The sequence below is a fragment of the Bos javanicus genome, chromosome 17 (assembly GCF_032452875.1).
Source record: "Bos javanicus breed banteng chromosome 17, ARS-OSU_banteng_1.0, whole genome shotgun sequence".
Lineage (NCBI taxonomy): Eukaryota > Metazoa > Chordata > Mammalia > Artiodactyla > Bovidae > Bos > Bos javanicus.
Genome location: NC_083884.1, coordinates 51,307,345 through 51,368,292, shown reverse-complemented (window position 1 = coordinate 51,368,292; position 60,948 = coordinate 51,307,345). Strand labels below are relative to the sequence as shown.

At 51.3% G+C, this 60,948-nt stretch overlaps 1 protein-coding gene across 2 annotated transcripts; it reads left to right on the top strand.

Annotated features, from left to right (window-relative positions):
• The first annotated feature begins 756 nt into the window (after positions 1–756).
• Positions 757–54,171, top strand: AACS (acetoacetyl-CoA synthetase). 2 transcript variants are annotated; one of them, XM_061384538.1, is made up of 18 exons: positions 757–1,178; positions 9,191–9,294; positions 10,609–10,729; positions 12,251–12,364; positions 17,384–17,481; positions 26,579–26,693; positions 26,905–26,986; positions 30,837–30,984; positions 35,289–35,369; positions 36,490–36,614; positions 41,162–41,226; positions 41,351–41,473; positions 43,129–43,242; positions 43,922–44,047; positions 46,729–46,798; positions 47,355–47,413; positions 48,213–48,415; positions 52,935–54,171. In XM_061384538.1, exons 1-18 carry the CDS (start codon positions 1,046–1,048, stop codon positions 53,070–53,072), a joined length of 2,019 nt encoding a protein of 672 aa, XP_061240522.1. In that variant the 5' UTR covers positions 757–1,045; the 3' UTR covers positions 53,073–54,171. The 2 variants fall into 2 exon arrangements, with proteins under 2 accessions (XP_061240522.1, XP_061240523.1); XM_061384539.1 differs by lacking the exon at positions 35,289–35,369 and having other exon boundaries at positions 869–1,178.
• Positions 54,172–60,948: the final 6,777 nt, after the last annotated feature.

Sequence of the window (60,948 nt, the reverse complement as noted above, 5' to 3'; positions counted from 1 at the left end):
AAAATCTTCACTGGTCTCCAGGAACCCACCTGAGCTTCCCCCTCTTCCTTCACTGACCTTGTCTTCTACTCTAGGTCTCAAGTGAAAAGATACTGGCCTCTCAGCTAGCTCAGTAACCACATGCAACACTCTCCTGCCTCAGGACCTTAGCACCTGCTGTTCCCTCTGCCTGGAAACTTTCCTCCAGGTTACTAAGTAGCTCACTCCTACCTCAAGTTATTGATATAATTACCTTTTTAATGGGACCTTCCCTGACAACCTTTTTCAAATAGAAACACTCCTCCCATGTTTTCTACCCTTCCCTGATTTTTCATAGCACCTATTACCTTTTATTACATGAATAATATTATATTACTCTTTTTTATGTATGATACTCATTGGTATACTGTTTTTTATTGTACGTATTATACTATGTATGACATTTATATAATGTATTTGTTGATTGACCCCGCTCCTCCCCACACCTGTCCCCTACCCCTTATCTCCTGTTGACTGAGGGCAGGAATTAACGCTTTGCTCGGTGATGTATCTGCAAAGCCTACACGGTGCCCGGTACCCAGGAGGTGCTCAGTAAATACGGGTAGGACCAAAACAAAAAAAAAAAAAGAAAAAAAAAAAATCAATCGTGAACGAAAGAATACATGAACGAGCCTGCGGTCTCTACCTCGACTCCCGGCCCTGGTTTAACCCCTTCGCGCTGCAGGTGAGGCTGGGGAGCCGAGCCCAACGCGCCTGCGCAGCACCACCGGGTGGGCGTGCGCAGGGTAGTCCCGGAGCAGCGGCAGCACTCCTTTTCGAGGCGCGGCGCCCGCGGAGGGTTACATTCGGGAGAGGCGGGGCCTTCGCAGGTCGGGGGATTTGGGGGGCGGGGCTCTCTGGGAGTTCGGGCGGGGCGGCTGCTCCGCGTGCAGTTGCTCCACGTCTGCCTCGCCGCTCGCCCGGGGTCCCGCTCCCCGGCCTCTGCTGCCGCCCCCGGCTCGGTCCCCGGCCTGCTCCCGGCCTGCTCCCGGTCCTCCGCGCAGCCCCGGCCTTCTCCGCCGCAGCCATGTCCAAGGAGCCACGGGCCGGGCGGGAGGAGATCCTGGAGTGCCAGGTGATGTGGGAGCCTGACAGCAAGAAGAACACGCAGATGGACCGCTTCCGGGCAGCAGTGGGCGCCGCCTGCGGCCTGGCACTGGGTGAGTGCGGGGTGAGCGTCCCGGGGGGCTCCCCGGCCACCTTTTGGCTGGACCAGGGGCTTTCAGAAATCGGGCTCCTCCCTTGGCCATCCGAGGGACATTATTCCTGGAGTCCCGGGAGCCCCTTTTTCCTGGACGTTGGCGTCAGGGCCCATCTTAGTTGTTGGAATGGTCTCCTGATTTTCATCTTCCCGCCTCTGGGGGTTGGAGGAGCCACTGGACAGGGGGGGTCCGCCCTAGGGGGTGGGACATCTTCTGACTGTGGGGTTTTGCCCGCGTGTCTGTGCGGGGTGTCACTTCCTCTCTTTTCGGGGAGCCAGTCTCCTCTTCTCTGCAGTATCCATCTCTCTGGTAGGGTAGCCCCTCTGGTCTTGGCACCCCTGTGGACCGAGAGATCCCTTGTTAGCCATTCCTACCTGTGAGGAGTTCTCCCTGGAGTCTTGCCCTCACATCCCGGGGGCTTCTGTCTCTCTGACCCAGGTCTTCTTTGACCCTTAGCTCTTCCCTTCTATTGAGGGGTGGGTCACTTGGCAGCCACATTACCTGGTGCTGACCCCTCACTGCACCCCCCTCTCTCCCCCCGCCCCCCCGCAGGCTGACCCTGGTAGAGGCCAGCCTAGATTCTGGGCATCCAGGAGATGGATGATGCTCAGGCAGGAGGCTGTCTCTGGGATTGGGGTGGAACTCCTCCCCTTATGTGTTTACACTCCCAGCCCCAGACAGAACCTAGGCCAGTACCCCGCTTCCAGCTCCCTCCCTGTCCTCAGGAGCCACCTGGGTGCGATGGCCCTTTTCTGAGTGAGAAGCTTTCCCCCAGCTCTATCTGGCTGTCCACCTACTTCCTGCATCCTCCCTTCAGCGATTTTTCATCTCATTGTGACCCTTTCCCCCTCGTCTCGCCCCTCTGCTGGCTACAGGGACTCCTGTGTTTCTGTTGGTGGCATCACTGTCCTCAGGGAGCCCCACAGGAATGGAGACGGGTCGTCTGCCTTCCAGCATGGTCCCCTTTCCACCCCAGTGCCCGCATCTCCCAGGGGGCCCTGGTTTCCTCTTCCCTGAACACTGGCTGGTTTTCCTCCTTCCTGCTTCTCTTCTCTTTAGTACCTGCTGCCTGCGGGCTTTGCCTGAGCAGCCTTGAAGCGAAGGTCTGGTTGGTCACACCTGGGCTCTGAGACTCACAATGGCTCCTTGTTGACCGTGGATTTGCACATCCTGCCACCTGGCAGCTTGCATGTCCTCCACAGCACAGTGGGCATCATAGCTTCCACAGGTAGCCCCTTCCCTTGCTCACCCAGCTCCCTCCCTCTCCCGGCTGCCTGCTCCCTGGTGACAGGTGTGGCTTATTACTCCCTAGGCCTTTTTTTTAGGTAATAGTTGGTAAGTTAATGTGTGTTAGATTGGGGGACAGAGTTGTTTCTTTTTGGTTACACCGCACGGCTTCTGGGATCTTAGTTCCCCCACCAGGGATTGAACCTGGGCCCTCGGCAGTGAGAGCACAGAGTTCCAACCACTGGACCACCAGGAAACTCCCTGGGGCACAGACTTGATTCCCACCAAGAGCCAGGAGTGGAACCACATCCTTCTTTTGTGTTTCCGTGCCTTGATTCCATGTCTCTTTTTCTTCTGCCAGCTGTTCTCCCTGACTCTTTACAAAATGATTTCACAGAAGGGCAGTCCTGCGAGACGCGTGAGGCTGAGCTATCACCTAACTGCCGGGATTCTGAACTGGCTCTGCCACTTACTAGCTGTGTGGTCAGAGGGAAGTCACCGGATCTCCCGAGCCTTGGTTTCCCTCATCTGTAAAATGGACATAATGAGAGGACTGACATCATTGGGTGGGCGTGAAGGCCATCAGGCTGAGCGCTCTGCCACACCTGGCCGGGGGTGGCTGAGCAGACACTGGCAGGCACCAGTAGCCCCCAGACTGTTTGTCCAACTCCTGTCTGCCCTTCAAGGCTGGGACTGGTGGCCTGCTGGCCAGGGTGAAGCTGCAGAATTAGTTTGGGCTTCTCACACTGAGTTGCAGTCTCCTTGAGAGACTGCATAGGAAAAGCAAGATTTCCAGCTTCTTTGGCAAACCCACCGGCCCGTGATGATGGGTTCATGTCCCCACAGGTGGCATCAGCTGAGCTGAGTGGGGCTCCTCTCTTGGTCTGGGAGTGCTTTAGACCTTTTTTTTTTTTTTTCCTCTTCCTCCTCTTCTACTCCTGCTTCTCTTCTTTCCACAGGCCTGGCCCTGGACATCCTGGGCTTTGCTTTAGGAGCCAACTCAAATGCTGTCCTCTCTGATTATTCTCTTTACCGCTTTCTTTTCCTCTCTGTCCAATTGCATATAATTTGGACTTTTAACCTGTCTTGCCTTTTCGGTTAGTCGTGAGCATGTTTTTTTTATTGGCCTGTGAGGCATGTGGGATCTTTGTTTCCTGACTAGGGATTGAACCTGTGCCCCCTGCAGTGGAAGCATGGAGTCCTACCCACTGGACCATCAGGGAATCCCCTATTTAGCCTTCTTATTTGCTTAAACACAGCACTCTTGAACTTGTCTGTGCCATCAGCAATGGCTGGTGTGTGGCTGGTAGGCAGCACTGAGCAATGCTCTTGTCTGGATGTAGGGAGAGAGCAAGGGATGCGTCCTCACAGACTGGCTCAGCCCTACTGCAACCCTGAGATGGGACGAGTGGGGGGGCATTCTCCAGCCCCACCAAGACCACTGCCAGTGGGAGGATTCTATCCTTGTGTTTTGGAGGGGCAGGGCCTCCCTGGAACTATGCAGTCTCTTCCAGGACCAGAACCGTAGGTTGGTTGGCTTTTGTCATGGCTTCCAGCAGAGTTCGTCTGGGAATCCACAGCATGCCCATCTAGACCTTGGGGTCCTCTGGGTGCAGACCTTGGGGGCAGCCTGCAGCCCTGTGACACTTGGCCTTGTTTTCAAGGCCCCAGGGGGCATACTACATGCACCAGCTCTCAGTCATTAGGGGAGGCCACCAGCTTTATGGTACACGTTACTTTTTGCTTTTTATACACAGCCATTAAAAAGAATATATATATATATATATATATATATATATATATATGACTGTGCTAGGTCTTTTAGCTGTAGTACATGGGGTCTTTGATCTGTGTTGCAGCATGTGGGGTTTAGTTCCCTGACTAGGGGTCGAACCCTGCCCCCTTGCATTGGGAGCCCCGAGCCTTAGCCACTGGACCACCAGGGAAGTCCCAGTACATGCTGTTCTGGAGGACTGGGCCAAGTGTCTTTACATCACAAACTGCAACTCATCTCTGCATACCAGCATCTGGGGGAAAACTGGCCAACACAAAGAAGGCCTGGTCTCCATTCTCAAACAGCTCAAGTGTCCTTGTGGGGAGAAGGCTCTCACAAAGGTAGCAGCACTGAGCAGTGTGTGTAGGGGCGTGTGTTGCACACCTTCTGAGCTCCAAGGCTATTAGGATGCTGGTAAAGGGGGCTGACAGGACCTTGAGCTGAGATGTGAAAGGTGTAGGCGGGTCAGAATTCTCACAGGTGGGGAGGAAGAAGCCAGTGAAGCTGCAGGCGGGGCTTATAAACTCAGAGGCCTGCAGGGACCAGGCAGGTGATGAGATATTAATAACAGTGAATGTTTATTGAGCCCTTGCTACACGCCAGGCCTCATTTGGGAACTTTGCATGGATTAACTAACTTAATTCTTAGTAACCTGGCCAAATAGTTGGGGCTCTCATCAAGTTTCCCAGCTGAGAAACTGGAGGCTCAGAGTCTTGGCTAAGGTCTCATAGCTGTGACCAGTAGGGCTGGAGTCAGTGCCCTGAGCTGCGGTATCAGGTTGCCTCTGGCATGTGTGTGAAGGGCCAGGTGGGGCGGCTGTTACCTGCTTTAGCTGTTTGTCATCATGTGTGACTGCTGCCTGTTGCTTCATTGCGAATCACCCCAGGACTTAGTGACAGTAAACGACAGTAGACATTTAGTATCTCTCAGTTTCCATGGGCCAGGCTTCTTGGGGGGCTTAGCTGGACAGTTCTAGCTTTGGGTCTCCCAAGGCTGCGTCTATCTGTTCTCATCTGAAGGCTGGACCGGGGCTGGCAGCCACACTATTCAGGGGCTGGCTCGCATGGCAGTGAGTCCTTGCTGGTTGTGGGCAGGGGGCCTCCGCTACTTGCCACCTAGGACTGCTTGAGTGTCCTCCCAATGTGGTCACTGGCTTCTCGCAGAGCAGGTGATCATGACAGCAAGAACTGCAGTGCCCTTATGACCTTCTGACCCAGCCTCACAAGGCACTCAAGTCGTTTCTGTAACAGCTGGTTGGTTGGTTGGATCAGACTGGCTCAGCTGGGGGCAGGGAGGGGACACCTGTTGGCCAGCTCCCACAATCAAGACACCTGTCTTCTTGGGAGAAGCCAGAAATTCTGAATTTCATTCAGAAACCCAAATTTAGTATCAGCTGCTTCTGTTTCTTTCTGAGCATTGTGCAGACTGAATGAGACATGCCTGTGGTTGGTCACCCAGGTGTCCGGATCGTAGCCTCTGAGCCCAGGTTGGGGTGTATGTGTGTGAACAGAAGCCCTGGAGTCCCTGCTTGACTGGAGAGTTGTGGACGGTGGGAGAGTTTGGGCACAAACTCCACCCACTTCTCCATGGGTCATTGGGAAGTTGAGATGGCGTTGTGACCTCCACCTCTTGGGTCGGCAGGCTGGTTACATTCCTCCACCCTGCTAGATGCTGTTGGGGATGCAGTTTGTGATGGGCTATCAAGGTCTTCAGGGGAGGCCTGCATTTCAAGCTCCGGCTCCATCTCTTGTGTCAGCCTGGGCGGGGTTGGAGGGGTGGGTGGGTGGTTTGGTGCCAGAGCTCTTTGCAATTTGTGAGGATCAAGATGATTAAAAAAAAAAAAAAAGCCTGGGAGAGGGAGGACCTGCAGGGCCTGTTTTTCTAGTGTGGTCTCCCCCAGGCTTCCCGGAGGCTCTGCTGCTGGAGAAGCGCCCTGGGCCTTTCACTGCCTCCCTTGACGGGGAACATGGCGGCAGGCTCCTGCTAACACGTGCTTTTTCATCCCTGTCTCCTTGTCTGAGCTCGTGTGGTGCGGCCAGGAGGCCTGTCGTGTGTCACGAGTGATGCTCAGGGTAACACTCTTGGTTGGGCCCTCCTCTCTGACAAGCACTGTTCTTAGTGCTTTCTGTGATTTGACTCACGCAGTCCTTGCAGTGACCCCACGATAAGTACCATTATCTTACTTGGAAGAGACGGAGGCCCAGAGAAGATTAATGACTTGGGTGACATCAGCCAGTTTAGAGAGTGGCAGGACTTGCACCCGGATGGTCGGCCCTGAAGCCAGTGTCTGAGCAGCGTGCTCTCTGCAGTTGTCCCCGTGTCACAGGTGAGGATGCTGAGGCTCAGAGAGGTGAAGCAGCCAGCCCAAGGTCGCTGTCTAGTAAGTGACAAGAGCTGAGGCTCAATGCCAGTCATCCAGCCTGGCCCTGGGGGACAGGTTAACCCTGCACTTTTATGGGAGGACCCGGGGCTGTCTCCAGCCAGTTTCCAGATGATACTCTAGAGAAACAGTCCCAGAGAGACAGCGTGGCCCACCTAAGGTCCCCAAGCACTGTGTCGAGAGTCAGGGCTGGCTCCAGGCTCCCAGATGCAACCATCCCCGGTGTCTTTCCCTGTGAGCTTGGTTGACCTGGGCTGTGGCCCCTGGCTTGAGTAGATATAGGGCAGGGCTTGGGGGAGGTTCTCTTGCAGGGTTTGGAGGACGGGCAGGCATCGTTGCTGGGACACCAGCTTTCTTTCTTGAACTCAGAGCCCTAAGGCCTCCCCTTCCCCTCATCACGGCTGTGCTGACTCTTCCTACTTTGCCCCGATCTGTGCTGTCATAGATGCCCCATGGCCTGGGCTCTTGGCCTCCTCCCTGGTCCTAGTCTCTTGCCCCTGCCGCCCTGGCTCTCAGCAATTGCTCTCTTCCTCCACCTCCCATGTCCGGCATGACTGAGAACAAATCCTGGATGCTGGAACTTCCCTGGTGGTCCTGTGGCTAGGACTGAGCTTCCAATGCAGGGGTCTCAAGTTCGATCCCTGGTCAGGGTACTAGATCCCACATGCCATAACTAAGATCCGGTGCAGCCAAAAAAAAAAAAAAAACTTAAAATTTTACTGGATGCCACATGGAGGAGGGACACTGCTAAGGGCAGGGATCACTATGTCTCATTCTCTGGATACACCCCTGATGAGGACAATGAAAACTGTAGTTGAGTGATGCAATGAGAGAACATGACCTGTTGGTCAGCTTCCTGCTGAACTGTTATCATCCCTAGGGGCACCAGTGGATGAATTTTAAGTCCTGTTGAAAACATACTGAGATTAAAAAGGCCCAAAGAGGGGACAGGACTTGCCCGTGGTCCCAGGATTAGAACCTGCTGAGAAGAACATGCCTCCATTTGTGTAAAAGTGGGAGGCAGAGGAATGTATTTGCTGACACATAAAATCTGCAAGGTCACACACAAAAAAATCTCTTTCACTGGTTACTTCTGGACCAGAAAAGTTAGAGGGTTGTGGGGGTAAGAGAGAAGGAGGCTTTTTTTTTCTTTAACCATGTAATCTTTTATTTACTTTGTAATTTTGAATCCTGTGAATGTAAGTAAGTAAGTAAGTGAAGTTGCTCAGTCGTGTCCGACTCTTTGTGACCCCATGGACTGTAGCCCACCAGGCTCCTCCATCCATGGAATTTTCTAGGCAAGAGTACTGGAGTGGGTTGCCATTTCCTTCTCCAGGGGATTGAACCTGGGTCTTCCGCATTGAGGGCAGACGCTTTACCATCTGAGCCACCAGGGAATCGCTATAGACACTGTAGAATAAGTTTGAATGTAGCCCTTACTCAAAAATTAAAATAAGTAAATAATACAAAAAAATTCCCCATAGCATTGTCTTGGCATGAAGAGTCATTGGCAAGCTTCCAGTTTTGGACTGAATTTGCAAACCTATTTACATTTTCTGAGTTTATAGGGTCTAATAATGTGTTAAGTCACTTTGCTGCTGCTAAGTTGCTTCAGTCGTGTCCGACTCTGTGCGACCCCATAGATGGCAGCCCACCAGGCTCCCCCGTCCCTGGGATTCTCCAGGCAAGAATACTGGAGTGGGTTGTCATTTCCTTCTCCAGTGCATGAAAGTGAAAAGTGAAAGTGAAGTCGCTGTGTCCGACTCTTATCGACACCAGGCTCCCCCGTCCCTGGGATTCTCCAGGCAAGAATACTGGAGTGGGTTGTCATTTCCTTCTCCAGTGCATGAAAGTGAAAAGTGAAAGTGAAGTCGCTGTGTCCGACTCTTATCGACCCCATGGACTGTAGCCCACCCGGCTCCTCCATCCATGGGATTTTCCAGGCGAGAGTACTAGAGGGGGTGCCATTGTCTTCTCCTAAGTCACTTTAGTCGTGTCCAATTCTTTGTGACTCTACGGACTGTAGGCTGCCAGCTTCCTCTGTCCATGGGATTCTCCAGGCAGGAATACTGGAGTGTGTTGCCATGCCCTCCTCCAGGAAATCTTTCCGACCCAGGGATTGAATGTGCATCTCCAGCATTGGCAGATGGATTCTTTACCTCTGGGAAGCCCCTAAGTATTTTATACCTGGACTCATTGAAATCCTCATATTTGCCCTGTGAAGCAGGTTGTTATTAATCATTTCCATTTCACAGATGGGGAAACAGAAACATAGCACTTACAGAGCTTGCCTGAAGCCTCACAGCTAACAAATGGCCAAGCCAGGATTTGAACCCAGGCCTTCTGGGTCCAGAGTCCATGGTCTCAGGCATGCTGGTTAAGATAAAAAAATCAGCTGTCTCATTGCTTTGGTTCTTTTTGGGGACTAGGAGTGGTGGGTTTGCTTCAACAAAGATTAAGGTGCCCTGCTCTCCCAAGATCCTTTCTCATCAGATGCCTTTGAAGCCTTCAGACACATGTAACTCCATCTTGTCATTGAACTAAGTTTCCTTCTAAGATTTATCTGAGCTATATGTCTTTTTTTTCCAGAAAATTATGATGACCTGTATCATTGGTCAGTTGAGTCGTATTCAGACTTCTGGGCAGAATTCTGGAAATTCAGTGGAATTGTCTTCTCACGCATGTATGATGAGGTAAATAGAGATTTCACTTACACATTCTTTTCTACGTAGCAAAATCATTAATTTGGGGGGATCGTGGTTATGAGTGTTAATTTGGGGGAAGACTAAATCCCATCTTATTTTAAATCCTCACCAACAGTGGGAAAAAGTCATTGCCTCAGAGAATTGTTGGGGGATTGTTTTGGGGTCAAGGACCTCATGGGTACTCTGCAGTCTTGGAGCCCCCCAGTGAGCATGGATCCCAGGCCCTGTCTTGCCGTAAGAGTAGGGCATCACTTTGTTTTTATTTTAATAAAAATTGTTAGAGTTGTGGTAAAATACACATAACACAAAATTTACCATTTTATCCGCTTTAAAGTATATATCCAGTGATGCTACATGCATTCACATAATTGTTTTTAAAACTATCAGTTTTGTTGTTAACTTGGATTTTATTTTTGGTGGTGCAGCATGTGGGATCTTAGTTCCCTGACCAGGGATCAAACTCATGCCCCCTGCAGTAGAAGCTCAGTCTTAACCACTGGACCACCAGGGAAGTTCCTAACCTGGATTTCAGAGGAAAAATCCCAGCTCTTTATGCTCAATAAATATCCAGGGACTGGGAACTCTGTTATTCAAAGAATCCTTTGTTGTGTTGTTGGTTTCATTGTGAGATGAGCCATTCTGAAAGGTTCATCTGCAGGCACTTGGGGAAGAAAACCAAGGTTCCAGCCCCTGAGGACACAGGCAGGGATCCTGCTTTCTGAAAACTCTGGTGGGAGGGTCAGGTAGGCCCTGCACTTTGACCCCCTGGTTTCCATGCTCCTGGTCACACCTGGAACACTGGGCGGCTGCCATGTCTGTCTTATTTACTTTCTCTCATTAGCATCTTTCATAAAGTAGGGGCTTAATAGTTGTTGACAGAGTAAATTAACGGGGATGGTATTTTCCATTGGCATTAATTTTTTTTTTAACATTAGCGAGGAATAATCGCTATGTATAATTATGTATTTCAAGTGTACATGTGATGACTTAATATATATATACATATCTTGTGGAATGATTACCAAGCTAATTGACACAGCCATCACCTCACACAGGTACCTTTTTTTCCCCCTTGGTTAGAATGCTTAAGATCTCTCAGCAGCTGTAAGGTACACAGTACCAGATTTGTTTCTATTTTCAGTTTCCAGACTTCTGGCCAGGTCAGCATTTAGTCCATAAAACGATCTAGTGTGGCTTTGGGCTGGTTGGTCAGTTGGCTTCCTGGGACGCGGAGCCACTTGTGCGCATCCTTGGTGTTACCCTCTCGTGCATGTGTGTCTTGGTTTGCTGTTGTCCCTCTAGGTCGTGGACACATCCAAAGGGATCGCCGACGTGCCTGAGTGGTTCAAAGGCAGTCGCCTCAACTACGCAGAAAACCTCCTGCAACACAAAGAAAACGACCGAGTGGCCCTTTATGTCGCACGTGAGTCCCAGCAACTGCTCGGGTTTTCCTCTCTTAGTGTGTATTTTTTGTTTTAATTTTTTGGCTGCACTAGGTGGCGTTCGAGATCTTAGTTCCTGGACCAGGGGTCGAACCCTGGCCCTCTGCCCTGGAAGTGTGGAGTTCTAACCACTGGACTGGCAGGGAAGTCCCGATTCTGAAGCATTCAGAATCTGATATCTTATTTCCAAACAATATCTTGGGACCTTTGGGTTTTGTGTGTGTGTGTATGTGTGTGTGTGTGTGTGTGTGTACACGTGTGTGATGAGAACATAAAATAGTAACTTCACCATCTTAACCATTTTTTGAGTGTCCAATTCAGTGGTGTTAAGTATATTCACATTGCCATGCAGTAGATCTCTGGAACTTTCTCACTGAGACTCTGTACCCACTCAACATTGATTTCTCCTTTTCCTCCCCCAGCCCTTGGAAAGTTATATATATTTAAAAAATCACAACCAAATCAAAGAATTCTTCACTTTATAAAAGCATTGCCAATGGTAAAAAGAGAAAATTTTTAACGGCAGATTCTGAGTGTGTCTCAGAGGTGCCCTTTCCCATGGCTTTTCTTTTCCGTAACGTTGGGTAAATCTGTATCTTGCTTTGCATTCTCTGTATCTGTGTAACGTCTCCCAGGCATGTTTTCTAACCTGTATTTGTACAGGTGTGAGCTTCATCCATGTCTGTGACTCAGAATCTCTCTCTCTTTTTTGAAAAATTTACTTTGTTTTTTGGTTGTGTGGAGTGTGGGATCTTAGTTCCCTAACCAGGGATCAGCCCCAATCCCCCTTCAGTGGAAGCGTGGAGCCCTAACCAGTGGACCACCAGGGAATTCCCTAGAATCTTTTTTTGTTTTTTTTTAAACTAAAAAAAAATTTTTTTTACCATGTCATGTTGGTTTCTGCAATACGACAACACAAATCAGCCATGATTCTACATGCATCCCCTTCCTCCCTCCCCTCCCCCCATCTCAGCCCTCCAGGTCATCACAGTGCAGACTGGCCTCCTGTGCTACACAGCCACTTCTCACCAGCTGTCTTACGCCTGATAGTGTATATGTGTTGATGTCTCCTTCTCCAATCGCCTCACGCTCTCGCTTCCCCAGTGTCTGCAAGTCCATTCTCTGCATCTGCATCTCCTTTCCTTCCTTGCCAATAGGTTCATCAATATCATTTTCCTAGATTCCATATATAGGTATTAATATAGTATATATTGTTTTCTTTTTCTGACTTATTTCACAATGTATAACAGGCTCTAGGTTCATCCACCTCACTGGAACTGACTCAAATTTGTTCTTTTTTATGGCAGAGTAATATTTCATTGTGTATACGTACCACGTCTTCTTTATACATTCACGAGTCGATGGACATCCAGCTTGCTTCCATGTCCTGGCTATTGTAAATGGGGCTGCTATGCACACTGGGGTGCGTGTGTCTTTTTCGAAGATCAGAGCCTCTCTTTATAGGACAGTCCGTGGATGACCTATCCCTTTGCTCTTCCCAGGGGAAGGCAAGGAGGAGATCGTGAAGGTGACTTTTGAAGAGTTGCGGCAACAGGTGGCTTTGTTTGCAGCAGCAATGAGGAAGATGGGCGTGAGGAGAGGAGATCGGGTCGTTGGTGGGTATTTCTGGCTCCTGTCACTGTGGGAAAAGGGGAGTGGCTGGGAAGAAATGCGGTGGAGTTGGGTCAGGTTGCCCACGGCCTTGTGTATACGTGTACCGCGCAAACTAGACCAGGAAGGACGATCCCTGAAAGTATGGCCTGGCGGGAGTGAGCTGGGCTGTGAGGGTCCTCGGCTCCCCGCCCCAGCGTGAGCGTGTCTTCATGCTGAGTGGGAGCCAGTGTTCACAGCTGTGTATTTTTTTTTTTAATGAAACATGGTCCTTTTTTAAAAAAAATTTTTTTTTTAATTTATTTATGGGACTGTGCCCACTCTTAGTTGCGATGTGTAGGATCTTTAGTTGTGGCATATAAACTCTTACTTATGGCATTTGGAATCTAGTTCCCTAACCAGGGATTGAACCTGGGCCCCCTGCTTTGGGAGCACTGACTCTTAGCCACTGGACTGCCAGGGAGATTCCAAAATGTAGTCCTTAAATGAAACACAAGCCAGAGAGTTCATCAGTTGCATGCATGCTCAGTCATGTCTGACTCTCTGCAACCCCATGGACTGTAGCCCACCAGGCTCCTCTGTCCATGGGATTCTCCAGGCAAAAATTTTGGAGTAGGTTGCCATTTCCTCCTCCAGGGGAACTTCATGACTCAGGGATCGAACCTGAGTCTCATGTGTCTCCTTCATTGGCAGTTGGGTTCTTTACCACTGACTCTCCCAAGGCCGGGAAAAGCTGGCTGCTGCATTTTCTGCGTCTGCCCACCTCCAATGCAATGGTTTCTGGAGGAATTTCAGAGGGTAGTTTCCATGCTGTGATTTCTGCTGCTTGTGTTGACATGGCTGTAGACTGATCCCAAAAACCCAGCAGAGGGAGTTTTATCAGTGGAAACTCACCTGACCGATTTCCTCCACCGCACAGCTGTCAGGGGTGGTGCCGCCAACCTGCTTGTTTCCCAGATGAAAAACCGAGGTCCAGGGGAGAAAATTCACCAATTCATTTTTTTTAAATGTGGAAAGAATTTCATTATAAAACACTGGGTGTTGATTTAAATGAGAGGGCTTCCCAGGTGGTGCTAGTGGTAAAGAACTCATCTGCCATTGTAGGAGATGCAAGAGACTCGGGTTTAATCCCTGGGAGAAGGAAACGGCAACCCACTCCAGTATTCTTGCCTGGAGAATCCCATGTACAGAGGGGCCTGGAGGGCTATATAGTCCATTAGGGTTGCAAAGAGTTGGACACAACTGAAGTGACTTAGCATGCATGCATGCAGACAGCTTCAGTTCACAAGGTTGTTAACATAAAGTATGTGAAAATACTTGGCCTCTGGAGATTATTTTAAATAAGGAGTTAACTTGTTATTTTTTTATTTTTGGGCCATGCTGCTTGTGGGTTCTTAGATCCCTGACCAGGGCTTGAACTTGGGCCCTCAGCAGCAAAAGAGTGGAGTCCTAACTGCTAGACCGCCATGGAAATCCTCAAGTTACTTAATAATGAGGCATGAAATTTCATGGCCAGGACACCTCATCACAGATCTGTTAAACAATCGATTGTAACTGTTTGGTGCTACAGTATAGGAGCAGGACCCCTGGGCTCTAGCTTCCCCATGCCAGGCTGGTGGCCACACTGTCCCTGGGGATCCCCACCAGGGTTTTCTCACTCAGTGTGGCTTCTCCCATGTAGTCCTTCCTGGTGAGAATTTGTTTAGCAGCTTCGAAGGTACCAGGCTCCCTGGAGTCAGGTGGCCTTCTTTCTGTACTTGGTGCTGCCTGTGGGCCTGTGGGTTTGAATGAGAACATCCTCCTCCCCTGGGCCTCGAGTTTTTTCATCTTTAAACAGGGTGGTAGAGAGCCTGACCTGACTGGTTGTACAGAGTGCCTCGTGGGTAGAGAAGTCAGGTGTGCCTTCTCAGTCCTGCCCATCCTCCAGCATCCCAGGCAGGGCCAGTAACGAGGAGGCGTCCAGGGACAATTTCCAGTCCACAGCCAGCTGGGGTTCTGTGTGCTTTTTGCTGTGACGCTGGGGTCAGCGTTTAAGTTATTCCTTCCAGGATCAGACATCAGATCTCGTTCTTAAACCAGAAGAGAGAGCTTCTCTGTCCTCTGGCGACACGGCTTCGCTCGAGGCACCAACCCCTGTGGCATTGAAGGTGTCTGTCCCCTGCTCAGAAGCTCACTAGCTCCTGCTGCCCCCCAGGGGCAGGTCTGCACAGGCCTTGCATTCTTGCTTCCTTCCCCTGCCTCCTTACACCCTCACCTTTCCTCAGTCCTCCCCTGAATGCTGTCCTCCAAAGTGTCCAGCAGATCCTTTGTGGGGAGCCGGCCTCCTCCCACTGGCCTGTAACTTTACCCGCAAATAGTGTCACTCAGGGAAGCCCCTGGTTGCCCCCATTGGATCCTCTGTCGGCATCTCATCCTCTGTTTCAGAGAATGTGTCATTGGTATTGGGTTGGCCAAGCAGCGTACAGAAAAACGCGAACGAACTTTTTGGCCAACCCAAGTAATTTTCTGTTCGGTTTTTGTGATTATTTGATCATCGATCTCCTCTGTTTGGCTCTAAAGTCCATGAGGCCTGGGGGGTCCAGCTGTGAGGCTGCCCTCCCTGCCCCCAGGGGTCATGGGACCAGGACCACAGGCCAGGGTGTCAGCAGGAGAAGCCACGGGCATGTTGGTATAACTGTTACCCATCTCCCCTCTCCCGGGGGTCTCACTGAAAGTTGGCGCTCGGTGTATGTTTGCAGAGAGGGTGGCCTTATCCTGGGGTAAGCCGTGTGACAGGGCTGGACCCTGACACTCCTCCTCAGATGATGGAGCCGGGTGTGCAGTGAGCACTCACTAAGTGTTAGCTGACTGGAAAGGAATCCGTAGGAAGGGCCATGACTGCCATGTTGCTGCCTGTCTCAGCCCTGGATGGCATGTTCCCCTGTAGATCCAAGGGTTCGCCCTGGTTCACTGAGGTCTCTGCTCAGAGGCCGGCCCTGCCATCCTGCGCAGAAATCCATTGCCACTCTCTCTGCACCTCATTTACATTTGTCGCCTTACTGGCTTCCTGAAATCACAGGATTATTTGTATGTGTGTGTGCACATGTCTGTCTGTCTGTCCTCCAGGACTAGAGGATGGGGCTTTGTCTTCCGTTCATGGCCCCACCTCAGTCCACGGGGGCCTGGCACACAGTAGGTGTAGAATGAGTATTTATTGGATGACTGCGTGAGAGTACTGGGTCAGAGCAGGCATTTTGTGGTTGAAACCACAATGTCTTGGGCTTTTCTTGGTCTAGTTTAATCTGCCTAGAAAAGGAACTCAAGAGGCTCTTCTACCGTCCAGTGATTTTTCTTCCCTCCTATTTTTATTTAAAAAAAAAAAAAAAAAAAAACCTCCCTTTGAGGCAAACACTTCTGAGAAGGAGAACCAGAAAACAGGGTATATGGGGGCGCCTCTTGGCCATGCTTTTTTGGGGGATGCCTACTCCCGTGTTCTTGGCTCCTCAGCATCAGGCTGGTCCTGGGTGGCACCCACCCCCCTAGCCACCCTGCTTCTTGAGTGTCGGAGTAGAGTATTGATTTGACCTGATGACAGTTACCAGGACTGGGGACTGTGCTTCCCAGAAGCGAGTGTGAGGAAGCCTCAGTGCAGAGGGGCTTGAATGGGGAAATGCTTGGAGAGCTTTGCGGATGAAGTTAGAGCTGCTCATGACTCTTCCTCATCTGTGGATTGGGTATCTCCTGGCCATGTGTCAGAGCCAGCAGGGTCACACAACCTCCCTGGGTGGTGAGTCTCGCCCTGCCTCAGGCAATGGCCTGGTGGAGACACTTCAGTTACATTCACAGCTAACTCTTTCCTCAGCAGCAGATGTCTGTCAATGGGCCTACCATGTGCCAGGGCTGGGTGGAGCCTGGGTGCTGAGTGAGCGATGTAGGGCTCCTGTCCCCGGGACACCCAGCCTGGGAGATGAGGTGAACACATAGAAACGGAAGTTCCCACCACTGTTGTCAAATAGGCAGTTCAGAGCTGCGGGAGGAGGAGCAGGAGGAGAACTGTCCAGGGCGCCTGGGTTGCTGAAGCAGAGAGGGTTTTTGTGTAACCAGGGAGCCGTGCTCGGGGGAGGCCCTGGCCCTTCTACTCCTGGCTGCCTTGTGCACAGATCCTTTCCTCTGGAGCATTTAAGACAATCTGTTTAATCGATCATAGTCTCTTTGGCTATAAGGGTTCTCCGCCTTTATCACTGTAGAAGCCCAGCCTCCAGCTTGAAGACGGGCCTGAGCCCCTTTCAGGCTTGTATATGTCTCTGCTCTGTCTTCATTCCCATACAGCCTCTCCTCTCCTCTCCTCCCCTCCCTCCATCCAAACATCCACCCACCAGAGGGCCTTGATCTGCAGGGTGTGACAGAAGGCATTTGGTAAAGCAGAGAACAAGACAGTCAAAGTCCCAGCCCTCTCAAGAGAACCAGTTATAAGTTGCCAGTTATGATTTTCCTTAGGTGAATATTATGGTAAATCTGGTGAGGGAGAAATATGGCATGCTTTGTGGGTGACTGGCCAAGGCACCTGAGTTCATGGAGTGCTCTTGGAAAAGGCTTCCCTGACGGAGTTTCGTTTGCATTCAGCGCTGAAGGATGAGTGTGTGCCCAGTAGGGAAGGCTGGTGTGGGTGGGAGTGTCCAGACAGCTCATGCAGCCTGTGCAAAGGCCCTGAGGCAGCAGGAGCTTCAAACAACTGAAGAACTGAAGGCAGGCTATTGTGACTGAGCCCAGAGTCAGTGCCAGAGCAGAGGGAGAAGAGGCCAGACTGGATCTAGGTGGGGGCCACTGATCAGAGTGGGTTGGAGGGGGTGATGACAGGAAGCGGTCAGGCTGGCAGCAGGTGATTGCAGCATCTGAGCAGGAGCTGTCCAGGTGGGCCTGGCCCTACTCTGTGAACCTTTCACAGCCAGCCCCTCTCCCCACTCCCGCCCTGGCTCTGGGAGGTGCTTTTGAAAGTCTGCATCCTCGCACCTTGACCAAGCGTTCTCCCTGTGTCCTCTCCACAGGCTACTTGCCCAACAGCGCGCATGCTGTGGAGGCCATGCTGGCGGCTGCGAGCATTGGGGCCATCTGGAGTTCCACGTCCCCAGACTTTGGCGTGAATGTGAGTCGGGGTCCCCTCAAGTGCCCTGGGTGTGCTACCCCTGCAGGGAATCATTCCCTGTGATTTCTGCCTGATATATTGGGTCAAGGTGTGGGCAGCTGCAGGGTGGGACCAGCAAGATGGGAAGGAAAATGGCTTCACTATGACCTCCCGTCTCCCCAGCCAGTGACTTGTGATCCGTGGGAGAGAAGGAGCCAGAAGGAGCTTAATGTTTTTTTAAATTAATTAATTAACTTACTGGGTTAACCCGCACTGGGTCTTCATTGCTGCCCTTGAGCTTTCTCTAGCTGTGGCAAGCAGGGGCTGCTCCTCTATTGGCAGTGCCCAGGTTTCTCATTGCAATAGCTTCTCTTGTTGCAGAGTAAGGGCTCTAGGGTGTGTGGGCTCGATAGCTGAGGTGCATGAGCTAAGTTGCTCCGCAGCATGATGGATCTTCCTGGACCAGGGATTGAACCCGTGACCCCTGCATTAGCAGGAGAGTCCAGAGCCGAATCTTCTCTTAAGCCTACAAGTAAATGATTCTTCCTTCCTTTCTTTAATATTCCTCACGTCCAGCCATGTGTAATGGCTACATTAGTGTGTGTTACATGTGATGGGCAGTGTTCTGAGCATCCAGTAAGAAGTGCCTGACCGCTGCTCTGGTTACTTCATGCCCACATGAAGTTTTCTGATGTTTATCCTCTGCAGACTGTTTTCCAGATTTGCTCACAGAAGTTCCCCCAAGGCCTCCAACATTGCCATTTCTGATCTCTTTTTAAAAAGAATTTTAAAAATTATTTATTTGTGTTTGACTGCGCTGGGTCTTCATTGCTACGTGAGGGCTTTCTCTAGTTGCAGCGATTGGAGGCTCCTTTGTGGCTCTGAGCAGGCTTCTCATTTCGGTGGCTCCTCTTGTAGAGCATGGGCTCTAGGTGTGCAGGCTCAATAGTTGTGGCTCATGGGCTTTGTTGGTCTGTGGTGTGGGGGATTTTCCAGACCAGGGAGCAAATCGGTGTCCCCTGCGTTACGAGGCGGATTCTTAACCACTGGGCCACCAGGGAAGCCCTCATCTCTTACTTTGAGTCTGAGCTTTGCACCCTATGTGGGAGCGGGTTGAGCCTTTTTATTCCCTTAAACATGGAGGGTACCAGGGACCAAGGTGCACCAGCTGTAGAGTGACCCAGGCAGGGGCAGGAAGCTGAGCCCCACATGGGGAAGGAAGAAACAGTAAGCAGGACTTCTGGGACTCTCCACTTCCCAATCAGGGACCTCTCCTGGTTGCAGAGCCTTGGGGCTGAGGGACCCTCAGGAGCCATGAGCACAGTCCCCTGTTAGAGGACACAGTGGGTATCTTCCCAGACTGTTCTTCTTTTGCCCTGGGCGTGGCCCCCGCTCTGGGCATCCGTCAGAGCAGCCCAGGAGCTAAGGGCTGGCCTGGCTTTGCTGCCTGTGCATCTCTGGGTGAGTTGTTTATCCTCATGTGTGAGGCAGGGGCAGTGGAAAGAGAGTATCTCATGAAACAAGTGTAGACCGTGGGGGCCTGTGATCGGCGTGGAGGGTTGATGCACTTGGACTATAGATGCGGTGATGGCGCTTTTCCAGCCTCGCTCTGTGACCCATGTGCTGGTCCCTGGGCCAGGCATTTTGGGTGTGAGCTTGACACCGATGTCTGTCCTGAGGCTCGCTCTTCTGGAAAAGATTTCACAGTATTTCTTGTTTTCCCCTGCACCACGCAGAGGAGGGATAGACGTGGCTCTGTAACATGGAGGCCTGGAGCAGTGAAGTGATTGGCCGAGGCCAGTCCTGGCCCCATGAGGTGAGGACTGAGCCCTGCTGAGTTCAGGGAGAGGGTGGTCATCTCAGCCCTCATCACTGGTGGCCGTGATTGTGCCTCCTGGGGCTTTGCTGGGCCTCTGCCAGATTGCCTCCCGCCAGGACTGATTTGAGACCGAAGCTCCGGGGTGACTTCTTGATCCCCAAGGCCCGCTGTGAGGCCATGTGAGCTTGGGACCGGGCCATCCTTGTGGGAGCCAGTCCCTGGGCATTGTTGTCCTTGGATCCCTTAGCAGCCCTTGAGCTGTGTTGCCTGGAAGTGGTGAAGGTGCCTCGGGGTTGGAGAAGGCATGTGGCATGGAGGTTACTGGCAGACAGGCTCCTGCCTGGGTTTGAATCGGGCTCTGCTGCTTCTGGGTTCCCATTCCTGGGGGCACACTGCAGGAGGCTTGTGAGGACAGCAGCAGTGGTGCCCATCTAGGGTTGGGACAGTGCTGGACCCACGCCCGAGCTTAGTAAATGTCAGACATTCCTGATGTGGGATCTGGTTCCTTGACCAGGAATTGAACCCAGGCCCCCTGCATTGTGAGCACAGGGTCCTAGGCACCGGACCTTCAGGGAAGTCCAGAGGGGTGGGTCTTTTTGAGTGAATTGGAACCTGTAAGCAGTTGTAAAGATGTTGGCAGAGCTCTGTGTGGCAGGACGATGTGGCTGTGGCCTTCTAGAGCCTGACTGAAGCTTGTGCCTGAGGGAGTCACAAGCTTCAGAGAGTGGAGGTCCTGAGTTGGCCTCTGGTGGCAGGTCTCAGCCACCAGGTGCAGGGCGGGGTGGCATTAGGGGACAGGTTGCCTCCCACTTGTTTGTAGCGTCAGCAGCTGGCCCTGACCCTATGCCTGTTCTCATGAGTCTGTCCTGTGCGGAATGTCACCATCACAGGCCACTCTGGCCGACTCTGGTCCGAGGTCCTGTAGTGTAGAGGACGCAGCCCATGGGTGCTGCTGGAGGGCGTCCCAGGCATTCCTTCCCTGGGTTGAGGCTGGTTTGGGTCTTCTGATGTGGTGGCTGTCGTCAGACGCACGTGCGCACTAGATGGCAGCCTGGCTCTGCTCTGACCTCGACTTTCAGCACATTTGATTCAGGGAAATCTTCGCCGTGCAACGGCCTGAATCTGGGGAGAGCCCTCTGTTCCATCAGAAAATGACAGGGCCAGATATCTTTCTACTGAGATGCTTCACTTTGCCCTGAGTTCTGGGAGGTGGTCCTCATTTTGCTGAGCTCCTGGTGTAGAGCCAGAGGCAGATGGTCATGCGCACAGTCTTCAGGAGTGAGTGTTGAGCAGCTGACAGTTCATGTATCAGCCTGGTGACTTCAGGGTCCCCCGGCTGTTGGTACCACCTGTCAGCTCCCAAGGTTGACCCCTGTGTCCGGGAAGCCCTGGTCGAGTAACCTGGACCATAGCACTTGCTCATGTGGGCATTGATACCCATGGGCTTCCCTGATGGCTCAGATGGTAAAGAATCCGCCTGTAATGTGGGAGACCTGGGTTCGATCCCTGGATGGGTTAGGATGATCCCCTGGAGGAGGGCGTGGAGACCCACTCCAGTATTCTTGCCTGGAGAATCCCCATGGACAGAGGAGCCTGGTGGGTTACAGTCCATGGGATTGCACAGAGTCAGACAGGACTGAGCAACTAAACACAGCAAGGACCCGGTAGAAAGCAGTGACTCCAGAGCCTCCGGTATCTTCTCTGTCCTCTTCCACTAGCTAAACCTACAGGAAAGCACTGAGTCAAAGATGAGATGGGGCCTGGGGCGAGAAAGGGGAGTCCCATAGGCCTGCGACGGCCCTCTTCAGCAGTGTGCATATATCTACTTAAAAAAGAGGCTCCTGGGGACTTCTCTGGTGGTCCAGTGGCTAAGACTGTGCTCCCAGGGCAGAGGGCCCGGGTTTGATCCCTGGGCAGGGAACTAGACCCCACATGCTGTAACTAAAGATCCTGCGTGTCTTAACTAAGACCCGGTGCAGCCAAATAAATAAAAAAGAGGCTGCTGCTGCTAAGTTGCCTCAGTCGTGTCCGACTCTGTGCAGCCCCATAGACGGCAGCCCACCAGGCTCCCCCATCCCTGGGATTCTCCAGGCAAGAACACTGGAGTGGGTTGCCATTTCCTCCTCCAATGCATGAAAGTGAAAAGTGAAAGTGAAGTTGCTCAGTCGTGTCCGACTGTTCACGACCCCATGGACTGCAGCCTACCAGGCTCCTCCATCCATGGGATTTGCCAGGCAAGAGTACTGGAGTGGGGTGCCATCGCCTTCTCCTAAAAAAGAGGCTACTGTTATCAATTTCTGGCATTGCCACATTTAGATGGTCCTCCCAGTGTCAGTAAAGGGTCCGTTTCTGAAATTTGCAGTGAAGTACAAATGTCTTTCCTTCTTTGACTCATTTTCTGTCGCAGATCACTGAAAATCCCTATAATAAAGGGAAAATTGCCACTCTCTTGCAAATGCTGATTTTAACTTTTTATTTTTGTGACGGGGTTACATTGTGAGTGACTGTGCAGTAGGTTCTAGTCCTGTGGCACAGGCATGGGGGATAGTTACTGGGCAGTTTACAGGTATGGGGGCAGGGTCTGCATACATGTGGACTCACCTGTCCACAGATGAATCCTCCTCGCCTAGCCAGGCTGGTGATGACAGGACCCCCTCTGTTGCCAAGCTGTGTGCCTGTCTGCGTGAGCTGTTCTGGGGCAGGGTGGGGATGCCGCTTTTGCTCAGGGATGCTGGGGGCCATTTCTCACTTCCCTTGACACCCTTTGGCTCTGGTCTGCCCTCCCCCTGCCCTTCACCTCACCTTTCCTCCCATCCTTTCCACTTCTCCCACCCTCTGTGCTTGGATACCCCCCACAGTGGGCTCAGGGACATCTCCAGGTGGGTGGGGTGCTTGTTCTTCAGGTCCGCAACCTTCCAGCCTCACCAAGACCTCCAGGTCCTGTGTGTGTTGACATTTGGTTTTTCCTTTGTGTCACTGTTTACCTTTGAATGGGTGGCTTTTTCAGAGACGCTGGGGTAGTCCAACCTTTGATATCCACGCATCCAAGAGCCAGGCCAGTAGCTTGTAGCCCTCCGTCTTACAGAATGCTTTTCAGGCTGCTGCGTGTGTGTATGTGTGTACCTGTGCACACACATACGTGCGTGAACATAAATAGGAGAGCTGTTCTCACTCTGGGTGGCTGTCCATGTGATCCAGCACTGGCCCGGCTGTTGGTTACAGCACTGGGTTGGTTGCTAAGCGCCCTCTCAGGTCAGCTGCACGATCACAGGTGTGTTCGTTTCATTGTGATATGAGAGCAGTCACGACTGAGCAGCCCTCTTCTGGACTGGAATAGGCCAACAGCCAGTTTCTGATTCTCAGAGATCCCAGCTCGACCCACCAGGAACCTCACCACCATGTCATGGGGTCTCTGAGTCTGTCCATGGTGCCCTGTTCTGACCCCTGGTTCTGAAACACTTGTTGTCTTTGCTATTTGCTCTCTCTCCCTGTGACCAAGGGTCACTTCCGTGATGTCCTAGCCCAAGATCACTGCTCTCTGGTCCTTCTACCTGTGTGGGCTAGTCCACCAGAAGGATGCTAGGTGTCATGGAGAAATTTCTGCCTCCTTCCAGGGCTCCTGTCTGGCCCCATCCTGCTCCTTCCTGGCCCCAGACTTTCTAGAAGTTCTTTCCCTTCCCTGGGCTGGCTCCCCATGCCTTGGGCCAGCTCCCCCCGCCCTGGGCTGGCTCCCCCTGCTCTGGGCTCTTCTTGTGGCACCCTCAGCTCAGAATGGCCGCTCCCCTTCCACCTGACTGCGAAGCCTGCTCCCCTGATGCCCCTGAGCGGAGGTGCTCTCTGGAGGCATCCTGGGATGCTCTGGCTGTGGTTCTTGCTTCCTCCCCCTATTCAGTCTGTGGGGACCCCAGCCCTGGCTCTCTGCTGCTGCCCAGTGGCTTTCCTGTCCTGAGGGTCAGTCTTTCCTTAGTAGGGGCAGTGCCGTGGTTAAGAGCACCAGCCCCCGTGGCAGATGGAGCAGGCTGCAACCCCAACTCTGCCGCTGGCAGGTTGTGAAGCTTTGGGCAAATGATGCTGGTCCTGCCTCAGCAAGGATGTGGAGCTGATCACAGCCCCAGCCCGCTGCTGGGGATGGGAAGTCAGATGGCGTGAGTGCCTGCCACCAGCTGGAAAGGTGGATGTTGAATGCTCAGTGCATGGAGATGTTTTCATTGGCAAAAATTTTCTTCCCAGCTTAAGTGAGGACTCTCCGCCCCTCTTAAAATCCTGGGGTCCAGGAATACTGTTTATTTTGCTGTGTGGAGCTTACTGTTGTTTTCTCTCTCTGTTTTTTTTTTTCCCATGCCTTGCTTGGCATGTGGAATCTTAGTTCCCGACCAGGGATTGAATCCCGTGCAGTAGAAGTGCAGGGTCTTAACCACTGGACCACCAGGGAGGTGCTGCTCTGTGGAGTTTGTACATGGCCACCTTGCCTAACCCAGTTCTGTTGGTTCGCCTGGTGGTTCTCACTGGCCTGTTTCAACATAGCCATTTCTGTCGTCTGCTGCTCGGCTCCTTTCTGCCAGCTCCTGGCTCCTAGCTTGGCTGGAACTCCAGGACACCGTGGCAGTCTGGGCACGGAAGCTGGTTTCTGCTTTTTGCCAGGATGCTTTTTTTTTTTTTTTGGCCACGCTGCGGCATTCTGGATCTTAGTTCCCAACCAGGGATTGACCCTGGGCCCCCTACAGTGGAAGTGCGGAGTCCTAAACTGGACAGCCTGGGATGTCCTACCGGGACTCTCCTCCATCAAGAGCAATGTATTTGCCATAGATTTCTGTGAGACACTGTTTGTCAGTGAGGAAGTGTCCAGTTTAGTAAAGCTTTTTGTGAGGAAAGCAAAAGCTTTTAAGATATTCACAAGCTTTCCTCCCTTTTAATCTGTTAGTGTAGTAAATTACATTGGTCTGTAGTCTCTTTCTGTCTGCTTGTTCTCTGTCATTTTCTGTCTTCTGAATGGTTTGTATAAAGGGAATGTTCTAGTGCCCGAGGCTGTGGCGACACGTGCCTGCAGTTCTGTCCCTCCCTGGTGTCTGGGTTAAGAGGTAGACCTTTGACTGCTTTTTCTCCCATGGTTATTGGCTCTTCGGGTGTTCTACTGCTTCTTGGATCATTTTTGATAAATTTATGTCTTCTTGGGGAATCATCCACTTCATCTGGCTTTTGGCAATTTGTTAACAACACTGAACGTAGTGCTCTGTCATTGATTAATCTTTCTGTAGTAAAGTGTGATTTCTGACTTTGGGTGATTGTAGGCCTCAGTGTATCCATCTGTAATGTGGGGATAATAATGCTGTGTCAGAGCACTGAATGAGTGAATATTAGTGAAGTGCCCAGGACAGTGTCTGATACGTGGTAAGTACCGTGTAAGTGTGAGCTAGAAATATTATCTGTCTTCTTGATCACATTTGTCAAGAGGCTTATTTTATTGATCTTCTTGGAAGAAAGATTTTGGTTTTATTGATCAAATCCATCACTAATTTTTCCTTATGTCTTTATTCCTTCCTTTCTTCTCTCTCTTTGTTTTCCTGGCTACCTAAAGGATGAGCTTAGTTCACTGAAAGCAATTGGAAATTAGAAACAGTAACATTTAATTGCTTCGCTGCTTCTCCCCCAGTTAGATTGTATGTTCTAAGGACAAGGAGCTCTGCTTGCCTGGCACTGTGTCTTGAAAATGGATGACATTGAAAGTAGCATCTCAGTTCTTCACTCTGTAGTCCAGAGAGTCACAAATTTCATCATGCGTTAGAATCGTCTGAGGGGCTTGTGAAAGCCCAGATTGCCAGGCCACTTCCACACTGTTGTCACCAAGACCATTCCTAGGGGCCCTGGTTTCCCCTTGTCTTAAGCATGTGCTTTGCTGACTCCTGGGGAACTCTGAGAAGCAGCGCCTGGCCCACCCCAGGCCAGTTAATTAGTTATCTGGTGAGTTTAATCGTCCTGCCACAGGTGGCCTGTGTCCTGCAGCCAGGGTGGAGACCCTGTCCATCAGATCCTCACACAGAGGTTCTGACATCCCTGGAGTAGCCCCAGGCATTGACCTTGAGCTGCTACATTGGGCTTACATGCAAGGGACCAGGAATGCTGGTTCAGGAGTCCGGAGTCCGGTGATGCCTTCCCAAATGCTGTTTTTGTGAATGAAGGTGGCTCTGCCATAGTCTGAATTTGGCAGGCTGGAAGGGGAGCCAGAGGGGAGACTGTGAGAGCTTGTACCTGTCACCCTCAGGGCTGCATGCAGGTTGTCTCAGTGTGTCTCGAGGCTACACCTGTCAGTTTTGTGTGTGCACAAGAGGTGTGCCTTCTCTCAGTGAGAAGGATGTGCTTGAGGGGGATGGTGATTCATGTGTGGTGTAAACACTGCTGGGTGTGGAGAGCCTGCTTTTTCAAATGGGCTGGTTTACGAGTGTACATGTTTATGGGTTTATCCATTTGCTTGGCAAAAAGTGTCATTTGGAGGACTCAGGTACCTCTGTCATTGAAGATCAAGGAGAACTGAACTTTGGGACTGCTTTGCATACAGAGCTTCCTTTTGGGGAGGTGAGCCTTCCCTTACATACGCCAGAAGAGCCGTGTTGGAAGGTTCTGTCTGTAAATGGGGGACCATTGTGGTCGTGCAAACACCATGCTGTTTTCCCATTTGATAGACTCAGTGTGTGTCTGTGAGTCCATCGGGTGTTTCTTTGCACTGATGCTTTCTGTGAAGTGATGATCCTGTCTCATGTGCGTGTCTGGTTTGCTTGGCCGTCTTTCTTGGCCTCCAGGTGACGGGAATGCAGGGACATGGCTGGTGTGGTGGTCATGCTCCGTTTTCTTTCCCTGAAGATATAGCGGTCCCATGGGCTACTGGGAGATTTTGCCTTTTGGATGAGCAACAACGATGTTTCCTTGAGCAATAATGATGTTTCTTTTTGCAGGGGTAGGGTGGGGTAGGGGTTGTGCTACGCAGACTCAGAAGTTGGAAGCGGGTGGTCTTAGCTGCCCTGAGGCAAGTGGGATCTTAGGTCATTAGTTCAGTTCAGTTCAGTCACTCAGTTGTGTCCGACTCTTTGTTACCCCATGGACTGCAGCACGCCAGGCCTCCCTGTCTATCACCAACTCCCGGAGTTCACTCAAACTCGTGTCCATTGAGTTGGTGATGCCATGCAACCGTCTCATCCTCTGTCGTCCTCTTCTCATAACCAGGAACCATATTCGCCTCTCCTGCATTGGAGGGTGGATTCTGAACCCCTGGACCTCTGTAACAATGGCTCTCTCCTTCTCCCCCAGGGCGTTCTGGACCGTTTTTCTCAGATCCAGCCGAAGCTCATCTTCTCTGTGGAGGCTGTTGTGTACAATGGCAAAGAGCACAGCCATATGGACAAGCTGCAGCGGGTCGTTAAGGGTGCGTGGGCTGGCGTGGAGGGGTGGCGGGGGGGGGGGCGCAGGGGCAAGAGTCCCGCCCCCGGGCTCCCAAGAGCCCCTGGTAGCCGTGAGCTACAAAAACGGAGCAGTCCCAGCCCTGGGTTGTTTTACATTTCATAAAAAAGAGAAAGATCAGTGACTAAGTTTGTTGGGGTCTGTAAGCTTGTGTGTTCTTCTCCCCCTGCTTTTAGGACTACCAGACCTAAAAAAAGTGGTACTGATTCCTTACATCTCCTCCAGAGAGAAGATAGACATCTCCAAGATTCCAAATAGGTGAGCCAGCCACACGCTGATCACTAATTGCATATGGAACACAGTCAAGGACCCACCGGGCAGCAGGTTCTGTGACTCTTTCCAGTGGGAGTGGGAGCATCTTGGAGGCGCAGGGTATCTTTGTTAAATGTCGTTCCATAGGGACTTCTCTGGGGTCCAGGCGTTAAGAATCCACCCCGCAGTGCTGGGGACTTGGGGTCAGTCCCTGATCTGGGAACTAAGATCCCATATGCTGCAAAGCAACTAAGCCCACGAGCCAGAACTAGCGAGTCCGTGCACCACAAGGGAAGATCCCCAGTGCTGCAGCTGAGACCTGATGGAGCCAAAAAGTATCCTCATTCTGTAGATGGGCACCGGAGGGCCCAGAGCGAGTCCCTTGGGGCCACATGGTGACTTAGTGGCAGAACTGAATCTGTCCCAGGCATCCTCACCCTTCCTGTCTGTTGTCCCTCGGAAATGGTGGTGGGCTTGGATGGGGCCAGGCCATTTGGCCACAGCAGTTGTGAATGGTGTCTAAAGTGTATGCACATGTGCATACGTGTATGTATGTGTGTATGTGTTTACACACACGTGTGCACTTTTGTGTATATGTATATGGTGTCTGTGTATGTATATGTGTATGCACGTGTACATATATGCATATGCATATGTACAAAGCAATGGTGGTGTTGGTGTTAGTCGCTCAGTTGTGTCTGATTCTTTGGGACCCCATGGACCCCACCAGGCTCCTCTGTGCATGGGATTCTCAGGCAAGAATGCTGGAGTGAAAAAAAAAAAAAAGAATGCTGGAGTGGGTTGCCATTCGCATGCTTAATGTATTTTTTTCCATTTTAGAACCTGTTTTTTGTCCCCCTTGTTAATGGCATCTTCCTTTCCTCTTCTGACATTCATAAACTAATAGACTTCAGGCCTTGAGCACTGAATAAAATGGTGAGCACCTTAATTCTGACTAGGCATCAATAAAATGGATTATGATTTGCTCCAAGTAGAGGTTCTTCCTGGAGGTCTTATTGTCCACCTTTCATCTCTCTTAAAGAGATCACTGAAGAGAGGTAGGTTTTTTTGGGACACGCTTCTTGGCTTGTGGGATCTTAGTGCCAGGTCAGGGATCTAACCCTTCCCCCCTGCAGTAGAGGTGCAGAGTCCTAACCTTTGGGCTGCCAGCAAAGTCCTAAGGGGAGACTTCTGAGATCAGACGTGTTTACCTGCACAGGTAAACCTATCCATTTAGCCTTATGTCTAGGTTGTGGGCAAGAATCTCTGAGCAGCCTCAGAGCCACAGGTGGGGTTCCTGTGTGTGCTATGTGCAGGGAGCGAGGGGATGTGGAGGCCTTGCTCTTGGGTGGACATGGCTGAGTGGTTCTATCCAGGCACCTCCTGGGGCACTGAGCAGGATAAAGCTCACGTGCTGTCCCCAAGTTTACAGTCCAGCTCGGGGGTAAGGCACACCTGCAGGAAGGGTGAGCTGTGACCACGGATCCCAGTAGACACAGCCATGCTTGCTTAGTCGGGACAGGCAGGGCCCAGCAAGTGAGACATGAGCACGGTTGCTTCTTTGTGGGAGGGGGAGGCGACACCTGAAGTGACCTTGAGAGGTGGCCCAGAGCGGGGGACAGCTGCAGGTACCAGGATTCTAGAGGCTGGAAGGAGCTGCAGCAAAGTGACTATTCCCTGAAGGCTGTGGCTTCCAGCCAGACTGCTCTGGGTCGTATGTCAGCTGTGCGGCCCTGGGCTAGCGATCAACCTTGCTGTGCCTGGGTTTCCCCATCTGTAAAATGGGAATAATAGTACTTTCTTCTCAGGCTTGGCAGTGTGCACAAAGTTAGCTGTCAGTAATGTCTGTCATTAAGAGCAGGTGACAGCCCAGTCAGGAGTGAGCTGTGTCCTCTGGAGCACCCGGGTCAGGACGTATAGGTCCTTAACAGGCCAGCGCCGGGGCATGGGCTTGTCCCTAAGACTGTGGGAACCCTGCAGACCTTGATAAATTACACCCAGCCTTAGCTCCCTTTTAAACAAATTTATTTATTTTTAACTGAAGGATAATTGCTTTATGATATTGTGTTGGTTTCTGTTATACATCAACACGAGTCAGCCATAGATATGTGCCCTCCCTCTGAACCTCCCTCCCCTCCTTGGTTTTACTGATGGGGCCATAACGCACAGAGGCCAGGAGGAACACAGGATGGTTTGCTGGTCCCACAGTGGCCCGGCTTTTATTTTTCTGTATGTGTTTATTGGTGATTGATGTAAAATGAGAGCATCCAGGAGAATTAACATCCACCACTTCATTTGGCTCCAGTGTGGAGAGTCCCGCCTCCCCGCAGGTCCACCCTGGAACCGGGCCCTGTTGCTGTCCAGCTTTCAACTGCTAGGCGCCATGGATAAACTGAGAGCATGTCTGCGCCTGTGTGCAGACACCTGTAACAGGACCGCCCTTTTGGCTTCCATCTTTAGAAGAAACAACAAAAGTCATCACTATTTACTGTGATTTACAGACTAGTGGAAAGAAGAGGTTTTTCTCTGTGTGAAGCATCTGATTAGATTGGGCTTTTTATATAAATAGGGTTTGGATGGGAGGTGGGGGCTTTCATTGGCTGGAGGGTTCCACAGTGAATAGTTTTCCTGACACTCTGAAGAGGAGGACTCTGCTTATTTACTGCTCAGAATTGAGTTATTTGGGGTGCCCTTTTCAAATGGCCACGCCTCCGCCGGGAAACAGGCTCATCTTTAAGGACGCCTGCCCATGTGAGCCAGCACACTTCTTCACTCTAGTGTGCATGCTTGTAAATATTTCAGAGTAGTCATCGTTGGCAGTTTGTTGCCAGCCAAGTTGAACTGAGTTCTCCCATTTTCTTGAAAGCAAGTTCCATTTGTCAAAACGGTAGCTTTGTTTGTTTTCTTCTCTCTCTCCCTTCTAAACCAGTGGAGCAACAGGTCTGGGGTTCAGGGATTGATTTTTTCCTACTGATCTCAAAAGAGAGAAATCACCTGTCTCCCAACGTGGCTTTGTGGCTTCTGCTGTCCTGTTTCTGCTCAGGAAACAGCCCCTTCGGTGGCCCTTAATCACATGCAGTGAGGCTTTGACTCAGCTTTGGGGGCACAGTTGAGGACAGGCTGTTTAGGCCAGAGCCGACAGCTGGGCTGAATCTTCTTGTTCCTGGACAGGTATTTGTATTTGGCCATTGTAAACCTCAGAATATAGGCAATCAGTGAGAACAGGATCATTGTCTGGCAGGATTTCTGTCATAGAAACTCTCGTGGGACCTTGATCCCACTTTCTTGCTGTGACCTTCATGAGTCAGAAGAGATCTCTAAACCTGTCGCCTCCTCCCCTCCCTTCTCCTGGGGGCTGGGGAGATGGGGGTGGGGGGACAGAAGGATTCAGGCCCACTTGGCTCTCACTTCCCCTTGGGGGCCCTGGGGAACAAGGCATTTGCTAATCAGATGGTGAGTAGTGAATGGGAGGCACCTGGGTTCTGAGGACTCCAGCATCAGTTCAGACCCCCTCCTCTGCAGAATTTGCACATAAACAGTGGGGTGTTAATTGCAAGCGATCCCCCTCCCCTGTGTTTAATATTAAAGCGCTTAGACTCTCAGGAGAAAAGCCCTCAGTCCCTGTCAGTGGCACTAATAAAGCAAAAATTTTACTGAGTTTTCTTCAGTTCGCGTAGTCCATGAGCCCTGACTCTCCCTTCCCTCACAAATCTTTCACACAAGGTGGGTCCCGGAGTCCAGGCTGTCATCTAGGTAGACATGGAGGGGAACGAATGGGAGGACTCGGCAGATTGCCCCCCACCCCCCAATGTTCTAGAACCTTCACCGTTGTTCTCCTGTGCCTTTCTGCCCACAGCGTGTTCCTGGAGGATTTCCTGGCCACCGGGCAAGGCGACCAAGCCCCCCAGCTGGAGTTCGAGCAGCTGCCCTTCAGCCACCCACTCTTCATTATGTTTTCGTCAGGCACGACAGGAGCACCCAAGTGCATGGTGCACTCGGCCGGGGTAGGTCTGCTCGGGGACTCCCTGGTGGTGAAGATGGCACTCCATCCCCGCTTTCCTGGTGGGGTGCCACATGGAGATCCATCCTCAAGTGAGACGAGGGAGGCATGCTGGCCTTGCTGCTGTGACCCCATCATGGGGTCAGGGGTTCTGCAGCACCGCCCTGGTCCCTCTGCACACAGTGATCCCTGAGAGGACCATGAACCCAAGGGATGGGTCTTGCCACATTTTAGACAGAAGGAAACAGGATAGATGAGAACAGGAAATATCAGCACATCACAGGTCTTAGGAGGGGTTGGTGTGGTTTCTCCAAACTGTCATGTAAGTGCAGGTATGGATGGGCAGGTGCAGGGCAGCATCGTAAAACTTCTGTCTGACAGTGGGTTGGGGTCAAAAAGTTTGAAAGTCATGGGGTTGTTATCAAATCCGAGCTCGATCTGCTCACTGCATAACAATCCAGTAATCAGGAGACGAGACGATGAAGCAAGGAATAGCGACTTCATTCAGAGAGCCAGGCGTCCGAGCAGGCTAGGGCCCTAGAGCACCATGTTATCAGGATCTGGATGCCAGTTTCTTTTATAGAACAGAAGTGGGAGGAGATGAGGAAGTAAAGTAAAAATTAGGCTGAAAATCTTGCAAAATATTTCCTGGCTTAGCCAGCCCTGGGGAAGGGATGTGTTAATTTTTTCTTTCCTTTAGCCATTCCCAGGTAGACTAGGTCAGAATGTCATCCTGTGAGCTCAACAAATGCTCTTTGGTTTAACATTCAGGCAGAGGGGGCAGGTTCCCCAAGGCAGGCCATTATGTATGCTCACAGCTATAGACAGCATCTTTTTAGTGATTATAGTAACAAGCAATGGAGAGCAAACTTAAGTAAGAGAAACAGATCCATCATGGAGTTAGATTTTATTCTTCCCTGTTAACATGTTACATTACAAAGTACAACTAATTGAAGGATTTCCCAAGCTGCATTAGTCAAAAGTCCGTGCTAGCAAAATAGCATGGACCTGAGGGGCTTAAATGACAAAGATTTACTTCCTCCGTGTTCTGGAGGCTAGAACGTTCAAGATCGGGGTGTGGGCAGGGTGGCTTCCTTCTGAGCCTCTCTCCTTGGTTCACAGGTGGCCGCCTTCTCTCTGTGTCCTCACAGTGTCTTTCCTCTGTGCATATACATCCCTGATGGGTCTCTTTTAAAAATATTTATCATTTATTTATATGGCTGCAACAAGCCTTAGTTGTGGCATGTGGGATTGAAGCTGGGTCCCCTGCACTGGGGGCACAGCATCAGAGCAACTGTATCACGGGGGAAGTTGTTCCCCTGCCATCCCCAGTGTCTCTTGGGTGTCTGCATTTCCTCTTTCTGTAAAACATGAGTCACAGTGGATGATGGTCCACACTAACGGTCTAACTTCCTCCCCTCCTGGAGGCCCGAGGATTATCTGAGTGGAGAGACCTCACATTCTCAAACAGCTTTCTAGTTTTGCTTGGTCAGATGGTGGTATTTGAAGATGAAATATAAAATTTCTCTTATCCTAGCTCACTTAGCTTTTACAGATGTTCTCTGCACCTAGAAGCTGTTTGAATCCCTGCCTTAGGAAGGAAACATTTACACTGGAATCACATTAACACCTTATACAGTTCTTTACACAGTGTTTTCATTAGAACATGGAAAGGAGTTAACACATAACACAGCTTTGTTATTACCTGGATTTGGATCCACGGACGGTCTGATGGCAGGTTATGCATTATAACCACCAGATGCACACAGCCTGTTCATATACAGCGAGCAACTTCCCAGAAGCCCTGGGGCGGGAGGGAGGGGATATCAGGGGCCAAAGGCTTGATTTCTGGAAGCAACACTGGCCAAGCCGAGTGGCCTCTAGGAGCGAGTTCTTCCTGTTGCTCAAACCATCCTGTTTCATCACACGGAGTCTGGAGTGCCCACTCTAAGGTGTGGCTGCTGGCATTGTGCTTCCCCTGGAGGGGGCGCCCCAGTCCACCTGGTCAGAAGCCTAATACCCAGCCAAAGAGATGAGGGTTTTTAGAAACCTTGCAGGCGAGGGCGGGGTGTATGTGGCAAAACAACACATCTTAGGAGAAACTGAAATGTCCAACTGTACTTTTATTTTTAGTGCTACTTGCCTAGTGAATGTCACTTTTTTAGGAGTGGAACATAAAAATATATTAGATCTAATGTAGTTGGCTCATAAAATCATCGTGCCTGGTATATTTAGAGTGTGGAAAAGTCAGGAAAAGTTATCTTAATTCTGGCTTCGCTGAGCTCTTGCACGTCCAGAGAAGTGACTAAGCATCCTGCCTGTTTTCAAGAGTGATCTGGAGAGGAAACTTGAAAACAGCAAGATGGGACTGCCAGCACTGACTGCCCCTAGGGTGTTAGGGGTGTGGCCCTGGTTTGCTGGTTTGTGTTTTCTAAGCCCATGAAAGAGCCAGAAAACAGCTTCCTTCTCTTCCCTTTTTAAAATGAGGCTTCTTGCCTGAGTTCCGGGAAACCATGTTGCTTGTATTTCCTGACCCTCAGGGAAAGTGTTCAGACTTGCCATAAATATTTAAAAATTAAGAGAAGAACTATTCATTTGACTCCTTAAGATTCATACTTTGGTCACCTAAGGCAAGGAGCTGACTCATTGGAAAACACCCTCATGCTGGGAAAGATTGAAGGCAGGAGAAGGGGATGAGATGGTTGGATGGCATCACTGACTCAATGGACATGAGTTTGAGCAAACTCTAGGAGATAGTGAAGGACAAGAAAACTGGCGTGCTGCATTCCACGGGGTTGCAAAGGGTCAGACCCAACTTAGTGACTGAAAAACAACAACAGCAAAACGTTCACACAGAGAGAAGCTAAGGACAGTTTTGTGCTGTCAACACGGCGAGGGTATGGGACTTCCCCGGAGAGCCAGCGGGTAAGAGTCCAAACTTCCACTGAAGGGGGCACAGGTTCAATTCCTGGTCAGGAAGCTAAGATACTACAAGCTGCATGGCACGGCCAAATACAAACCAAAAAAATGGGGGTACTGAGCAAATGAACAACATGTGATGTGTTATGGATAGGCTGGGCTTATAAAGGCAGACCTTCCAGGCAGAGATAAAGCTTAGATGCTGATTTAAGTACAAAGGGAAATGGGAAGGGGATTTGCCTCAGGTTTGTCTGATCTGGGAGCTCTGAGTCCTTTCTGAGAATTTGCCGTGTGAACACTTGGCGTTCATCAGAAGAGTTCCCAAAATGTGTACTCACCCACTCTGAGTGAGAACAACGTGTACTGTGGGACTTTGCAAAGAAGCCTCTGACTATCCTGGGTTGGGGCCCCTGAGCCCACGATGCACGTGCGGTACAGCTGAGGGATCTCAGCTCTTGTAGACCAAGGGTGGCCTTGAGGAACCCTCCCAGCAACCTTTCTACCACCATCTACCCAACCCCCGTGTGGCCCATCCCTAGGCAGGTTGCCTTCACTGCGGGCCTGGTGACAGGGTGCTGTCCAGGACAGACTCTGGAATAGGGGCTCTGGCCTTGAGTTAGAGAATTTGCTGGGCAGGATTGTTTTTTTTAAGTGAATTAATTTGTCTGCGTCAGGTCTTAGTTGTCACTGCAGGATCTTCGTCCTTCATGTGGGATCTTTTTGATGTGGTGCACGGACTCTAGTTGTGGCACGCAGATTCAGGAGTCACAGCACATGGGCTAGTTGCTCCAAGGCACGTGTGATCTTAGATCCCTGACCAGGAATTGAACCCACGTCCCCTGCGTTGCAAAGCAGATACTTTACCACTGGGCCACAAGGGAAGTCCCTTGTGGGTAGGATTGTTTGTGTTGTGCCTTCAAAGGGGTCATTTCCTAATGGCTTGTTTTTTTATTTGTCTTGGGTCCAATGAGGGTTGCAAGGCTCATTTTAATATGTGAGTCCCAAAGGTTCCTAAACATCCAGGACTATCATTGTTGTCAGCCAGCAGATGCTGTCTGTGGCCAGACTGAGTGCAGTGGTCCAGCCTTTTCAGGGGTTTTGGAGGGGCTGCGTCCCTGGTCTAGCTTTAGGATCTTGTGTGAGATCCCTGGGTGCCTGGTCACCTGGTGCTCAGAGCCTGCAGGTCAGCAGGAGAGGGTCAGGGTTTCCTCTCGTGTCCTCTGGGAGTCTCAGGGGTCACGTGACAGAGCGATGGGAGATTGCTCGTCACGGGAAGGCTGTCAGAGCTCTGCCTCTTCCTTGACCTCTCCTGCTCCGGGGCCCAGTGTCTATTCCACGCGTGCCTTTGTGCCCCGGAGGAAGCTGCTTGGCTCACTCGCTTCTCCCCAGGGGACGCTCATCCAGCACCTGAAGGAACACATTCTTCATGGCAACATGACCAGCAGTGACATCATCTTGTATTACACCACGGTGAGTGCCCTCCCAGGGCGGGCTCTGGTTTACTCAGGTAGGGGTCGTTTATCATTACTCTTCTTTTCACTTCTCCCCCATCGCATGTGTCAGTAGGCAGAAGTACAGCTCCAGCTGCAGGCTGCGTGCATGAGACCCCAGGCTGTGTGCAGCTGACCCCTGACTGTGTGCACAAGACCCCAGGCTGTGTGCAGCTGATCACAGACTGTGCACGAGACCCCAGGCTGTGTGCAGCTGACCACAGACTGTGCACAAGACCCCAGGCTGTGTGCAGTTGATCCCAGGGTGTGTGCAGCTGACTCCAGGCTGTGTCAGCTGACTCCAGGCTGCGTGCATCTGAGCCCAGGCTGTGTGCATGGACCCCAGGCTGTGTGCACAGACCCCAGGCTGCATGCAGAAGTGGCCTTTGCTGTGGGATCCTTCCCTGTCGATCTCCGTCTCTCCCTCTGCCACTGTCTTCTCCCCCCAGGTGGCTGCCTCCTTGAATTGGCACCAGGGTCCCTCCTTACCTTGGCCCGTCCTCCTGTGTTGACCTTGGTTGCCACTGGGGAATTCCAGAGAAACAAAGGAGACTGACTGTTAGTTCTTGAGCCTATAGAGGTGGGGAGGAGAGTCACGTGACTGAAATCTGTGGCTCAACCGTGGGCAGGGGGCAGGAACTTAGCAGAGACCGGCCATGAGGCTGGTCAGTCCTTAGCTCTGTGGAACATAGAGGGACTCTGACTCATTCAAACTGAAAAGGAACTTATTGGAGGTTGTAGGGTGCTGCAGGTGCCAGACACTGTTCCCCATGTCCGATGTGGATGGGCCACTCCAGCACCCAGTTCTTGGCTTGTGTGCACCACGTGACCACTCTCACCTCTGTGACCTTCAGTCCCTCTTGTCACCAGCGAGGCTGCAGATGTTTTCTGACATGTCTTCATGTACACGTGTATGTTGATCCATGCTGTCAACTCTTGATGGGCAGTTGCCGGTTCAGGACATCCCATTTGGACAGGCAGTTCTTGGCAACTTTGGCTCAGCATCGGATGGTTTCTAGGGATGTGAGAGGCTGAGTGACAGGGCCGAGAGGAGCCCGTCCAGCACTCAGTTGACACGTGTTCCTTTCTGTCCTCCCCAGGTTGGCTGGATGATGTGGAACTGGGTGGTGTCTGCTCTTGCCACGGGGGCCGCTGTGGTCCTGTATGACGGCTCCCCGCTGGTTCCGACACCCAACGTGCTCTGGGATCTGGTCGACAGGATCGGGTAAGTACCTGGGATGCTCAGATGCGGGGTGGCTGCTGTGAGGGTCTGCTGCCATCTCTGGAATGCTTGACAACCCCCTCCCCAGATCTCACCCCTGTCTGTCCACGTTCCCCTCTTGGTGGGGGGCTGTGTGAGGACGTGTAGGTGCTGAGGGCAGGTGAAATCGTCAAGGAGGTGGGAAGGGGTGGGCACCCCAACAGGGACCGACCAGTCAGATCTGTGTAGTGAGGAGGGGGCTTCCGCCTCCCCGTAGTCCTGTTAACAGAGTGACAGGCAGACATCCTGACGACAGGGGCAGAGCCAGCTAAAGTGGAACATCAGGGGAAGGGCAAAGTGGCCCCATTTATCCCCCAACCCCCTCCCCATCTAGAAATTGTCAGAAGACCCTGTTTCATTAGCACTTTGTTGGCTGATGAATTAATCATCACCAGCTGATGCATTCTCGCCGCTGTGGTTGGTGGTCACTGTTGGCCTAATGGTCATGTTTCCAGGAATGAGAACACAGCAGCTGGCAGAGTTCCCGGGGCCCGGAAGTCAGCCACACTCTGAAACGGTCTAATTACGTTACATTTGAGTCTGCTCGCGCTGGGGAAACAGAATGAGCCACAAATGTTCTTAAATCCTTGGCCATTAATATTTTAAATATAACTTTGGCCTGGGTAATATTTAAATTCTGACATTTGGCTCACGATATGAGCAAGGAAGGTTATTTCCTAATGAGATTGTTTCCAGTAAAAGGTTAATCAAATCCCTGGAAACTTAGGCGATTGAAGATTTTCGCCGTTAATATCTATAAGCCGGGTGCAGGTGGAGGCATTTCTGAAGTGTGTGTGTGGGTTACAGGAAGAGATTGGAGGGACAAATGTACCTCCACAGGGCTTAGAGCTGATGAAGTTGAAGGCTGAAGGACCCCGGGAGACCCAGCTTTGAGTGTGAGTAAGTGTATGGATGTGAAAGTTGGACTGTGAAGAAGGCTGAGCGCCGAACAATTGATGCCTTTGAACTGTGGTGTTGGAGAAGACTCTTGAGAGTCCCTTGGACTGCAAGGAGATCCAACCAGTCCATTCTGAAGGAGATCAGCCCTGGGATTTCTTTGGAAGGAATGATGCTAAAGCTGAAACTGCAGTACTTTGGCCACCTCATGCGAAGAGTTGACTCATTGGAAAAGACTCTGATGCTGGGAGGGATTGGGGGCAGGAGGAGAAGGGGACGCCAGAGGATGAGATGGCTGGATGGCATCACTGACTTGATGGACATGAGTCTGAGTGAACTCCGGGAGTTGGTGATGGACAGGGAGACCTGGCGTGCTGCGATTCATGGGGTCGCAGAGTCGGACACGACTGAGCGACTGAACTGAACTGAACTGAACTGAAGTGTATGTTTGTGTGCACATGTGGATGAGGGAATGTGTATATGTGCAGAAGTGTGAGCATGTATGTGTTTAAGTATATGCAATTGTGTGTATATCTGTACAAGTGTGAGCATATATGTACTCGAGTGTAAAAGTATGTATATGCGCACAAGTGTGAGTCTCATGAGCTTGAGTGTGAAACTGTGTATATGTGCACAAGTGTGAACATATATGCACTTGAGTGTGACAGTGTGTGAGCATGCATGTCCGTGAATGAGTGAATGTGTGCATCTGATTGTGTGCAGGTATGCATGTGCGTGCCTGTGTATATGCATGTATGTGTACACATGTGCCTAGGTAAGTGGGAGTGGGAGAGCACACACATCTGTGAGCGAGTGTATATGTGCTGGCATGTGATCGTGTGCAGGTGTGCACACGCGAGTGTGCATGTGTTCATAGCCCCGTGGACTGTTAGTAAGCACATGCCGGGCCTCTGCCTTCCATCCTGGTTTGATATGTGCCCCGGACACTGGCTGAGCTGTGGCCTCGGTGGTCCTCCGGGCCCCTCTGACCTGGCCTTTCTCCTGGCTGGGAGGGCTGACTTGCTGTGTTCAGCAAGGCAGGTGCCACCCGGCAACCTGTGAGGGGTTCGTGAAGGACACCCCAGTGCTCCGGCCGCCTACATGGGCGAGAGGGGAAGAAATAATGTCCATACATTTAGAGACAAAATCTTTGTTGATTATCATCATGGCAGCTCACAGGCTTACTAACACGTTTCATAACTGAGCAATCATGTTGTAGATGTGAACAAGACTCTTAAAGGATGGATTGTCCTCTTTGGGGTGTTTCTAGGCTCCCTGAATCTAGCCCAAGGAACATTCTGATGGGGGTTAGGGTAGAATTCTGAAGTCTTTGTCCAAGTTTTTAACTGAGCAGGCAGTTCATGTTTAGGACTGGGAGACCCATGTTCCAGGCTGAGGGAACAGCAAGTGCCGAGACCCCGAGGCCAGAAAGAAGGGACCAAGATGGGGATGTTGGGGAGGCTGGAAGGAGGCCCTTGTGGTCCGGATATGGGAGGCAGGGCGGGAGGTGATGCACCGTGATGAGGGGTGATGAGAGGTGATGAGAGATGAGGGCGGGAGTCTGAGCCCCCAGGGCTTTCCGGGCTGTACCTGCAGGGTGGGTTTTTTCTGAGTGAAACGAGACACCACTGGGCACTTGAGTTGAGGGAGCTACATGATCTCCCCAAAAACCATGGAGTTGAGGGCACCTGAGAGGAGACAGGGCTCAGGCTGGTGGCACCTTGTCTGCGTATGGCTCCTTGCAGGGCTCTGGGGCTTGGATCCTGACCCTGTGAGCTGGGAGCTGCCTTGTTTTCTCGTGGGGTGATTTCCCAGCTTCACTAGCTAAAAATACAGTGTTGAGCACCCACGTAAGGGCGCCTGCGCTTTGTGAACTCTGTTTTTTAAGCCGTCTTATACAAGCCCTGGGGACAGATGGGGAGGCCTCACTGTTTCTTCAGACAAGCAGGCCTGTGGGCCGGCCCCGGGGACGCTGGGGACGCTGTCTCAGTCTCTACACATAACCAGGGTCGTGGTTTGCAGGGACTCCTGTGAATTAAACACCCTTCAGGACCACAGAGAGCCCTCAGTTTCTGGGCAGGGGGCAGATGGGGGATGAGCTGAAATCTATGTGTGGTTGGTGGTTGGAGATCTCTGTGCGTGTGGCTGGAGGTGGTCCCTGGTCTTCTGTTAAAATACAGATGTTCCTGAAGTGGCTGAGACCTTAATCTTCAGAGGTGATCTGGAATTAGTCACACTATCTGAGTTTATGAAATTAGCTGGGGTGGGGGGCTGTGGAGGGGCTTGAGTATGTTTCCTGCTCCCCACAACCTCACAGCTTCCAAATTAGCCATCCTTAGGGTGCAGCGACCCAGGAGGCATCTGAGGTTTTAGTGGTGGCAGGGTGTCCCCGAGAAATGAAGAGAATAAGGGAGAGGAGGCATGAAAGACAGTAGCTCTGAGACCCTTCTCACCTCCTCCCGCCCCCGTGGATTCTGCACCTCCCAGCCCAGTGAGTCCTGAATCACCCAGCATTCTGTGTGTCTCTACCTCTGAACGTGAAACAGAGCGTGGCTGTCTCCTTGGGATGAATCTTGCCAGCCAGGTGTAAAGGGATAGGTTTTACTGCCCAGAGAGGAGAGGTGAGACCTGGAGGTTTTTTTTTTTTGGCCACACCACATGGCATGTAGGATCTTAGTTCCCCTACCAGGGATCGAACCCGTGCCCCCTGTACTGGAAGCTGTGGAGTGTTAACCATTGGACTGTCAGGGAAGTCCTGGGACCTGGATTCTATGGCCTCCTTTGGCCCCCAGGAGAAAACATCCTTTACCTAGGAAGCTAGAGCTTTCATGTTGAGGGCTGCCTCGCTGGAAGGAAGCAGAACATTAAATAACAGTCTCTCCTAGAAAACACAATACTTAAACTCACACAATGTGTCATTCTCAGGGAAGAATAAAGGACTGTAGAATTGAAATGTTCAAAAAGAAGGGGAGCAGTTTTGTAAGTTTCATACGAACATGAGCTGATTTAAGGGAAGAAGATGGGTCAGCAATTCCAAGCATGGCACCTCTTCTAACAAAAGCTCCTGCAGCCCTCTCCATTTCCCTGGAAGATGATCTTGTGAGCTCAGAATTTGAGGGGTTTTGATTCTGTGACCTCCTTTGATCTCTGAAAGAGATCACCCTATGGTTAGGAAGATAGGGATTTTTTTTTCAGAGTCTTACAGCACCTAGGCTTCTCTTGTTGTGTAGTGCAGGCTTAGTTGCCCTGCAGCATGTGGGGTCTTAGTTCCCTGACCAGGGATTGAACTCTTGTCCCCTGCACTGGAAGGCAGATTCGTAACCACTAGACCACCAGGAAAGTGTCCCCAAAGATAGTGGGTTTATGTGAAAACAGTTGTTTTAAGTAGAGCCAGAGGTTAATGAGAGCCCGAGTGCTCTGTCACTGCTGGCCCCAGAGTAACACAGGTATTGTGACTTGCTTTCAACTAAATATTAACTATAAGTTTAGTCCAGAAAAATGATGTGTCTTGGATTTTTCAGCCCTGTTCTAAAAGGGTCACTAATAGGCGAAAACTTTGGTTACCTGCAATATGAAAGAGCCTTGATGGGTTTCTGGTGTTTTCTTTCCGTCAGCATCACCATCCTTGGAACGGGTGCTAAGTGGCTCTCTGTGCTTGAAGAGAAAGACATGAGGCCAGGTAAGCATGCCTCCCTGCGCGTCTGTCCCTGGAAATGAAATCAGATCTGCTGTGTTACCCGTTTCCTGCAAGCCAGCACAGGGCATCGGATTTGGCTCTAATCTCTCGATGCTTCTGGCTCTAGTGGAAACCCACAGTCTCCAGACACTGCACACGATCCTGTCCACTGGCTCCCCACTGAAAGCCCAGAGCTACGACTACGTCTACAGGTGCATCAAGAGCAGCGTCCTGCTGGGCTCCATCTCAGGTACGAGTCCATCATGCACCTGTGCCATAGAGAGGGTTCTGGAAGGATCAGGGGACTTGGGGACCAGGCTTGCCGCTCAGTGTGCTTACCCTCTGACCCAGCAAGCCCACCAGCTTGAATCTGTTGGGATAAACAGTCAGCAGGGTGTGCTCAGTTGATGTTGCTGATTCTCGATAGTTATGTTCCAGGGAGAAGCTGCAGACATGGAATTAGCAGTTCCTGAACCTTTGCCAGGGTGGGAAATATACACACGCACCTCACATCGGTTGTAACCTTAGATCCTAAACGACTGGTTCTGGTGGAGCCTATTTTCTTTACAAAAGAGAAAACGAAGTTCGGGCATGCTAAGTGACTGACCCAGGACCACCTGCTAGCAAGGGTACAGAGTAGGATTTTAAAAAAAGCGAAATGTATTAGTTTGGCTGTGCTGGGTGTTAGTTGCAGCGTATGCAGGATCTAGTTCCCTGGCCTGGATCGAACCTGGAGCCCCTGCACTGGGAGCACAATCTTAGCCACTGAACCACAGGGAAGTCCCAGTGTGGGATTCAGACCTGGTTCTGTTGTTCCAGAGCCAGAGTTTCCCCACCATCCCCATCTCATCCCCTGGTCCTCCCCAGATCCTGCCTGGTGGGCAGGGGTGTGGTGGTCGTGTGGGCACAGGGTCGTCTTCCCAGGCCAGCCCAGCCCATCTTAGGGCAGCACGCCTGTTAGGATCTCAGTTGGTCCTCCCACCCCTGTCCAGTGAACCCAGCTCTGATCCTGAAGCAGAGGAAGCAACACTTCTGCTCACGCCCTTGTGCCTCCTTGGGGCCCCGGGGGCTGGTCCAACCTTGCTGGTCACTGCAGTGAACACAATTCTCCATTTTTGTGAGAGGCATCAGCCAGTGTCTGGATCGTCGAGTCTAGGAAGGGACAGAGTCGTGGGCTCCTTGGGTGACCCCCTCTCACACCCTCCCCACTTTGCTCCCTGGGCTGCCATCTGCCTCCACCGTGCACCTGTGTGGGCCCCTTGCACGTCTCTGCCCTCAGGACATCCCGCCCTGCAGTCACATGGGGCCCTGCCCTCCCCGGGTGCCCGCCCTAGGGGACAGTTGTCAAGGGGGTGGTTGTCCAGGTCTGGGGGTTAATGCCATTCCCTCCTGATGGCACCCGGAGTCTGACTCCTTTTCAAGCTCCTTTCTGAAATCAGAGTGTTTCCCATCGGGCACGTTGCCTCTCACGTGAGAGGCAATGCCCTCCTGGGACCGCAGGCTTTCTGCTTCTCGGGTGATTAAGTGAATGTGAGCTACAGCAAAGAGCCTTTGCACATGACCCATCTCCCGCGGCAGTGCGGGCGGATCTAACAGGCCACACTTCAATCTTCCAAGAACCTCAGTCTCAGATTTCAGTGTGACCACAGGAGGTCATTCACTGGTTTCTCCTCCAGCAGGAAGTCCTGGTCAAAAATAAATAAATAAATAAACCACCCACACCCAGGAGGTTTGTGCCAGTTTCTGAATAACCTCCCTGTTCTTTCCCTGAAAAGAAGCTCAACTGTCTGGAGACAGAGTCGGGGAGGTTGTTCTGCAGGCTCTTTGCTCCTGGAGGGTTCACCAATGAAAAACGTGAGCAGTTGGTCTCGGTCTTGTAAATCCTGGACCTCCTTTTGCTGGCAGGTGGCACCGACATCGTCTCCTGCTTCATGGGCCAGAATCCATCCATTCCTGTGTACAAAGGGGAGATTCAGGCTCGGAACCTGGGCATGGCTGTGGAGGCATGGAATGAGCAAGGTGATGGCCCAAACCCTTTCTGTCTTTGTGACGAGGCGTGAGTGGTCACCCGGTGCACTTGGATGTATAGCTTTGCTGGGGGACAGTTCTCCAAAACTGCCCCCTCTGAGGGGCTGCCCCTCCCCACCAACACTTCCAGACTGCTGGCCTCCGAGCCTGGTTTAACCCCCACCGGCTCCCTATCTGCCTTCAGCCTGAAGCAGAGGAATAGGTGTTGGTTTGGAGCATAGACGGAGGACCAGGTGCTCGGCACGCAAGGTGGGCATCTGAGTTTCGGAAACACTGCTGAGGCTGCCGCACCATTGGCCTCACGTCCTAACCTTGATGAGGACACAGGGTCAGATGCAGGCGCAAGGGGCAGTGTGCCGCCATCCTTGCAGAGTTTGGAAACACACAAAATGACGTTATTCAGATGCACGTGGATGTAGTAAAAGTATTAATACACACAAGGGAATAATACAGTGCTCCAGAGAGAGAGATTTGGGAGAGTTGTGTGGGGAGGGATTAGCATGGCTTTCGGTGATGTCGGAGGGATGGGCAGGGGGGTGGGACCAGCTCCGTAGCTTTGTGTGTGTCGGAAATACTGCGTAATAGCTTATAGTTTTAAAAAAAGAGAGAAAGAGCGCCGAGGTGTGGCCGTGGTGTGTGCTCAGTGTACCTGTCGCCCCTCCCCGACCAGGAAAGGCTGTGTGGGGCGAGAGTGGTGAGCTGGTGTGCACCAAGCCACTCCCCTGCCAGCCCACGCACTTCTGGAATGACGAGAATGGCAGCAAGTACCGGAAGGCGTACTTCTCCAAGTTCCCAGGTGGGTCGAGGATGCAGGCGGAGCTGCCCAGATTCCCGCCCGGGCTGGGCCTTCAGGGTTTAATTCTGGATGCACCCTCCCCCTGCCAGCCCTCTCCCTGCTGAAACCTGGTGAGGCCGCTCCTGGCTCCTTCCGCCAGAGGGGTGATGATGAATTTTTGATAAGTGTCTTGTCACTTTCATCTTGAAGCCATCATACGAAACTCTGATCTGGGTTTAGTGTACTCTTAACATCCTCCGTGCCCACAGCCACTTGGCCCTGAGCCCGGCACCTGGGAGCTGGCATGAGCCTCTTATTTGCTTGTGTAGGGACAGGGCTGGGTGTGGGGGCAGTGATCGCTGCTCGCTTACCCAGACTTGTGTGCCTATTCAGGGAGAGATGCCTGTGCAATAGGTGTCTGGCTGGGGTCTCCGCTGTCTCACACCCCATCATCCAGTCCTTATGGAGGATAATTAATTTCAGGCCCGTCACTCACTCAGGCTGCCCTCTTCGCTCATCTTTGGAGCGGCACCCTGCCCCTGAGCTGGGAAGTCTCTTTATTTAAAGCTCTGATCCCTGCCTCCTCCTTATCTTATTTCATAAGCAACCTTGAGTTATTGCTGCTATATAATTCATAATTTAGCAAGCTTTCTGCTCCAGAGTTATTTATACCAAGTACTTGCTCTCTTCAGTGTCTAGAAAGGTGATTCGATTTTGTATAAACCACATGTGGAGAATCAGAAAGTGGCAGGTGACTGTCAGGGATAGAATGTGCCACTGATCCCCCTTATTTCTGTGCTCAGCCTTGTGTGTCCCCATGTAACATCCCATCTGAAAGCTATTGTACCCAGCATAGCACCTCCCATGTGAATTAGCAGGAACATCCCCCACCCATGTGGCCTGGTCCTTACTGGATGCCTGCTGCATTTAAGCCCCACCTTGGATCCTACCAAGGTGTAGCTGTTGTGACATACTAAGGCAGAATAGAGAGGGAGGGGGAGGGAGAGACATGTTCCTCATGATCCTGAAGAGTCAAAGGCTCCTGTCTAAGGGAAGGAGTAGAACCTCAGCTTGAAGGCTCATCTAAGAAATGACATTTCTTCATCTTCTGCTCAGTACACTGCTCCCTGAAAACTGTCTTCACTGTCACTTTTTGTTACGTATACAAGGGTTTACATGATAGATGTCTCTTCAGGATTAATTTCATAAAAAGCCTTTTTTTTGTTTTTCTTTTGGCCATGCCACATGGTTTGTGGGATCTTAGTTCCCCAACCAGGGATGGAACCTGTTCCCCTTCCAGTGGAAGCACAGAGTTTTAACCACTGGGCAGCCAGGAAAGTCCCAGAAAAATCTTTATTTTTGAAGCACTGATATTCCTTCTTGGAGAAAATGAAGACCCTGTGACTTGTGATATTTCCATTTTTGCCTTGGCTGCCAGGAAGCTCAGAGCTGCCATCATTGCTTTGTTGGAGCCGTCCTCTCACCCCTGTGCAGTTTCGAATTCTTTCAATCATCCCATCATACAGTTGGTTTGATAGGTAGCTTCCTCAAATACTTTCTGGAAATAGGCGGGATATATGAATAAATATGAAGAAACAAGGGCAGATAAGATAATGAGATCTGAAGCTACAGGTCACGGTCAGGATGGACATAGGTTGAGCTTAAGTCATTTCATTCCAGTCTCGGGCTGATTGGGTTAGCGCTTAAGAGTCAAAAACTGTGCTAAGAATTGGGAGGGATGAGATGGTGTCCGTGAAGGCCCTGAGCCAGTTTTATCTGCTGTTTTCTCTTTGTGGATCACAGGAACTCTGGGGCTTATTTCAGGAGGCCAGGCTGCTGCTTGCAAGCTGTGCAGAGCCAGTGGGGCCATGCTCTCAGATACTCACACCTGGAGCTCCTCCTCTACTTGTGGGGCCGACCCTGGGCTGGCTGTGTTAGTCCAAGGAGGGAGGCCTCTTCCTGGCAGTTCCCACATGAGGCTTGGCTTCTCTTTGACCAGCCCCCTTGGGTCTGTTCTTTTGCTCTGCCCAGGACGAGGGCCTCTCCTTGAACATCACCAGCCCAGGGCCCAGGTGTACGCTGCCGGCCACACGGGGCGGCTCAGGGCACATGGTGTCAGTGTCCCCGATTCCTCCTCTTCCACCCTCCGTGCACCCTGGGTTTTCCTGCAGGTTAAGTCTCTGTCCACGTGGCTGGTGCCTTGCTTCAGGCTTCCATTACTGGGACTGGAATAGTAGCCTCCCGCCCAGTCCTGCTGCTTCTCTTTATTCTGTTCCGAGATGGGCCCTGACTCCTCCAGACCTGCTCCGTCAGCCGCCCCAGGCTACCCTCTCTTCCTACGCTGGGGCTTGTGCTTTCCCACCCTCTTCTCAGAGGCCCCCCTTGAAGCTTCACTGACCTGCTCAGTGTCCCCTTCACATTCTCACTGCTGGCGTTGGTCTCAGCCCGTCAGTTCCTCGCTGGTGCCTGCAGGAGGGGTGTTTCTCACGCACCGCTGCATCTCAGAACTGGGTGTAGGGTGGACCCCACTAGGAGGCGTGCCTTTGGGGGTGAGAACTGTTAGTTCAGTTCTGCCCCCAGCCCCACATCACACCTGTTTCTGGGCCTTGGCTCTGTCGGTAAGAGTTACATTTCTGTCATACGTACTTCAGACGTCTGTCCATGCCTCCCTCAGGGTGACCACCCCCTCTGCCTCCCCACAGGTGTCTGGGCACACGGTGACTACTGCAGGATAAATCCCAAGACCGGGGGAATCGTCATGCTGGGCCGAAGGTGAGGGGTCTGCAGACCTGGCTTCTGTCCCCTGCAGACCACCTAGGGAGTAGGGGGTGCTTCCTGCATCCTGGGCTCCACTGGCTCAGTCTGGGAGTGGGCTGACTGTACCCCATCTGGGCCCTTCCTGTGTCAGCTTCCAGAGGGCGGGTCTGGCCTGACCCGCATTTCTGAGCCCCAAAATGGTGGATTGGGAGGCTTTGCAGGGTGGGGGCGAGGGCTTTGGCAGATGAAAAGCTTGCATCTGTCTACAGTAGCTATGGCCCTTCCCAGAGTGGGAGTGTGGGGGTGCTGGGGCGTCCGCACCTGGGAGAGGGGTACTTGTACAGGTGTGAAGGGCAGGAGGTGGCGGATGCTCCCACACAAGGGGACCCCTTGATGTCTAGCTTTGAGTTTAGAGGGAGAAAGGTTGGTCAGGATCAGAAGCTGGGGAGGCAGCCGGCAAGGACGGGGTGGACATGGTGGTGTTGTGGGAAGGGGCTGACTGTCCGCCAGCCCCCACAACTGGCCTCACTCAGGAGCCACCGTGTGTTCATGACCTCGTCTTTCTTTGCAGTGATGGCACGCTCAACCCCAATGGAGTGCGATTCGGCAGCTCGGAAATCTATAACATTGGTGAGCATTTTCTTTTCTCCTGGAATAATTCTCAGGTCATCCAGGAGGGAAGGAAGGAGGGTCCTAGCAGGGAGCCTGCTCTCCAAAGATGGCACCTTTTGGCATAACTGGCCCATTTGCCTCTGGTTGTGAGAGTAGACATGTATGAGCTTGTCCTTCTTCCTAGAACATGCCTCATCCCACACTGCCTGTAGCTTGTAAAACCTCAAGATGGGCTTCTTAAGGTCCCATGGCCCGGCCCCATTCCATTATGTCTCAGCCTCATGGTGAGCTCTGTGGGGTTGGTCATTTGTGTCTACCCTTTATGGCTGAAGAAAGATGCACAGAGAGGTTGTTTGATTGTTGAAGGTCACACAGTACTATTCAGCACCAGATAAAGGCAGTGCACAATAGAGTTACCCATGGGCCTTCAAAATGCCCCCACCAAAGCCACGGAGTCAGCCTCCCAGGGAGGTGGCCTCATAGGGATGTCAGAGCCCCAAGGTCACTTCAGGGCTGTGCAGCCAGGATGGAATCTCGATCCCTGTGATTCCAACCTTTCTTCCAGTGCTGGAGTCCCCACCAAGGTGCTTCCTTCCTTTTCTTTTTAAATTTGTAATTGAGGAAGTAAGCGTGCACGGCTCCCTGTAACACGTTAACCCTTCCAGCATGAGCTGCAGCTCTCTGCTGGTGATGGGTGTCCTTCCACCTGTTCCCCAAAAGCTCTTCCTCAGGGTGGGGGCTGGAGGAAGCGACGGCGGTCCCTGTCAAGGTGGGATGGTGTGAGAGCAAGGCCCCGTCCCTCGCCCTGTCTCCACAGTGGAAGCCTTCGAGGAGGTGCTGGACAGCCTCTGTGTCCCCCAGTACAACAAGGACGGGGAGGAGAGGGTGATCCTCTTCCTGAAGATGGCTTCCGGCCACACCTTCCGGCCTGACCTGGTGAAGCGGATCCGTGAGGCCATCCGCCTCGGCCTTTCTGCCCGGCACGTGCCCAGCCTCATTCTGGAGACGCAGGGCATCCCGGTAGGGCCCCCTAAGAGCTCCCCTGCTTCTGGAGCACTCAGCTAGACGCTTGCTCATGTTTTATATATAGTTGTTCCATGTTGCCTGGCAACCCCGTCCCCATCCTTTTTTCTTTTCTGCCATCCCTCTCTCTTTTTTTTAACCCCTCGTAAATTGCACGTAAGGCAACTTCTGCTAAACACTGGTTTTCAGAGGGTAAGCAGGCCCAGCCCAGCCTGACCAACTGGTTTTTCCCCAGTGTGGTTTTAGTGTGTTCTCAAATTATTAATGCGAAAATTAATTTTAACTTTTTAAAGAGCCGCTGGGGTGCTGTTGCTCTTGCCTTTTAATTTTTAGTTCTGGCCTGCAGAAATAAGATTTGAATCTATTTAGAGGCACATCTCCAGAAAGCGGCCCTCCTCCCTTGCCTTGTACTCTGTTTAGGCTCTCAGTGGGGGAGGAAATCAGATCACAGCTTTAACTTGCCTTGCTTACAAAACCAATGCCTCTGTCAGCACAGAGAGGAGACTGCCCTGTGTGTGTGCACACACCTGTGTGCGTGGGTACACACACAGTACATCAAGTGTACAGGTGAGCCAAGCTTGTAGTGTTCATGGGTGTTCATGGGTGTGGGCTGTGGGAGCAGGTTAACTGGGTCCCCAGGGGATGGAGAGTCTTCATGTTAGGAGTGGGGATGTGCTTGCCTGCTTGTGGGTGCTCAGTTGTGTCCAACCTTGTGAGACGACATGGATTATAGCCTGCCAGGCTCCTCTGTCCATGGGATTGTCCTGGCAAGAATACTGGAGTGGGTTGCCATTTCCTCCTCTAGGGGATCTTCCCACATCTCCTGCATTGTAGGTGAATGGTTTACCCACTGAGCCATCCAGTGGGGATGTGAGGTACAGTTAGAACCAGGGCTTTTTATACCATCCACACATTTATTCTCCACTTTGGTTATGTGTAGAAAGGGCCCTATGACCTGGAAGTTCTCTGTTTCTCTCAGTGGGTGACTCTTCTCTCCTTAATATTTATTTTTATTATTTATTTATTTGGCTGTACCAGGTCTTAGTTGCAGCATGTAAGAGCTAATTCCTTGACCAGAGATCAGACCCAGGCCCCCTGCATTGGAAGCATGGAGCCTTAGCCACCAGACCACCAGGGAAGTCCCTCAGTGGGTGACTCTTGGGGACACAGTGGGGACAGTGGTTCTCAGGGAGAGAAGAGACTTCTTTTTTCTTGTCTTTGGTTGCACCTTACAGCATGTGGGATCTTAGTTCTCTGACTAGGGATCAAATCCTCACCCACTGCAACCTTGTACTGGAAGCACAGAGTCCTAACCACTGGACCGGTCAGGAAATGAGAAGGGACTTCTTGAGTCAGTGTCAGTTACTGACTTTCCCTGGTGAGGGTCTCAGGTATCCCTTCAGTGGATCAGGTTCTGTCTGCATCCGAAACACTTTGGGGAACTAGACTATGATCGTCCCCTTGGCCTTTATTTTGTTGAGAATGAATAAAAGCTATCAGAATGGTGAATTTGCTGTCACCATTGCTGTCAGAATGTTGACAGCTGTCAGAATGGTGAATTCCCATTCTGTATCTGCTCATGCAGCCTTTAACTGTGTGGATCACAACAAACTGGAAAATTCTTAAAGATACGGGAATACCAGACCACCTGACATGCCCCCTGAGAAATCTGTATACAGGTCAAGAAGCAACAGTTAGAACTGGACATGGAACAGACTGGTTCCAAATTGGGAAAAGAGTACGTCAAGGCTCCTTGATGTATATTGTCACCCTGCTTATTTAACTTATATGCAGAATACATCATGTGAAATGCCAGGCTGGATGAAGCACAAGCTGGAATCAAGATGGTAGGGAGAAATATTAATAACCTCAGATATGCAGATGACACCACCCTTATGGCAGAAAGCGGAGAACTAAAGAGCCTCTTGATGAAAGTGAAAGAGGAGAGTGGAAAAGTTGGCTTAAAACTCAACATTCAGAAAACTAAGATCATGGCATCTGGCCCCATCCCTTCATGGCAAATAGATGGAGACACAATGAAAACAGTGAGAGACTTTATTTTTGGGGGGCTCCAAAATCACTGCAGATGGTGACTGCAGCCACGAAATTAAAAGACACTTGCTCCTTGGAAGAAAAACTATGAGCAACCTAGACAGCATATTAAAAAGTAGAGACATGATTACTTTGCCAACAAAGGTCTGTCTAGTCAAAGCTATGGTTTTTCTAGTAGGATGTGTTTTTCATGTATGGATGTGAGAGTTGGACTATAAAGAAAGCTGAGAGCTGAAGAATTGATACTTTTCAACTGTGGTGTTGGAGAAGATCTTGAGAGTCCCTTGGACTGCAAGGAGATCCAACCAGTCCATCCTAAAGGAAGTCAGTCCTGAATATTCATTGAAAGGACTGATGCTGAAGCTGAAACTCCAATACTTTGGCCACCTGATGCTTAAAACTGACTAATTTGAAAAGACCCTGATGCTGGGAAAGATTGAAGACAGGAGGAGAAGGGGACGACAGAGGATGAGATGGTTGGATGGCATCACTGACTTGATGGACATGAGTTTGAGTAAACTCCAGGAGTTGATGATGGACAGGGAGGCCTGGCGTGCTGCAGTCCATGGGGTTGCAAAGAGTCTGACACAACTGAGCAATTGAACTGAACTGAACTGATCTCCTCATGAGACTAGGGGAGCGATTTATTGAAAATGGAGGAAGACCCCAGCCTATTTTTCCGTCCTCAGCCAGGCTCTTGTCCGCTTACTCTCAGGCACCCAGCTCAGCTCTCTCCTGTTCTGTCTTCCTGTGGGGTCATGACTCCTGGCCCATGAGGTCATGTCTTGGGTCCCTGGAGATTTTACAGGCACCCTCATATTCTCAGATCCCTGCGGTCCAAACTACTGAAGCACTTAGGAGAAGATTCACCCTGTGTCTCCGGGCTGGCATAGAGGATCTTGCTGGGCCATGGCGCTTGGGGCTGGCCATGGCCAAGGTCCCAGCTGGGGATCTGGTCGCACCTAGGGGAATGTAAATGGGCGTCTGAAGCCCTGTCTGGCTGGAAGGCCCAGTGGCCACAACTGCCCTGGTCCCAGCAGGTCTTCATCCCTGGTCACGGCTGACGTACTGGCCCATCCTGACTGGAGGCTCTGACTTACCTCCTGGGTGGGGGAGAGGAGGGGTTCCAGCAGGAGCTGGGGGAACTTCTGCTTCCCCCCTGCCCTTCTCACCAGGAAGCAGGAGCGGAATTTCTTCTAAAACAGCACCTTGTTTATTTTGTCAGCCGATGGAAGATGTAAGTCGTTAGCTCCCATGAGCCATTATTGGGGCTTTAGTGCTTAGAAGCACAGAAAGCGCACGAGACGCTTGCATTTCTGGGTGAGAGGGATTGACGGCACCCCAGTGACAGGCAGTCCCTCGTAAGCCTGCACTCAGATCCGTAATTAGTTCACACGTTGACAGAGGTTTTCAGTGAATAAATTTTAATTACATCTCAGGTTAAAAAGAAGGAAAAGTGCCAGTGCAGGGAGAGATCAGAGCAGTGGCAGCTTTATTAAAGAACTGTATTTGTTCCAGAATATTCTTGGCCCCTAAACACGCCAGCATGGCTGCCAAATGCCCATTGGAGTTAAAGATGAAACACACGTGCTATGAATTTCGGAGGGAGTTTTGAACATTTGGAGAGAGTCCGATTATAGGAAAAGCAGTGTCCCATTCATTCAGATGACGGTTCTGGGGGAAGATGGAAGTTTCTAGAGGCTCTTGGATGACGCTCACTTTTTAGTGATTAGGGATGGAATCACAGGAAGCCAGTCCAGTCCTGGAATAAGCTAGCCTTTCTATTATAATACAGTATAAGAAAGTAAATATAAATAATGAAAATGCAGTGTAATAGTCACACCCAAGAGCCGTGTGCGTGTTAACTCACAGACTTGGGCTGGGTGCTGTGGTCCCATTTTACATTTGAGGAGATAAACCTGGGTTAAGGAACTTGCCCAGTCACCCACTGAGAAAAACTTGCTCTCAGAGTCTCGGGTCATGGTTTTTTTGGCTTGGATGTACCCAGATATCAGAGCTAAGGAATTTTTTTTCCCTTTTGGGTTTTCTTTGTTTTTCCTTTAAGATTTTTGATGTGGAGCGTTTTTGAAGTCTTTATTGAATTTGTTACAATATTGCTTCTATTTGATATTTTGCTCTTTTGGGGGCCTGAGGCATGTGGGATCCTAGCTCCGTGACTAGGGATTGAACCCACACACCTTGCATTGGAAGGTGAAGTCTTAACCACTGGACCACCAAGGATGTTCTGGGATTTTTTTTTAATATTTATTTTTAATGATTGATTTATTCAGCTGTGTTGGGTCTTAGTTACGGTATGTGGGATCTAGTTCCCTGACCAGGGATCGAACCTGGGTCCCCTGCACTGGAAGTGCGGAGTCTTAGCCGCTGGACTGCCAAGGAAGTCCCTCCTCTTTGGGTCTAAACAGTCTTTCTGTTTGCTCCCCTGCCTACTCCCCACCGGCAGTACACCCTCAACGGCAAGAAGGTGGAAGTGGCTGTGAAGCAGATCATCGCTGGGAAGACGGTGGAGCACCGAGGGGCCTTCTCGAATCCCGAGACCCTGGATTTGTACCGGGACATCCCTCAGCTGCAGGACTTTTGAGCCGAGCTGGCTAGCATGTCCCTCAGCCACATGCGCCTGTACCGTCATTTTTTTACATTCAAGAAATTCCTTAGAAACCTACGGCTCTTTGGAAAGGGGTTCAAGCCAAGTCCGTAGGCCCAGGGAAGAACCATTCTCTGTCCTGCAGGTTCATTTTATGGGTTCCCGAGTCTTCCCCCACCGTTGCGGGATCCTGACCTTCAGTGATCCTGGAGGGTGTGTGTTTTTGCATACTTGCAGGGATGACCTGGGGTCACCTGCGTGTGTGCCATTACGGCTGATGCCTGGTCCCCTGTCCAGGGCCGGTCGGCATCCTGTGTCAGCTCAGCTCTGGGGATCAACCAGCTTGCAGCCTTATGCTGTGGTCCATTTTGATCTCTTTCTCCCCTTGATCTTCTCCCAGCTCTGGCTGCCATCCTTCAGGGCCCGTCTGGCTACTGTGGTGTGTTGCCCATCAGGGGACCCATCCCAGGGTGACTTTACAGCATCTCACAGCAGATCGTCAGCACCTGGGCCAACCGCTGTCCCATCTGTGTGTCACAGATGGAATCCGGGCAGCTCCTGGGGCAGCCGTGTGTTACCCCAGCCCTGGCACCCCTCGGCAGACAGAGAGCTCCAGTTGCCTTTAGAGGATGACTGGGTTTCATGTTTTAATAGGATCTCTTTATTTCATGGATTTTTGAGTGGTTTAAATGTTTTTAATGTTAATTAAGTGTGTGGTATGTGGATGTTTGAAGGTGTGGGTAATGTCCACCCCATGAGGGGTGTCACTCAGGAATGTGGGCAAGCTCCAGGTGGTGGGTCCTTGCCCACAGGACCCTGCCGAGGCAGAGCTGCTGGGCTTCGGGGGACATGGCTTTACTGCACAGCCCTGCCCAAGGGCCCAGGACCCGCACACCAGCAGCCAGATGTACTTTTGAATGTACTTGTCAGTTCGGCCTCTTAACACTTTCCTGTCATCATAATGTTCATTTTTGTATTTTTTAAAACTGAACACAGTGGAAAACTTTCTTGAACCCTTTTTCTCTTGTGGATTATAAAAACAGGGCAGATTGCTACGAGGCATTTAATGCAATAAACATATATGTATATACGCACACACAGGCATGCTCGTGTGTTCTCTGCAGTGGGTGCTGGATCTGAGGGTGTCAAGCTGGTGTTGATGGGCCAGCAAGATGTTTGGTCCAGATGGTGGGAGCGTGTCCTGGGCCCCTGGTATGTAGCGGACCTGCCTGGTGATCAAATGGCCCCAGAGCCCTTCGCAACATGAGGTCACACCCCAGAAGGGAAGACATGCTCACCCTGGACTCTGCTGGAGCTCAGAGCCGCCGGGGTTCTGGTTGGCACTCCTTCACCTTTTCAAGACCACACGTGTGTCCCTTGGATGGTGTCTGGCTCTGTGTCATAGCATCCAGGCCGGGCTCAGCAGGGCTTATTTTTCTCACGTCATGGGAGGTTGAAGGCAGGCTGTTCTTGAGTGGGTGTAGGGGCTGAAGGGGCCCAGCTCCTCCATCTCCTGGGCTCCACCGTCCTCCCATGGGGACCGTCCTCCACCTCCAGCCTCCCATCTGTGTCCCAGGCAAGAGGAGGACTGAGTGAGAGGCAAAAAGCCTGTCCCTTTTCAGCTTTTATCATCAAAACAATGGTTTTTCTGGAAACCCCACCCAGTGCACACCTGCTTACACCTCAGGGGCCAGAACTGGCTACAGGCTACTGCTTGCTGTGGGAGAGGCGGGTGTTGCACTGGGGAGGTGGGGTAGAGTCTGGAGAGCTGGTAGAGTTTTTAAGCGAGGCCTATTACATTTGTGTGCAGACCTGTTTTTTTTTCAAGTTTTTTTTTTTTTTTTGAGATGGACCATTTTTAAACTATTAAACTTGTTACAATTTTGCTTCTGTTTTATGTTTTGTTTTTTTTTTTGGCCACAAGGCATGTGGGATCTTAGCTCCCTGTCGAACCCACACCCCCTGCATGGGAGGCGAAGTCCCAACCATTGGATCACCAGGGAAATCCCTGTAGACCTCCTTTTATTGTAAGCTGTTTTATTGTGCTTCGAAGATACTGTGTTTTTTTTTTTTTTTTTTTTTTTAACAGATTGAAGGTTTGTGACAACCCTGCGCTGAGCAAATCTGTTGGTCCTGTTTGCTCACTTCGTGTCTCTGTGTCACGTTTTGGTAATTCTTCCAGGACTTCAGACCCTCCACCAGCAAAAGAGATGACAACTTGCTAAAGGCTCAGACAGTTAGCATTTTTTAGCCATAAGTATTTTTTAGTTAAGGTACATGGATTATTATTTAGACATAATGCTATCACACAGTTTAACAGACTACGATATAGTGAAAACAACCTTTGTTCGAGGGCTTCCCTGATGGTTCAGCCAGTAAAGAATCTGCCTGCGATGCAGGAGACACGGTTTGATCCCTGGGTCAGGAAGATCCCCTGGAGGAGGAAATGGCAACCCATTCCAGTATTCTTGCCTGGGCGGGCTACAGTCCATGGGATCACAAAGAGACACGACTGAGCATGAATCTTTATTCACGCTGGAAAATCAAAAGCTCATGTGACTCACTTTATTGCAGGGGTCTGGACAGAACTGGCCACATCTCCGAAGAATGCCTGTTTTAGTTTGCTGTCGCTGTTGGAACAGATTACCACACACTTAAAATAGCACGAATTTATAGTTCTGGGGAGCCAAGGCAGGTCTCACTGGGCTGAAATCAGTGTCAGCAGGCACTGTTCCTTCTGGAGGCATTAGGAGGCGCCCTTGCCTTCCAGCTTCTGGAGGTGCCTGCCTCCTGGGTCGGGGGCTCCTCATCCTCAAAGCCTGCAGTGTAGGACACTCCTGCCGCCCTCTTCCACTTCTGTGATGACACTGGGCTCACTTGAATAATCCATGATGCTCCCCCTATTTTAACATCTACTGATTGTTGTTTAGTCGCTAAGTCGTGTCCGACTCTTTTTCAACCCTATGGACTGTAGCCTGCCAGGCTCCTCTGTCCATGGGATTTCCCAGGCAAGAAAATCGGAGCTGGTTTTCATTTCCTTCTCCAGGGAATCTTTTCAACCCAGGGATTGAACCTGCCTCTCCTGCGTTGGCAGGCAGATTCTTTACTACTGAGCCACCTGGGAACCCCAACATCTACTGATTAGCAAGCTTAATTCCAGCTGAAGCCTTCAACGCCTGCTGGCCATGTAACTAATGTTTTCACAGGTTCTGGAGATTGGGATGTAGGCACCCTTTGCTGGGGGTAGGGGCCGGGGGAGGCAATTATTCTGCCTACCTGGCTTTGCAAACTCAGGGAGGGCGCTGTGGGGGAGGAAGGAGGGCGAGTGGTCATCAGGAAGGAAAACTATGGGCCCTGAGTTGGGAGAGTGAGCAGTCGGGACCCCTGGTTGCTGACCACCCCCATATGACCGGTCTGCCGGCCTGCCAGCCTCCCTCCCAGGGCTCAGGTAAGGCCTGGGACCCCTCAGCCCTCTCCTATGGCCCACTGCTTGGAACCCACTTCACACTGACTGTGTCTGAGGAGTCGTTAAAGCTTAATCACCACGCCCTTTAGTTCTAGCAAGACGTCCCAGGCTGGCTGAGCCCACGCGTCCTTATTAATAAGCCATGCCGGACAACTTCATTAACGAGAGACAGATGGTCTGGAACAACAGTCACTCCAGCCCCTGCCGTGCCGGCTCTCCTGTGGAGAGCCTTGGCCCGAGCATCGCTCTTCAAAACCCCAGCTCCTGCCGGCCAGCTGCACTGAGCCGTCCTCCCGGCTCCTGTCCTTCCAGCTCCCAGCACACGTGTCCCGGCAGCGCTCCAAGGGAGCGTTAGGACCTGCAGGGCAGCCTGGCAGGGCTGCCGTGTTCTGTGCCCCTGGTCGTCTCCCACGAGTGACAGAAGAGAGGAGGGAAGGAGAAAATTGGCAAGCTGATTTCTGGAAAAGTCTTCCCTCCACCCAGCAACCTATCCCTACCACCCCTGCCAGGCGAGCAAAAGGAACTGCCCTCCCCCCGCCCCCCGCACCACCTTGTCACCCCAAGCATCACTTGTGCACAGATCACAAGAATGCTTTGGTTCATGAAGCAAATAGATGTTGAACACACAGCCAGGGTGATGGGGAGCCTGTCGGATTCAGCCAGGAAGCCTGAACTGCGTTGACGAGCCGAGGTTCTCTCTGAGCCACAACTGCCACGGACATCAGCATAAACTCGTTCTAAATGCCTGCTGCCATCTTGTCCCCAGACCTTGAAGGCTGTCACAAGCGGAAAAGCAAAAGCCCGTTTAGACGTTATTTAAAACACATTATGAGCTAAGCACTGGCTCCTTGTCACAGCTGATCATCTTGGAGCGCGCTCTTGGCCGTCACAGCGGTAAGTGGATGGTCTCATAATTTCATTAGATGACTTCCAGGGGAGAAGCAGTTGTTAGTCAATTCATTATGCCTTGGAACAATTTCCAGACTTCTTCATCTCAGGACGCCCTCCCCGTGCTTCCTCCTACTCTCTCTTTCCTTAACTTGAACTGTAAATCATGAGTCAGGCTGGGTTTGGAGAGAGGCGAAGGTACAGCTTGGACCCAGTTTTTCATTTTTTGGGTTTTGAGCTTGCTGGTCTCATCATTTGTACTCACCACTTACCTGCTTAGTGCGGTCTCATTCTTTTTGGCATCCACTTGCTTTTTCAATCACAACTCAGGATTTTCCTGGCTACAAGTAACAGAAACTCCAGTTGAAACTGGCTGAAGTGCAAAAAGGGTATTATTGGCTCACAGTTCTGAAACCTCAAGTGCTGGGACTAGCTTCAGGTATGGCTGGATCCAGGGGCTCCATGATGTCATCAGTGTCCTCTGCCCGCATATCAGCCCTACCTTCCTCTGTATTGACCACATTCTCAGGTGGCTTCTCCTTTCACGGGGACAGATGAATACTTACAACTCCAGGCTTATGTCCTCACAGGGCTGAGAGAGGAGAAACATTTTTCCCCCCTGTAGTAGTTCGAAGGTGAATTCTTGTGTTGAAACTCATTGGACTATTTGGGTCACATGCCCAAACCTGAGCCAATCACTGTGGCCAGAAGGAGAAAATATGCTGATTGGTTAAGCCTGGGTCACATGACTAGCCAGCAGGTGTGGAACTAACTGCTCCCGGTTACTGGGACTGAGCGTGAGAGAGATGGGTCCTGAAGGAGCATGTGGCTTTCCTTTAAGAAGCAGAAGCAGCAGCAACCAGCCCTTCCGTTTCTTTTCATCTTTCCTCAGGGGCCAGTCCTTCCCTTTCTTCCCTGCTTCCTTCTTTCTCTAGGAGAGTCTCTCTAACCTCCCGTGTCTCTTTCCCTGTTCCTGGAGTCCTCCTCTGCACCACAGAATTTCAGGTTGCTCAGAAAACAAGTTGGGTCCTGGTGACATAGGTTTCCAGATTAAGAAAATGGGAGTGTGGTGGGCAGACATGTACTCTTTTTCCATAACATAAATTCTGCAAAGTAAAGCTCTGAAATCTAATGTTTGTTCTGGGAGATGCTGGATTGACATTTAGATGCCGCCACTCTGAGCCCTCTGCAGCCTGGGGGAGGCTGCACACTGGGGGGCTGGCACACTGCCACTCTTCCTCCAGCCCTCACCTGGGGCCCCTGCTTGCCTTCCCTCCCCTCCCGTCCTCTCTCTCCCATTCACCTCTTCCTCCTTGTCTCCTCACCCCCTCTGACCCCTTGACGTCACACCAGTCACTTCCCTGTTCTGCGCCTCAGTTTCCTCACCCAAGATGTGGGATGAAGAGAAGCAACCACCTGCCGTGGCTGGGGGAGGCAGGAGTGAGGCTGGAGACAGAAATCACGAAAGCGCCAGTGAACAAAGGCGCTAGAACTGCTCAGGTCAAACCCTGTCTCCCTCCCTGAAGTTCTTCACTCCCCAAATGCCCACACCCCCTCTCCTTGGAAGCCTGTCCTGCTGTGCCAATCTGGACCCCCATCTGTAGTATACACGCCCTACAGTGACCCCGTAATTCAGCTGGGTCATGTGACCGCCCCTGCAGCTGGAGTGTGGAGCCAGCCCAACGGGGACCACCTGGGCTGAGAGTGGGGAAGGCGAGGTCCCTCCTGGGAGAATCAGGGTGCTGATGGTAGAGGGGACAGTGAGTATGGGTTCCTGATGATGCTAACGCCGCCACTCAGTGCAGTTACGGGGCATCTGTGAAGTGGCAGGATTCATGGTCAGAGAGAAGAGCTGTTGCTGGATTTCAAGCTTAGGGTCCTGCCTCATTCTCAGCTGAACGAGCCATGCCCGTGGCGATCATCTCACAGATGAAGGTGGGTGGACATGAAGGCATTGTTGTAGGAGGGCTAGAGAATTAAAGAATTACCTGGATCTTGGCTGGAAGAGTTCCCAAATAGACTTTCAATGAAAAAAAATTTGTTTCTCTGGTTCTGAATGTTTGTGTGTAATGAACTCAAATGAGACTTATTTGTGCAGACGGCAAACACCAGAATTGGGTTTTGAGCATCAGCCAGGTTTGAAGCGAGGCAGGTCACCTTTTGGGAGAGGCAACTCTGTCTGGGATAAATCCATCTTACGAAATTGCAGTATTCTTGGAGCCAGCATTTCCTTTAGGAAGAGAGGGGTCTCAGGAGTTGTGGTAGTTCAAGAAAAATGGCAGAATATTTTTTGACACTTCTCCCATGATGGTGGAGAAGTCTGATGACCTCAAGGTCATCACGCCAGGGAAGCCATATGGAGGCGCTCTGGCCAAAAATTCCAGCAGAGTCCAGTGTTACTGCCATCCCTGCCAAGGCACCGGGCACATGAGTGGTGCCAGCCTTGACCTCTGGACCAGCCCTCTGCCACACGAATGTCATCAAGTGACCTCAGTTGACACCACATGAAACAGAAGAATCACCCAGTGAAGCCCTGCCTGAATTCCTGACCCGTGGAATCCATGATACATAGCAAAATTCGTTTTGTTCTACACTACTAAATTTTGGGTAATTATATAGCAGTAGTAATCAGAACTTGTTTTTTTTTTTTTTTTATTTATTTATTTATTTGGCCACTCCAAGTCCTAGTTGTGGCATGTGAAATCCAGTTCCTTGACCAGGATGGAACATGGGCCCCTGCATTGGGAGCACAGAGTCTCAGCCACTGGAGCACCAGAGAAGTCCCCAGAGCTCCTTTGAAATAGGGTCAAAGCTGGTGATGGGAATGCAAGAAGAGGGTCGGATGTAGCCCGAGGGAAGCTGGGGACAGCAGGAGGCTGCTCTGTCTTATGGTGACAGCCATTAGTAGGAAGCACAGGCATAAAAGGACTGGCTCTGGAGCCAACTCTCTGTGTTCGAGTCCTGGCTGGGCCAGCTGGGTCATACTGGGAAAGCTTCTTGACCATCCTGGGCCTCAGCTTTTCCATCTGTAACATGAGACTATCGTTCTAAACTTGGCAATAAGGAACAGACATCTCCAGCCAATGGCCAAGGGCTCAGATCTAGGCTACAGATATGTCTTGTTTGACTCCCATGTTTTGTTTGGTTTTTTAATTAAAAAAAAAAATTGGCTGTGCTGGGTCTTCGCTGCTGTGTGTGGGCTTCTCTAGTTGCATCAAGGGGCCTTCTCTAGTTGCAGTGCATGGGTTTCTCATTGCAGTGGTTTCTCTTGTTACAGAGCATGGGCTCTGGGGCACATGGGCTCAGTAGTTGTGGTACATGGGCTTAGTCGCCCCACAGCATGTGGGATCTTCCTGGACCAGGGATCAAACCTGTGTCCCCTGCATTGGCAGGTATTCTTAACCACTGGATCACCAGGGAAGTCCCCATGTTTTATTCTTTATCTAATTTAGAAATTGGGAGATTTCCCAGCTTCTCTGGAAATCAAGTGGTCATACTGCTCACACAGATGAACCATCT

What these genes read in the sequence shown, in the direction of transcription:
- AACS (XM_061384538.1), top strand. Translation starts at nt 1,046, where the DNA reads ATGTCCAAGGAGCCACGGGCCGGGCGGGAGGAGATCCTGGAGTGCCAG. An exon ending in CCTGCTGGGCTCCATCTCAG is followed by an intron (nt 41,474 to 43,128) that starts GTACGAGTCCAT and finishes TTTTGCTGGCAG; the next exon opens with GTGGCACCGACATCGTCTCC. An exon ending in GTACTTCTCCAAGTTCCCAG is followed by an intron (nt 44,048 to 46,728) that starts GTGGGTCGAGGA and finishes GCCTCCCCACAG; the next exon opens with GTGTCTGGGCACACGGTGAC.